Source organism: Bombina bombina, chromosome 1 (assembly GCF_027579735.1).
Source record: "Bombina bombina isolate aBomBom1 chromosome 1, aBomBom1.pri, whole genome shotgun sequence".
NCBI classification, from domain to species: Eukaryota; Metazoa; Chordata; class Amphibia; order Anura; family Bombinatoridae; genus Bombina; species Bombina bombina.
The window spans coordinates 1129377941-1129450029 of NC_069499.1; the positions used below are offsets into that span (position 1 = coordinate 1129377941).

At 38.9% G+C, this 72089-nt stretch overlaps 1 protein-coding gene across 1 annotated transcript; it reads right to left on the reverse strand.

The window, feature by feature from the left end:
* Window positions 1-4567: 4567 nt before the first annotated feature.
* LOC128641528 (keratin, type I cytoskeletal 47 kDa-like) lies at window positions 4568-39897 on the reverse strand. The gene is made up of 8 exons (XM_053694103.1): window positions 39055-39897; window positions 38873-38955; window positions 32455-32611; window positions 26790-26791; window positions 26590-26609; window positions 13928-14067; window positions 10627-10752; window positions 4568-4786 (listed from the first exon to the last, which is right to left on the reverse strand). Exons 1-8 carry the CDS (start codon window positions 39895-39897, stop codon window positions 4568-4570), a joined length of 1590 nt encoding a protein of 529 aa, XP_053550078.1.
* Window positions 39898-72089: the final 32192 nt, after the last annotated feature.

The window sequence follows — 72089 nt, forward strand, 5'->3', positions numbered from 1 at the left end:
GGTTTATTTTGATAGGATTTTATTTGGGGGGTTTGGTAGTGTGGGTTTTACTGTTGAGGGGTTGTTTGTATTTTTTTTACAGGTAAAAGAGCTGCTTTTTTATTTTTTGATAATTTCTTTTTTTATTTTGTGTAATTTAGTGTTTATTATTTTTTGTAATTTAGATAAATGAATTTTGTTAATGTAATTTATTTAATTTTATTGTAATGTTAGGTGTTAGTGTAACTCAGGTTAGGTTTTATTTTACAGGTAACTTTGTATTTATTTTAACTAGGTAGCTAGTAAATAGTTAATAACTATTTACTAACTAGTCTACCTAGTTAAAATAAATACAAAGTTACCTGTGAAATAAAAATAAAACGTAAGATAGATACAATGTAACTATTAGTTATATTGTAGCTGGCTTAGGGTTTATTTTACAGGTAAGTTTGTATTTATTTTTAAATATGAATTAGTTAGTTATTAATAGTAGGTTTTATTTAGATTTATTTTAATTATATTTAAGTTAGGGGGTGTTAGGGTTAGGGTTACGTTAGGGTTAGGTTTAGGGGTTAATAGGTTTATTAAAGCGGCGGAGTGGGCGGACAGCAGATTAGGGGTTAATAATATTTAAATTGTGTTTGCGATGCGGGAGGGCAGCGGTTTAGGGGTTAATAATGGAGTGGCGGGGGGGCGGAGCCAACTAGCACTGAAACAGGACGCACATTACAGGAGCTCCTGACATATACCGCAATTTTATATGGTTTTATGAGCATTATCTCTATTCCTAGTACCATTCCAAGTGCTTAGTTAGGGGAACTTTCGATGTGCTGATTCATAAGCAGCTACGCAAGGTTGAATATACCTAAAGGACCATACATTCCAGCTCGGCTTGATGCGCAGCATATAAGAAACTATGGCTGCTCTCCTTCTCAAACAAATGCAGGAGCTGCTGGATCGTCACAATGACGCTATACTACAAGCAGTGGCTGAGGCTTTCAAGCCCCTCTATGATCCCACCTCGCCTACCTTAACTGACTTGGGGAGACGGGTCAAGAAATCCTTAAGGACCCGCGAAAGCCGCCATCTTGGATTATCCCCGTGGAGCACTCCTTACCGCCTCCAGACATAGAGGATGGGAGAAGGCAGGAAGCCCGCGGTAGGCAGGTCTCTACTGTTGTGCGATACAACTTTCTACTGATAACTCCCCACCCGCTTGCCGTGAGGGATATGCCGCTACTTACCTACACTCTGGCGAGGATCCCATGTGAGTCCCAGTATAGCCGCAGCCCCGAAGGGGTTCTCTTCCTGTCCACTCACCCAGTCTTATCTAGCTGGCTACAACAGCACAATCTGTTTGAACAGTTCCTTGGCACTTACTCACAATCTCCCAGGCTTATCCAGACCTCACGGCAGGACTAGTAAAAAGTTACATGGCAACAGGGACACTTGCCAGTCTTAACGCAGGCCAGCCTCAGAGTAGGTATTGGCTAAACTCTCCACTGCTTTCTCTCTCACCTAGTCTATATAAATTTGCTTAGAGAGACCACGCAGGATAACGGACACTTCACACTAAAGGATTGTAACCAGTTTCGTAACAAGTGACATCTGAAGTTATGAGCCTACTTGACTATTATCATGGAAGATAAACCCTAGGGCTCTATCATAGCCAATGTTTAAAGAACTTTTTTATGTCCGCGACTCTCATGCTATGACTTTATCTAATGCTTACTATGATTATAAGTCTGCTGCCCTGACTTTATCCACACTATATTGCAGCCTGTTCACAAGGTTTATCTAACATTGTTGTGTACTGTTATTTTTCTATTTATTTCTAGCTTTTTATAATGACCATAATGCCAGGTTCTTAATGTTGAATGATATTTACTAAGTGACCTGCACTACGATATATGATCTTGCTGTTGGAATATGTTCAGAGTGGGCAGGGTTTAAAGATGTAAGTTGCAGATATCTTTTAGCATTAGGGTCTTTGTAAGATGGCATCAATGCCGGATGTATTAGCTCCCTGGTCAGTACGAGACAGTCCCTTTGATCTAGGTTGTATCTCTATAAATTGAGTTATATGTTATATTATGTGCCTAAATTTATCCATATGTCAGACTTTAAGTTATATATGCTACAAATCAATATTACATTGTTTAATTAGTTTATAAACATGTTTACTGTATATGTTTGGAGAGTTAGACTAATAATAATAAAACTTCCCGAAACAAGATGTAATGGCCATTTTCAGCCACTAGAGGGGAGTCAAAGCCCAGTTATAACTAGATCTGCACGGCAAATTTTAAGTGCAGTGTAACAAGATTAGTCCTAATATTCCTTATATAGCTCATCCTGGTGTGCTAGTGTTAGGACCAAAGAGGTCCTAGTTCTCATTGTTTAATTTATCGTTGCTATGTCTAACTAAGGGGTTTAGTTTTTGTACCATACAAGTTCTGAACACTGTAAACCTGTTGAAAATATGGCAGCTGCTTACTAATTGTATATTCAAGAAAGGGGCAATTCACTTGCGTTATAAACTAAGGTAGACCTACACTTTCTAGCACACTGACCTGTTGTTGGGTATAGGGCCCGTATCCAATTAGCAGGGATGCTTAAATATATTATTGCTGTATACTCTGATTTACGCATATGTGGGTCTCTTTGTTATTATATTTACCTTGTGTTGAGCTCCCTGCTTGTAATCCTGACCATCCCTATCTTATGATGCGCTGCACTTTCTGTCAGTATTTAATGTGGTATTCTAGGGTGGGCTGGACCTGCATTATTGTCACTGCATTTAACCTCTCTTTTCACAATACCACAGCTAAGTCTCATAGCCCATGGTGGATCTTTTGTCTTTCACCTTAGAGTTTTCATTCTCTCCAACCCAGGTACAATAAAGATTCGGCACATAGCTGACCCAATTCCAAGTATACCTTAGTAACCCATATGCCTGTAAATTCACACACATAGACTTACTGCCTGATCTTAGTGAAACTTGTGGACACTATTTCATCTACATTATCACCCCCCTCCCCTCCCATACACATAATATACCTCCTATGTAAGGAGGGCTATATATGCAGCTCATCTAGCCTATGCCGCACCCTGCTCATACTTTTATTAGCAAATCTTGCAGTATACCTCGCTATTGACTTTGCTTCCCCTTTCCAGCCTTATAAGATAACCTATCATCTTTCCCCTTCCCATGTTAAAATTCTATTCTTCTACTCATATATAGGAAATCATTCCTTCACTAGAGTATTTATACCCTACTGGGTTGATAATTAAACAGTCATGGCAGTGGAGGACAGTGCATTAGTTGAAAAGCACCCATAATGCCCTCAAAATTTCTTACATAGTATGGAGCTTGTGCATCTCTCAGACCTAGTGTGGCGCTTAACGCAACTTTTACAATGTGTCCACCATATGTTACCTCCCACCCCCCCCCTTAATATACCTCCTATCTTTAGGAGAGTGAATTCTGGGGTCTCTCTTGCTAATACCACACCTTATTTCCCCCTTTTTACAATTATATCTTGCACTACAAAACTTTATTGGCACTACTTTTCCTCCCAGGCTGTGCAGGATTGTTTAGTACTATCTCTTGCAGAATCTTACATACAGCTTTCTAATATTATACCATCCTGTTAAATTGAATTTACTTATTTAAGCGTGTCTTATACCAATCCTGCAGCGCAATTATATTAAAATCTGAGGTTTTCATGATGGGGGCCAAATGGGGCCTCTTAGCCTTGACGTAACCTTCTGTTATAGTTGTTTAATACTGTTTGCTACAAGGCCGAAGAACGGCCGCTTAGATAAATATGAAGGTTCTATACTTTTATTGGCATTTCCGTGAACTACTGTATTACTTGTTTTTTATCCATGTGGCAGATGAAGATGGTTTACGTATCGCTTAGCGCGATTGAAATCACATGTAATGTTTATCAACCTAGAATTTACGCATTGTACCCTGTTATAAGTCGTTCTAGATTTCTACTGTCTACTGCTGCAATTCTTTGTTTGTATGCCAATTTTTCACCTCAATAAAAATTATATTAAAAATAAATAAATAATGGAGTGGCAGAATAGGGGTTAATACATTTTTTAAGTGGCGGCGATGTTTGGAGCGGCAGATTAGGGGTTAATAATTGTATTTTATTATTTGCAATGCGAGAGGGCCTCGGTTTAGGGCTTAATAGGTAGTTAATGGGTGATAGTGTACATTTTAATACATTAGTTATGAGTTTTATGTTACAGCTTTGTAGCGTAAAACTCATAACTACTGAGTTTAGATGGTGGTACGAATCTTGTAGTTACAGGCTGTACCGCTCACTTTTTGTCCTCACAGGCAAAACTCGTAATACCGGCGCTATGGAAGTCCCATTGAAAAAGGACTTTAAAAGTACTGACGTTGCGTGACGGCCAAAAAAGTGTGCGGTACACCTACAAGACTCGTAATAGCTGCATTAGGGAAAAAGCAGCGTTATACTCATAATGCAAAACTCGTAATCTAGCTGAAACACTTTTTAGTGATAACTGAGTAATATTTAGTTAGATCCATACATATTTCACTTCTTTCTTACCCTTCTCCCTCCAGCAGGTGGCGATACATTTCTATCTCATTTTCCAGCCGGGTCTTGATATCCATGAGCAGTTTGTACTCTGTACTCTGATCCTCCATCTCAAACCTGAGCTTGGACAGTTGTTCTTCCAGGTTACGTATCAAATCCTGAATTTTATTCAGCTGAACACAATAGCGGCCTTCTGTTTCTGCCAACGTGTTTTCCAGGGCATTTTTCTAGAGATAAATATAGTTTTGTATTCATCCTTTTGTATTCAACTTTTTCTATTCAATATTGTGACAAAGTACATTCTGGTAACTTGTTCCAAATACCAGATCAGACTTGCTGCACCAATAAAAAGCAATGGTAAATGTGACCAACTCCAGTCCTATAGTCTGCACACAGGCTAGGATTTCAGGACCTTATTGTTTTAGCATGTTCTGTAATTACTGGACTTAGTGGCGTATTAAGGTTTTGTGCTGCCCTAGGCACTCAAACTTCTGCTGCCCCCTATCCCCCTCAAAGGTTTTAGGCCTTTTTTAGCTGTGATATTTTTTGATCAGGGAGTAAAGTGATTTTTTAATGGCATTTTCAAACTAAGGCCTAGATTTGGAGTTCGGCGGTAGCCGTCAAAACCAGCGTTAGAGGCTCCTAACGCTGGTTTTGGGCGCCCGCTGGTATTTGGAGTCAGTGATTAAAGGGTCTAACGCTCACTTTTCAGCCGCGACTTTTCCATACCGCAGATCCCCCTACGCCATTTGCGTAGCCTATCTTTTCAATGGGATCTTTCTAACGCCGGTATTTAGAGTCGTTTCTGCAGTGAGCGTTAGAGCTCTAACGACAAGATTCCAGCCGCCTGAAAATAGCAGGAGTTAAGAGCTTTCTGGCTAACGCCGGTTTATAAAGCTCTTAACTACTGTACCCTAAAGTACACTAACACCCATAAACTACCTATGTACCCCTAAACCGAGCTCCCCCCACACCGCCGCCACTCGATTAAAATTTTTAACCCCTAATCTGCCGACCGCCACCTACGTTATACTTATGTACCCCTAATCTGCTGCCCCTAACCCCGCCGACCCCTGTATTATATTTATTCACCCCTAACCTGCCCCCCACAACGTCGCCGCCAGCTACTTACAATAATTAACCCCTAATCTTCCTACCGCAAATCGCCGCCACCTACGTTATCCCTATGTACCCCTAATCTGCTGCCCCTAACACCGCCGACCCCTATATTATATTTATTAACCCCTAATCTGCCCCCCTCAACGTCGCCGACACCTGCCTACACTTATTAACCCCTAATCTGCCGAGCGGACCTGAGCGCTACTATAATAAAGTTATTAACCCCTAATCCGCCTCACTAACCCGATCATAAATAGTATTAACCCCTAATCTGCCCTCCCTAACATCGCCGACACCTACCTTCAATTATTAACCCCTAAACTTCCGATCGGAGCTCACCGCTATTCTAATAAATGGATTAACCCCTAAAGCTAAGTCTAACCCTAACACTAACACCCCCCTAAGTTAAATATAATTTTTATCTAACTAAATTAATTAACTCTTATTAAATAAATTATTCCTATTTAAATCTAAATACTTACCTGTAAAATAAATCCTAATATAGCTACAATATAAATTATAATTATATTATAGCTATTTTAGGATTAATATTTATTTTACAGGCAACTTTGTAATTATTTTAACCAGGTACAATAGCTATTAAATAGTTATTAACTATTTAATAGTTACCTAGTTAAAATAATAACAAATTTACCTGTAAAATAAATCCTAACCTAAGTTATAATTAAACCTAACACTACCCTATCAATAAAATAATTAAATAAACTACCTACAATTACCTACAATTAACCTAACACTACACTATCAATAAATAAATTAAACACAATTGCTACAAATAAATACAATTAAATAAACTAGCTAAAGTACAAAAAATAAAAAAGAACTAAGTTACAGAAAATAAAAAAATATTTACAAACATAAGAAAAATATTACAACAATTTTAAACTAATTACACCTACTCTAAGCCCCCTAATAAAATAACAAAGCCCCCCAAAATAAAAAATTCCCTACCCTATTCTAAATTAAAAAAGTTACAAGCTCTTTTACCTTACCAGCCCTGAACAGGGCCCTTTGCGGGGCATGCCCCAAGAATTTCAGCTCTTTTGCCTGTAAAAGAATAAATACAATACCCCCCCCCAACATTACAACCCACCACCCACATACCCCTAATCTAACCCAAACCCCCCTTAAATAAACCTAACACTAAGCCCCTGAAGATCTTCCTACCTTGTCTTCACCATCCAGGTATCACCGATCCGTCCTGGCTCCAAGATCTTCATCCAACCCAAGCGGGGGTTGGCGATCCATAATCCGGTGCTCCAAAGTCTTCCTCCTATCCGGCAAGAAGAGGACATCCGGACCGGCAAACATCTTCTCCAAGCGGCATCTTCGATCTTCTTCCATCCGGTGCGGAGCGGGTCCATCTTGAAGCAGGCGACGCGGATCCATCCTCTTCTTCCGATGTCTCCCGACTAATGACGGTTCCTTTAAGGGACGTCATCCAAGATGGCGTCCCTCGAATTCCGATTGGCTGATAGGATTCTATCAGCCAATCGGAATTAAGGTAGGAATTTTCTGATTGGCTGATGGAATCAGCCAATCAGAATCAAGTTCAATCCGATTGGCCGATCCCATCAGCCAATCAGATTGAGCTCGCATTCTATTGGCTGATCGGAACAGCCAATAGAATGCGAGCTCAATCTGATTGGCTGATTGGATCAGCCAATCGGATTGAACTTGATTCTGATTGGCTGATTCCATCAGCCAATCAGAAAATTCCTACCTTAATTCCGATTGGCTGATAGAATCCTATCAGCCAATCGGAATTCGAGGGACGCCATCTTGGATGACGTCCCTTAAAGGAACCGTCATTAGTCGGGAGACATCGGAAGAAGAGGATGGATCCGCGTCGCCTGCTTCAAGATGGACCCGCTCCGCACCGGATGGAAGAAGATCGAAGATGCCGCTTGGAGAAGATGTTTGCCGGTCCGGATGTCCTCTTCTTGCCGGATAGGAGGAAGACTTTGGAGCACCGGATTATGGATCGCCAACCCCCGCTTGGGTTGGATGAAGATCTTGGAGCCAGGACGGATCGGTGATACCTGGATGGTGAAGACAAGGTAGGAAGATCTTCAGGGGCTTAGTGTTAGGTTTATTTAAGGGGGGTTTGGGTTAGATTAGGGGTATGTGGGTGGTGGGTTGTAATGTTGGGGGGGGGGGGGGTATTGTATTTATTCTTTTACAGGCAAAAGAGCTGAAATTCTTGGGGCATGCCCCGCAAAGGGCCCTGTTCAGGGCTGGTAAGGTAAAAGAGCTTGTAACTTTTTTAATTTAGAATAGGGTAGGGAATTTTTTATTTTGGGGGGCTTTGTTATTTTATTAGGGGGCTTAGAGTAGGTGTAATTAGTTTAAAATTGTTGTAATATTTTTCTTATGTTTGTAAATATTTTTTTATTTTCTGTAACTTAGTTCTTTTTTATTTTTTGTACTTTAGCTAGTTTATTTAATTGTATTTATTTGTAGCAATTGTGTTTAATTTATTTATTGATAGTGTAGTGTTAGGTTAATTGTAGGTAATTGTAGGTAGTTTATTTAAATAATTTATTGATAGGGTAGTGTTAGGTTTAATTATATCTTAGGTTAGGATTTATTTTACAGGTAAATTTGTTATTATTTTAACTAGGTAACTATTAAATAGTTAATAACTATTTAATAGCTATTGTACCTGGTTAAAATAATTACAAAGTTGCCTGTAAAATAAATATAAATCCTAAAATAGCTATAATATAATTATAATTTATATTGTAGCTATATTAGGATTTATTTTACAGGTAAGTATTTAGCTTTAAATAGGAATAAGTTATTTAATAAGAGTTAATTAATTTCGTTAGATAAAAATTATATTTAACTTAGGGGGGTGTTAGTGTTAGGGTTAGACTTAGCTTTAGGGGTTAATACATTTATTAGAATAGCGGTGAGCTCCGATCGGAAGTTTAGGGGTTAATAATTGAAGGTAGGTGTCGGCGATGTTAGGGAGGGCAGATTAGGGGTTAATACTATTTATGATAGGGTTAGTGAGGCGGATTAGGGGTTAATAACTTTATTATAGTAGCGCTCAGGTCCGCTCGGCAGATTAGGGGTTAATAAGTGTAGGTAGGTGTCGGCGACGTTGTGGGGGGCAGATTAGGGGTTAATAAATATAACATAGGGGTCGGCGATGTTAGGGCAGCAGATTAGGGGTACATAGGGATAACGTAGGTTGCGGCGGTTTACGGAGCGGCAGATTAGGGGTTAAAAAAAATATGCAGGGGTCAGCGATAGCGGGGGCGGCAGATTAGGGGTTAATAAGTGTAAGATTAGGGGTGTTTAGACTCGGGGTACATGTTAGGGTGTTAGGTGCAGACGTAGGAAGTGTTTCCCCATAGGAATCAATGGGGCTGCGTTAGGAGCTGAACGCTGCTTTTTTGCAGGTGTTAGGTTTTTTTTCAGCTCAAACAGTCCCATTGTTTCCTATGGGAGAATCGTGCACGAGCACGTTTTTGAGGCCGGCCGCGTCCGTAAGCAACTCTGGTATCGAGAGTTGCTTTTGCGGTAAAAATGCTCTACGCTCCTTTTTTGGAGCCTAACGCAGCATTTGTTTTAACTCTCGATACCAGAGTTAAATTTATGGTGCGGCCAGAAAAAAGCCCGCGGAGCGTTAACAGCCCTTTTACCGCCGAACTCCAAATCTAGGCCTAAATGTTCACACACACACACACAGTCACAGATACGCACAGAGTTATAAACATACACACACACACACAGTCACAGAAACGCACAGAGTTATAAACATACACACACAGTCACAGATACGCAGTTATACACACACACACAGTCACAGATACGCACAGAGTTATACACATACACACACACACACAGTCCTAGATACGCACAGAGTTATACACATACACACACACACACATATATACACACACACACATATATACACATACACACACACACACACATATACACATAAACACACACACAGATCCTGATATTCTAGAATGTTAAAGACATTGAAGGCCCAATGTATGCTTTTATTGAACTCTGAATAGACATTAGGGTCTCTAGTAGATTACAGTTTAAGAATATCCCTATCTGTGCCCAAGCAGGGGCTTAATTAGAAATTTCGGGGACTGGAGGAAAAGTTTGATGATGCCTACAACCAAAACTTGAGCTTGAGAAAGGGGCAGGTGCCCCGAAATGTTGCTCTTAATAAAGGTATAGCCTGCATACAGTGTGCCACCTTATTCTTTGCTACAACTAAATCTATTGTCCGAATGACAAACACATGCACACTTATAGCGACCAGATGGGGCTCCCTCCCCACACTCTCTACACCATTGGTAGTTATGCTTTTGTATCCAGGCAAACTGACTCTGCAGCTTATTAATCACTTGTGCTCACAAAAGAAAATGTATTAGCCTTATTGTTGGTCCACAAGATCTGTAATTTTGCACTACTTTCCTTGAACAGTATAAGTCTAATCTAGTCCTCAGGAACAGATAAAAAGCCAAAGGTTAATAATCATCAACCAAATAAATAATAAATAAATACATTCCTAGCACAGATTTCTCTTTATCTAGCCATTTGCTTTCATAATCTTCAGTTTTGAGATCTGAGAAAATGCTGCATAATTATTTTACTATTACTATTTTTTGTGTAGTGGAGTTAAGAAATAGTGCTCTAGATGGCAGTGGTGTATCAGGAATACAAATACTCTTGCAACTTAGTTACCGTAACACTGAATTATTATTATCAAATCTGTTTTTTATGATTACTTGCTTGGATACTACTTACTATTATATACCAAACTCAGCAACTAGCTCGCTCTCCTTATATACCAATGGGACATCAATATACAGTGACATTTGTGGACTATAAAGAAATGAATATGTGTGTCTGGTGCCAAAGCAAGTTTTTAAACAAGTTGTTTTTTACTTACCAGGGCAATCTGAGTCTGCAGGTCTATCTCTATACTCTGCAAGTTGCGTCTCAGCTCGGTGGTTTCATCTTTACCCAACTGCACTTGCTCACTATGGCGACGAATCTCCTGGTTAAGTCCACTGGTCTGGAATGATGTGTCAAGTAATAAACACACACTCAGATTAAGCTCTTTCAGTAGTTAGTTCCCTGCATGTCACTATTCATATTGCTATACTTCTATATTGTCACAAGCAGGATCCTTAGGTTATATTAGAAATGTGCCCCCATTATGACACCCTTGTGGGGTATCTCTATGCCAGCTCATATCTTAGTTCATTTCTTTCTTTTCTTTCATGTATCTGTTTCTGCTTTATCATTTGTCACTAAACTTCTGGTGTTATTTTAACATGGTATAAACTGAGTTTTCTAATGAGTAACTGCTCTCCATGTTGGAAAACCTTAATGAGCTACTCAGTCCTTCATAATCTGACTTTGAACACCATCTTCAAATTCTTCACTACATTTGTATTTAAGAAAAAAAAAATGAATTTATGTCCTCCACTAACATGTAAGGAGTTCTGTTCTGAAGTTTCTCCTATTTTTTTTTATATGTGATAGCTGTTTGCAGCCCAACTAGCCTATATGGCTTTACATGCCATGATGCCACATGCATTAATCTACACAAAATATTTAACAATAGTTAACCCCTCAACGGGCAACTTGCATACAATTACAGTCCCAACAGTGACTTAATAGCATTATCCTGGATGATGGGACATAATGCACATACTCATTTTTTTTTAAAACTAAGCTATTCATAATATCATTAGTTGTCATCCAGTTTTAGTCAAAGTTTTTCATATGTGCCTGACTTATTGAAAAATGGTTAAACTATTAACCATTATATTAGGCCAGCGGTGTTGACGCTATGAATAAGTGCCCATGGTGGCACTCTGTGCAACAACTGTATTGTATTTTTTTTTTTTTTAAAGAAAGGTTCTATAGGCACTTGAAAGAATTTAATTAGAAGATTTTGGATGCACAATCTCAAAAAGGTTTGCTATCCCTATATTATATACATTGTAAAAGTATATAAACCCATTTATGTGATGGAGAAATTAGGCAAATGAAGAAACTATCGGCTAGATTACGAGTTTTGCGGTAAAATGAAAAAGCAGCGTTAACAGGTCCTAACGCTGCTTTTACATATATATATATATATATATATATATATTACATTAACATCATCAGATATCAATATAGAAATATATATTTAAAATAAAATAAAAATTTACGGGAAGAACATTGCAATGTAAAATATGCATTGCGTAATTTGGATCTCATGCTGTAGGTCTAACGTGTTGTAGGGTTAGTGCACATTAGGGATGTGCATTCGTTTTCGAGCGAAAGCGTTTACTTTCAACTTGTAATATTTGTGCAATTTAGCAATATCGCACCCGCACTAACAATAGCCATATATCTGGTTCCTAGGTTCCTATTTTTTTAAATATTGCTTGTTTTTTACTCTGGCCCGTTTTTTTATTTTGAGTGAGATGATGACTGAGGGTAACTGTTCAGTGGCAGCTCGCCTCCCCGACCCGTGTTCACACTTGGAAGGAACCTCCACAACAGGTGCCTAGTGCCGACACTTCAATCCCCCATGCATGCTGGCGCAGCTTTGCTCCTCCTGCTCCAGAACAGTATACCATGCTCCACATATAATCTTGTGCTCCACTTTTCCCAGTTTGCGGGGGGGGGGGGGCAGCTTTTCCCAGTGCGGGGATGTCCCTCTTTCAAATTTTGAAATATTGGGAGGGATGTGACAGGCTCATCAGGCAGACAGGCAGGCATCATTTACAACCATGACATATTGACATTCATTCACAGACAATCATTATGATTGATTGTTTGTGAATGAATGTCAATATGTCACGTATAGTTTGTAGGAGGCATGGCATGACAGCACAGTACAGTATGTGTGTGTGTGTATGTATGTATATATATATATATATATATATATATATATATATATATATATATATATATATATATATATATATATATATATATATATATATGCTGTATTAGGCTACAATGTGTGATTTTGTAAAATTTTGGGATGGTGGTGTGCCGCAGGATTTTTAAATGTAAAAAAGTGTGCCACAGCAAAAAAAAGGTTGAAAATCACTGCTCTAAGGGTTGCAAGCATGCTCTAGAACCACTAACATTTAAAGGCACAATAAACTAAAAGTTTCATTTCTTATAAAATGCTTATGCATAATAATAAAAGAGCATTGTTATATACAGTACATATAATGGACTCTATATACTATTGTGTGGATGGACAATTTTCCAATTAGGGAGCACAATGCTATCTGCATTTACCATTACACTTGTGGTTTCTTGTGCACGCCACATGTGAGAGGGGCTTGTCAATCACCCCAGTCAGACCACTGCTTTTTAACTATCGACAGCTTGGTAAATGGAGCTGTATGTGATTTTCCCATATTTCATGTAATTTAATAAACCTAGAAACACTCAGTTATCATCAGTACTAAATAAATGAGCTGCCATGCCTTACTTTGTCATTGCCTATACTTTGCTTAGATATGGTGTGAGGAAACACACAGCAAATTCCCCTCTGTTGTAGTATTCTGCATCTTTACCCAGTTTCTGGAACCTGGTTCTAATGTACTGGACCACAGATATGGAAGCAAAGAACCACTTGAATCTAGGGATTTTGCATGGTAAACTCTAATGAGTAGGAATTCATACCATTTACTATAAATTTATCCTCATACTGATAAATTAGAATCTTCTATTTATCACTAAGTATACATATACAGGTATATATATTTACTATTTGTCATTTTCTTTAATGGAACTCAAAGGGACACTGAACCCACATTTTTTTCTTTCATGATTCAGATAGAGCATGCAATTTTAACTTTCTAATTTACTCCTATTATCAACTTTTCTACATTCTCTTGCTATCTTTATTTGAAAAAGAAGGCATCTAAGCTTTTTTTGTGGTTCAGAACTCTGGACAGCACTTTTTTATTGGGGGATAAATTTATCCACCAATCAGCAAGAACAACCCAGGTTGTTCACCAAAAATGGGCCAGCATCTAAACTTACATTCTTGCATTTCAAAGAAAGATACCCAGAGAATGAAAAAATGTAATAATAGGAGTAAATTAGAAAGTTGCTTAAAATTGCATGCTCTATCTGAATTACAAAAGAAAAAATTTGGGTTCAGTGTTCCTTTAAGTAGCACTATGAAAGGCATTGGTACTGTGTATTCGATAAGATTTAGTCACCTTTCGGTTGAATTCTTCTCCTGCTTTTATCCTATTTTCTTCAGCCAGGTTTTCATATTGGGTTCTCATTTCATTTAGGATGCTGAGCATATCATTGCCTGGTGCGGCATCCAGTTCAACAGTGACGCTGCCAGTGAGTCCTCGTAAATGATAAATCTCCTGAATGTAAAGAATTGTGTTAACTTCCAACTACTGTGGTGCTATTATATGAAATAAACATCCTGCAAGTAAAGAAATTATAAATGTATATTCTACAATTGTATTATTGCTTGTACATTTATTTTTATTGTTTGATAACAAATGGTTTATCTTAATCTTTGTTTCACAGTTCGAATACTTTGTAGAATGAATGTTAACACTCAACTATTGATATTAATATTTGAATATCAAATACAATATTTTAATATAACAATGTACGATTCTGATATATTATATTCTGTCAGATTGTAGGAGAATCAACATTCAAATGCTAATATTCAGTTATTCAACTATTACATTTGATAAACTGGGGCGCGATCCGATATAGATCGCAGTTTGCGGCGCAAGCGAGGGAACCCACGTCGCCCGCAGTTTCAGCTCGCAACTTGAGCCATCCAATATGCGGCGCCGTCACTTGCTAAAGTGGCGCAAGTCTCACAAACCAGCGATGTCCAGAAATCTGCGTAAGTACAGATTTTTGGAGTCGCCAGTGACTTACGCCACGTTAGAAACTGCCGGCGCCTATAAAACCTGACTAAAGTCTAAATCACCCGCACTGTCTAACACGCCTCCTAAACATAGCCCGACACGTCTAACCCTCTATCTGCTATCCCCCCTCACTATCCTAACAATAAAAAAGCTATTAACCCCTAAACCGCCGCTCCCGTACCCGCCACAACCTAATAAAGTTATTAACCCCTAAACCGTCGCTCCCGTACCCCACCGCCAGCTATATTATATCTATAACCCCCTAAAGTGAGCCCCTAACACCGCCGCCATCTATCTTAAAATTATTAACCCCTAATGTAAGCCCCTAACACCGCCGCCATCTCTATTAAAATGATTAACCCCTAATTTAATCTACCTACCCCGCCGCCAGCTATATTATCTATATTAACCCTAAGTATATTATAGTTAATATAGGTATTACATTATATATATTAACTATATTAACCCTAATTATATTACGGTTAATATAGTTAATATAGTTACTATAGTATTTATATTAACTATATTAACTCTATCTAACCCTAACACCCCTAATTAAATTTATATTAAATTAATCTAATTAATTTATAAACTAAAATATTCCTATTTAAATCTAAATACTTACCTATAAAATAAACCCTAAGATAGCTACAATATAATTAATAATTACATTGTAGCTATGTTAGGGTTAATATTTATTTTACAGGTAAATTGTTAATTATTTTAACTAGGTATAATAGCTATTAAATAGTTATTAACTATTTAATATCTACCTAGTTAAAATAATTACCCAATTACCTGTAAAATAAATCCTAACCTAAGTTACAAATACACCTACACTATCAATAAATTAAATAAACTACAAACATCTATCTAAAAATACAATTAAATTAACTAAACTAAATTACAAAAAAAAAACAAACACTAAATTACAAAAAATAAAAAAAAGATTACAAGATTTTTAAGATAATTACACCTATTCTAAGCCCCCTAAGAAAATAATAAACCCCCAAAATAAAAAAAATTCCCTGCCCTATTCTAAATTAAAAAAAGTTCAAAGCTCTTTACCTTACCAGCCCTTAAAAGGGCCTTTTGTGGGGCATGCCCCAAATAATTCAGCTCTTTTGCATACAAATACAATACCCCCCCCCCCATTACAACCCACCACCCACATACCCCTATTCTAAAACCACCCAAACCCCCCTTAAAAAAGCCTAACACTACCCCCCTGAAGATCTCCCTACCTTGTCTTCACCACACTGGGCCGAACTCCTGATCCGATCCGGGCGATGTCTTCCTCCAAGCGGCAAAGAAGAATTCTTCCTCCGGCGATGTCTTCCTCCAAGCGGCAAAGAAGAATTCTTCCTCCGGCGACGTCTTCCTCCAAGCGGCAGCAAAGTCTTCATTCTTCCGGCGGCATCTTCAATCTTCTTTCTTCGCTCCGCCGCCGCGGAGCATCCATCCCGGCCGACGACTGAACGACGAATGAGGTACCTTTAAATGACGTCATCCAAGATGGCGTCCGCCGAATTCCGATTGGCTGATAGGATTCTATCAGCCAATCGGAATTAAGTTAGAAAAATCTGATTGGCTGATTGAATCAGCCAATCAGATTCAAGTTCAATCCGATTGGCTGATCCAATCAGCCAATCAGATTGAGCTCGCATTCTATTGGCTGTTCCGATCAGCCAATAGAATGCAAGCTCAATCTGATTGGCTGATTGGATCAGCCAATCGGATTGAACTTGAATCTGATTGGCTGATTCAATCAGCCAATCAGATTTTTCTAACTTAATTCCGATTGGCTGATAGAATCCTATCAGCCAATCGGAATTCGGCGGACGCCATCTTGCATGACGTCATTTAAAGGTACCTCATTCGTCGTTCAGTCGTCGGTCGGGATGGATGCTCCGCGGTGGCGGAGCGAAGAAAGAAGATTGAAGATGCCGCCGGAAGAATGAAGACTTTGCTGCCGCTTGGAGGAAGACGTCGCCGGAGGAAGAATTCTTCTTTGCCGCTTGGAGGAAGACATCGCCGGAGGAAGAATTCTTCTTTGCCGCTTGGAGGAAGACATCGCCCGGATCGGATCAGGAGTTCAGCCCGGTGTGGTGAAGACAAGGTAGGGAGATCTTCAGGGGGGTAGTGTTAGGCTTTTTAAGGGGGGTTTGGGTGGTTTTAGAATAGGGGTATGTGGGTGGTGGGTTGTAATGGGGGGGGGGTATTGTATTTGTATGCAAAAGAGCTGAATTATTTGGGACATGCCCCACAAAAGGCCCTTTTAAGGGCTGGTAAGGTAAAGAGCTTTGAACTTTTATTAATTTAGAATAGGGCAGGGAATTTTTTTTTATTTTGGGGGTTTATTATTTTCTTAGGGGGCTTAGAATAGGTGTAATTAGCTTAAAAATCTTGTAATCTTTTTTTTATTTTTTGTAATTTAGTGTTTGTTTTTTTTGTAATTTAGTTTAGTTAATTTAATTGTATTTTTAGATAGATGTTTGTAGTTTATTTAATTTATTGATAGTGTAGGTGTATTTGTAACTTAGGTTAGGATTTATTTTACAGGTAATTGGGTAATTATTTTAACTAGGTAGATATTAAATAGTTAATAACTATTTAATAGCTATTATACCTAGTTAAAATAATTAACAATTTACCTGTAAAATAAATATTAACCCTAACATAGCTACAATGTAATTATTAATTATATTGTAGCTATCTTAGGGTTTATTTTATAGGTAAGTATTTAGATTTAAATAGGAATATTTTAGTTTATAAATGAATTATATTAATTTAATATAAATTTAGTTAGGGGTGTTAGGGTTAGATAGAGTTAATATAGTTAATATAAATACTATAGTAACTATATTAACTATGTTAACCCTAATATAATTAGGGTTAATATAGTTAAAATATATAATGTAATACCTATATTAACTATAATATACTTAGGGTTAATATAGATAATATAGCTGGCGGCGGGGTAGGTAGATTAAATTAGGGGTTAATCATTTTAATAGAGATGGCGGCGGTGTAAGGGGCTTACATTAGGGGTTAATAATATTAATATAGCTGGCGGCGGTATCGGGGGATTAGATTAGGGGTTAATAATTTTTATATAGGTGGCAGCGGTGTAAGGGGTCAGATTAGGGGATAGATAAGGTAGATGACAGCGGTGTAAGGGGTTCTAATTAGGGGATAGATAAGGTAGATGGCGGCGGTTTTAGGGGCTCACAGTAGGGGGTTAGTTTATGTAGATGGCGGCGGGGTCCGGGAGCGGCGGTTTAGGGGTTAATAACTTTATTAGGGATTTCGGGGGGGGGGGGATCGCGGTTGACAGGTAGATAGACATTGCGCATGCGTTAGGTGTTAGGTTTATTTTAGAAGATTGCGGTTGACAGGGAGATAGACTGCGCATGCGTTAGGTGTTAGGTTTATTTTAGAAGATCGCAGTTGACAGGGAGATAGACATTGCGCATGCGTTAGGTGTTAGGTTTCTTTTAGCAGCCAGTTTAGGGAGTTACGGGGCTCCAATAGTCAGCGTAAGGCTTCTTACGGCTGCTTTTTGTGGCGAGGTGAAAATGGAGTAAGTTTTCTCCATTTTCGCCACGTAAGTCCTTACGCTGCATATTGGATACCAAACTGCGCTGGTTTGGTATACCTGCCTATGGCCCAAAAAACTACGGGCGACGGCAGAAATATACGCGCATAACTTCTAGGTTACGCCGTATATGTGATACCAAACCAGCGTAAATATTGGAGTCGCCGGCTTTTGCGGGCGACGATTTTTATCGGATCGACCCCCTGAACGTTAACATTCGAAACATTCTTCAAGCTTTGGTATTAAAGGGATATAAACTGAAACCTTAAAAATGAAAGGTACCTGAATGCATTTCAATTTGAAATAGAAGCATTTTTTGCAATATTCTTCTATTAGCAAAAATGCTTCTAGTAAAAGTTATTACTAATTTTTCTGCGGCATATGCACATATCCTGTAAGGGCCTGTGCAGCCGCATTTAAAAACCATAGGGTAAATTTATTAAATGTCGAGCGGACATGATTCCATGTAGCGAATCATGTCTGCCCGACATCGCTAAATGGCGACAGCATACGCTGTCGGAATTTAACATTGCAAAAGCATTTCTGATAAAACCCTTGTGCAATGCGGATAATCGGCCGCTAGCAGGAGTGTCAATCATCCCAATCGTATCTTATTGGGATGATTGCAGCCCGCCACCTAAAAGGAAATATCGGGCGGAAAAAGCAGCATGCTGGGAGCTATCTGCTGATTGGTGGCTTCACATATATACCTCTTGCATTGGTTTACCAATATTTCCAGCTAGCTCCCTGTAGTGCATTGCTGCTCATTCAACAAAGAATACCAAGTGAATGAAGCACAATGGATAATAGAAGTGAATTTGAAAGTTGTTAAAAAATGTATGCTCTATCTGAATAATAAAAGATTTTTTTTGAGTTTCATGTCCCTTTAAATAAATTGTAAACTAACAACTTTGAGCATGGGATTTCTTGTTTTTGATATACACACTTGCTGCCCCCCAGACTGCCTTTTTAATGTATAATTTGATATCTTTAGTCATTACATATTTTGGCCAAGCTTACAAGTGGAGCGCTATTGATAGCTCAGGGTGCACTTCTCACATCACGGCCCTGCACTAAGAATAGCAAACAATCTGGTATTACAAGTGGAGCGCTATTGATAGCTCAGGGTGCACTTCTCACATCACGGCCCTGCACTAAGAATAGCAAACAATCTGGTATTACAAGTGGAGCGCTATTGATAGATCAGGGTGCACTGTTCACATCGCGGCCCTGCACTAAGAGTAGCAAACAATCTGGCATTACAAGTGGAGCGCTATTTATAGCTCCTGGTGCACTGTTCACATCGCGGCCTTGCACTAAGAATAGCAAACAATCTGGTATTACAAGTGGAGCGCTATTGATAGCTCACGGTGCACTTCTCACATCGCGGCCCTGCACTAAGAATAGCAAACAATCTGGTATTACAAGTGGAGTGCTATTGATAGCTCACGGTGCACTTCTCACATCGCGGCCTTGCACTAAGAATAGCAAACAATCTGGTATTACAAGTGGAGCGCTATTGATAGCAGACGGTGCACTTCTCACATCGCGGCCTTGCACTAAGAATAGCAAACAATCTGGTATTACAAGTGGAGCGCTATTGATAGCTCAGGGTGCACTGTTCACATCGCTGACCCTGCACTAAGAATAGCAAACAATCTGGTATTACAAGTGGAGCGCTATTGATAGCTCAGGGTGCACTGTTCACATCGCGGCCCTGCACTAAGAATAGCAAACAATCTGGTATTACAAGTGGAGCGCTATTGATAGCTCACGGTGCACTTCTCACATCGCGGCCTTGCACTAAGAATAGCAAACAATCTGGCATTACAAGTGGAGCGCTATTGATAGCTCACGGGTGCACTGTCTCACATCGCGGCCCTGCACTAAGAATAGCAAACAATCTGGCATTACAAGTGGAGCGCTATTGATAGCTCACGGTGCACTTCTCACATCGCGGCCTTGCACTAAGAATAGCAAACAATCTGGTATTACAAGTGGAGCGCTATTGATAGCTCACGGTGCACTTCTCACATCGCGGCCCTGCACTAAGAATAGCAAACAATCTGGTATTACAAGTGGAGCGCTATTGATAGCTCAGGGTGCACTGTTCACATCGCGGCCTTGCACTAAGAATAGCAAACAATCTGGTATTACAAGTGGAGCGCTATTGATAGCTCACGGTGCACTTCTCACATCGCGGCCTTGCACTAAGAATAGCAAACAATCTGGTATTACAAGTGGAGCGCTATTGATAGCTCACGGTGCACTTCTCACATTGCGGCCCTGCACTAAGAGTAGCAAACAATCTGGCATTACAAGTGGAGCGCTATTTATAGCTCAGGGTGCACTTCTCACATCGCGGCCCTGCACTAAGAATAGCAAACAATCTGGTATTACAAGTGGAGCGCTATTTATAGCTCAGGGTGCACTGTTCACATCGCGGCCCTGCACTAAGAATAGCAAACAATCTGGTATTACAAGTGGAGCGCTATTGATAGCTCAGGGTGCACTTCTCACATCGCGGCCCTGCACTAAGAATAGCAAACAATCTGGTATTACAAGTGGAGCGCTATTGATAGCTCACGGTGCACTTCTCACATCGCGGCCTTGCACTAAGAATAGCAAACAATCTGGTATTACAAGTGGAGCGCTATTGATAGCTCACGGTGCACTTCTCACATCGCGGCCCTGCACTAAGAATAGCAAACAATCTGGCATTACAAGTGGAGCGCTATTTATAGCTCAGGGTGCACTGTTCACATCGCGGCCCTGCACTAAGAATAGCAAACAATCTGGTATTACAAGTGGAGCGCTATTGATAGCTCAGGGTGCACTTCTCACATCGCGGCCCTGCACTAAGAATAGCAAACAATCTGGTATTACAAGTGGAGCGCTATTGATAGCTCACGGTGCACTTCTCACATCGCGGCCTTGCACTAAGAATAGCAAACAATCTGGTATTACAAGTGGAGCGCTATTGATAGCTCAGGGTGCACTGTTCACATCATGACCCTGCACTAAGAATAGCAAACAATCTGGTATTACAAGTGGAGCGCTATTGATAGCTCAGGGTGCACTTCTCACATCGCGGCCCTGCACTAAGAATAGCAAACAATCTGGTATTACAAGTGGAGCGCTATTGATAGCTCACGGTGCACTTCTCACATCGCGGCCTTGCACTAAGAATAGCAAACAATCTGGCATTACAAGTGGAGCGCTATTGATAGCTCAGGGTGCACTGTTCACATCGCGGCCCTGCACTAAGAATAGCAAACAATCTGGCATTACAAGTGGAGCGCTATTTATAGCTCAGGGTACACTGTTCACATTGCGGCCTTGCACTAAGAATAGCAAACAATCTGGTATTACAAGTGGAGCGCTATTGATAGCTCAGGGTGCACTTCTCACATCGCGGCCCTGCACTAAGAATAGCAAACAATCTGGTATTACAAGTGGAGCGCTATTGATAGCTCAGGGTGCACTGTTCACATTGCGGCCTTGCACTAAGAATAGCAAACAATCTGGTATTACAAGTGGAGCGCTATTGATAGCTCACGGTGCACTTCTCACATTGCGGCCCTGCACTAAGAATAGCAAACAATCTGGTATTACAAGTGGAGCGCTATTGATAGCTCAGGGTGCACTGTTCACATCGCGGCCTTGCACTAAGAATAGCAAACAATCTGGTATTACAAGTGGAGCGCTATTGATAGCTCACGGTGCACTTCTCACATCGCGGCCTTGCACTAAGAATAGCAAACAATCTGGTATTACAAGTGGAGCGCTATTGATAGCTCACGGTGCACTTCTCACATCGCGGCCCTGCACTAAGAATAGCAAACAATCTGGCATTACAAGTGGAGCGCTATTTATAGCTCAGGGTGCACTGTTCACATCGCGGCCCTGCACTAAGAATAGCAAACAATCTGGTATTACAAGTGGAGCGCTATTGATAGCTCAGGGTGCACTTCTCACATCGCGGCCCTGCACTAAGAATAGCAAACAATCTGGCATTACAAGTGGAGCGCTATTGATAGCTCAGGGTGCACTGTTCACATCGCGGCCCTGCACTAAGAATAGCAAACAATCTGGTATTACAAGTGGAGCGCTATTTATAGCTCAGGGTGCACTTCTCACATCGCGGCCCTGCACTAAGAGTAGCAAAAAATCTGGTATTACAAGTGGAGCGCTATTTATAGCTCAGGGTGCACTTCTCACATCGCGGCCCTGCACTAAGAATAGCAAACAATCTGGTATTACAAGTGGAGCGCTATTGATAGCTCAGGGTGCACTGTTCACATCGCGGCCCTGCACTAAGAGTAGCAAACAATCTGGTATTACAAGTGGAGCGCTATTGATAGCTCAGGGTGCACTGTTCACATCGCGGCCCTGCACTAAGAATAGCAAACAATCTGGTATTACAAGTGGAGCGCTATTTATAGCTCAGGGTGCACTGTTCACATTGCGGCCTTGCACTAAGAATAGCAAACAATCTGGTATTACAAGTGGAGCACTATTTATAGCTCAGGGTGCACTGTTCACATCGCGGCCTTGCACTAAGAATAGCAAACAATCTGGCATTACAAGTGGAGCGCTATTTATAGCTCAGGGTGCACTTCTCACATCGCGGCCCTGCACTAAGAATAGCAAACAATCTGGCATTACAAGTGGAGCGCTATTGATAGCTCAGGGTGCACTGTTCACATCGCGGCCTTGCACTAAGAATAGCAAACAATCTGGCATTACAAGTGGAGCGCTATTTATAGCTCAGGGTGCACTTCTCACATCGCGGCCCTGCACTAAGAATAGCAAACAATCTGGTATTACAAGTGGAGCGCTATTGATAGCTCACGGTGCACTTCTCACATCGCGGCCCTGCACTAAGAATAGCAAACAATCTGGTATTACAAGTGGAGCGCTATTGATAGCTCACGGTGCACTTCTCACATCGCGGCCCTGCACTAAGAGTAGCAAACAATCTGGCATTACAAGTGGAGCGCTATTGATAGCTCAGGGTGCACTGTTCACATCGCGGCCCTGCACTAAGAGTAGCAAACAATCTGGCATTACAAGTGGAGCGCTATTGATAGCTCACGGTGCACTTCTCACATCGCGGCCCTGCACTAAGAATAGCAAACAATCTGGCATTATAAGTGGAGCGCTATTGATAGCTCACGGTGCACTTCTCACATCACGGCCCTGCACTAAGAATAGCAAACAATCTGGTATTACAAGTGGAGCGCTATTGATAGCTCAGGGTGCACTTCTCACATTGCGGCCCTGCACTAAGAGTAGCAAACAATCTGGCATTACAAGTGGAGCGCTATTGATAGCTCAGGGTGCACTGTTCACATCGCGGCCTTGCACTAAGAATAGCAAACAATCTGGTATTACAAGTGGAGCGCTATTGATAGCTCAGGGTGCACTTCTCACATTGCGGCCCTGCACTAAGAATAGCAAATAATCTGGTATTACAAGTCAATGGTAAAAAGTTTTACCAGAGAATGCAGCGCGGATTGCTATTGTCACTTATATTACAAGTGGTGAGTTATTTGTTACCTGTGAGCACAACTCATAATAGCAAAGAAAAATGTGAACTTGCAGAACTTAAGTAAAGTGCTAGGGCTAGAATAAAAGTATATCAATAAACATGTATAATAAAATTAAATAAAGTACTACACACACACATCTTGTAAAATAGAGGTTTATTATAAAAAAGTGTTAGTTATTTAACCCTTTAAGGACACAGCTTTCAGTTTGCTCAATTGTTTTATGACGGAAAAATTCCGTCATATGTCCTTAAGAGGTTAAGGAGAAATTGTATATGTCAAGATGTTGGACTGGGAAGTGTTCAAAGTTCTATATATATGTGTGTGTGAATATATGTGTAAGACTAAGTATATACAAGTACTAGTATGTCTGAGTCCTTACCAGTCCAACATATACCATTTTCCTTTAAATCACTATCACATTTATATATAAATAATAATGTGTGTGTGTGTGTTTATGGTCCACTCGTAATCTAGTTTTTTGTGTGTAGTAATTTGAGTGTTTAATTATTTTAAAATCCCCTTAGTTAGCTTCTTTGAGTCAACAAATGAAGTTTAGCACTTTGTTTTCTCCCCTATATAGTTTAATTCCTTTAATGCTTAGCTAGATTATAGATTGTTTCATAATAAGCTTGTTTAGAGAGTTTCCACACCTGTAATTTCATAACAAGCAGGTAGCAACCAGTCACCCCTCCCTAACGATGTTTTATGAAGCATGTTTTATAGCAGGTGTAACATCAGCTCTGACACTTGCAGGATAGATCCTGTTCTTTCCATTTGTAGCACAGGAAAAACTTGTCTGGCAACTAATGTCACTTTACCTATAACTTATTCCTACAAAACCAACATGGTTATTTAGTCTAAAGCTCACTATATAAATGTGACTGTGTCTCCTCTATCCGAGAACTTTTTCAGCCATGTCAGTTCCATTGTTTCTTAAAGGGACACGAAACCTACAATTTTTTCTTTTTTAAAACTGAGATTGACCATACAATTTAATTTTTTTTAAATATTTTCAATGTGAAACACATACACAACATATGTCATTAAAATCTATATAAAGGAATTGTTGCTATACATACATCCAAGAAAAGTGAAACACGATATACATAGCATGTTCATAAGACATTTTACAGAAATGATACTAAGGGGCTGATTTAACAAGGTCAAATGGCCCTGAATGTAACTGTTTTTCGGCGCAAGCCCTCATGCTCGCCGGAAACAGGAGTTAAGAAGCAGCGTTCTTAAGATCGCTGCTCCTTAACTTGTACGTCTACTTTGAGGCATCAGATCCAGTTGATTGACACCCCTGCTAGCGGCCAATTGGCCGCGAATCTGCAGGGGGCGGCATTGCACAAGCAGTTAACCAGAACTGCTTGTGCAATGATAAATGCAGACAGATCATGTTCGCTCACACTTTGTTAAATCGGCCCTTAAGCACTATTTTTGCCAATCGGTCTATATGACTACTAAATGACCCATAATGGACCTCCCAGTACTAAAATAAAGTGCCAAGCTATAGAAGGCAGTCCTGTACAATAGGAGACCACTCTTGGACCTCCCAGTACTAAAATAAAGTGTCAAGCTATAGAAGGCAGTCCTGTACAATAGGAGACCACTCTTGGACATCCCAGTACTAAAATAAAGTGCCAAGCTATAGAAGGCAGTCCTGTACAATAGGAGACCACTCTTGGACATCCCAGTACTAAAATAAAGTGCCAAGCTATAGAAGGCAGTCCTGTACAATAGGAGACCACTCTTGGACATCCCAGTACTAAAATAAAGTGCCAAACTATAGAAGGCAGTCCTCAGGGCCGGACTGGGAATAAAAAGCAGCCCTGGAAAATTTGGAGACCAGCCCTATTTTCTGTTGATTCAGTATAATGTGCAAGCCCCATTTTTCTCAAAGGGGTTTACTGGGATACTTCTTCCCCAATATTTTGTTTCATTGTTGTTATATGCACTCTAAAGCCCAGTTGCATCCATTAATAACCTCTTTAAAATTTAGCTTTCCAACCCCAGCTGCTGCAGCCCACTGGGAAATCTCCTGGTATCCTGGTAGGCCAATCCAGCCTTGGCAGTCCTGTACAATAGGAGACCACTCTTGGACATCCCAGTACTAAAATAAAGTGCCAAGCTATAGAAGGCAGTCCTGTACAATAGGAGACCACTCTTGGACATCCCAGTACTAAAATAAAGTGCCAAACTATAGAAGGAAGTCCTGTACAATAGGAGACCACTCTTGGACATCCCAGTACTAAAATAAAGTGCCAAGCTATAGAAGGCAGTCCTGTACAATAGGAGACCACTCTTGGACATCCCAGTACTAAAATAAAGTGCCAAACTATAGAAGGAAATCCTGTACAATAGGAGACCACTCTTGCATCTCAAATGCCCAATCTCCATTTTCTTATTTTATAGTATGCATAACTGATTTTTTATTATATTGAGAGCATACAATTTTAAACGACTTTCCATTTTGCTTCTATTATCCAATTTGTTTTATTACCTTGATATCCTTTGTTGAAGGAAAAGCAACACACTACTAGGAGCTAGCTGAACACATTTGGTGAGCCAATGACAAGTGGATATGTGCGTTGCCACCAAACAGCAGCTAGCTACCAGTAGGGCATTGCTGTTACTGACTCTACCAAATATGTTTTAAACAAAGAATACCAAGAAAATAAAGCAACTTTGATAATAGAAGTCAATTGGAAAGTTGTTTAAATGCTTTCTCTATCTGATTCATGATAGTTTTATTTTGACTTTACTGTCCCTTTAAATACAAATGAATAAATATTTTTTTTTGCATTAAAGGGACATACCCTTTGAAAACTCTTTAAGCCTTTTAATAAATGAGCTCTTGCACTGATCAAGCACTCATTTGCTGTATTTCTGTGTGGTGAATTCCAGCCTTTTGGGGCAAATACAAATCAAATTGTTCAGAGCTCAATTGCTAGGAAAGTAAGACAAAATAAATCATTACAAAGTTGTTTTACTATTTATAATTAAAGTGATAGTAAACTCCTTGAGATTTTAATATAAAATGTTAGGTGTAGAAAAACAACAATACACTTTCATAATTTATTTTTGCCACTTTTCATGTAATGTAATGTAATTGTGGAATTTTTCACAACTAGAAATGCCCCCTGCTGACTTCTCAAGGCTAGCCCTGCTACATATATTTTCCTCATTGGCTTTATCAGATAAAAAAATTCAGAGCAATAAGTTTTATACTAACATTACTTTGCTAGCCTTGTGGTCTGCAGACTCAAACCCAGATTGACTATTCCAAAAACGGTGGGTGGAGCTTAGCATTTGAAAAACAGTTGCAGCAAACGCAATGTAATCATTTGTTTTAAAAATGTTTACTTGACTGATTTGTTATATTATAGGCAGGCAGCAAAATGTCTTGTAATTACAGGTGTTAACTGTCCTTTTAGGTAACATGGAAGTTACAACTTAAAATACATTTTTTTTTTTTGCTTCTGTTAGAAAATGTACCTCTTTCTTCTTGTTGGAGCTTAGCTCTGTTCCATGAGAGCATACTGAGGTAGGCTAAGGAGCATGCACGTATCTTAAGCACTATATTGCAATTGTGTTTGTGACATACATCCAGATTATGAGTTTTGCGTTATGAGTGGCTCGGTAATAATTTGCAAGTTATTTCCACCGCTCACCTCCCTATAGCGCTGCTATTACAGCTTTGCAAAAACCCGGCGTTAGCAGGCAATATGGCAGCATTGAGCTCCATACCACACACAAATACCAGCACTGCTTTGAGCTGGTTTTTACTCGTGCATGATTTCCCCAATCAGCCAATAGAATGCGAGCTGAATCCTATTGGCTGATTGGATCAGCCAGTAGGATTGAAGCTCAATCCTATTGGCTGATTGGATCAGCCAATACAATCACCTTTTTTCACCTTTAATTCCGATTGGCTGATAGAATTCTATCAGCCAATCGAAATTCAAGGGACACCATCTTGGATGACATCCCTTAAAGGAACCTTCATTCTTCAGTAGCCGTCAACAGAAGAGTATGCTCTGCGCCGGATATCTTGAAGATGGAGCCGCTTCGCGTTGGAAGGATGAAGATAGAAGATGCCGTCTGGATGAAGACTTTTGCCTGTCTGGAGGACCACTTCTTGCCGCTTGGATGAAGACTTCTCCCAGCTTCGTTGAGGACTTCTGCCCGCTTGGATGAAGACTTTTCCTGGCTTGACTGTAAGTGGATCTTCGGGGGTTAGTGTTACGTTTTTTTAAGGGATTATTGGGTGGGTTTTATTTTTAGCTTAGGGTTTGGGCAAAGAAAAAGAGCTAAATGCCCTTTTAGGGGCAATGCCCATCCAAATGCCCTTTTCAGGGCAATGGGGAGCGTAGGTTTTTTTAGATAGGATTTTATTTGGGGGGGTTTGGCTGCGTGGGTGGTAGGTTTTACTGTTGGTTGTTTGGAAAAAAAAATTACAGGTAAAAGAGCTGATTTCTTTGGGGTAATGCCCCGCAAAAGGTCCTTTTAAGGGCTATTGGCAGTTTAGTTTAGGCTAGGTTTTTTTTTTGGGGGGGGGGTGCTTTTTTATTTTGATAGGGCTATTAGATTTGGTGTAATTAGTTTAAATATTTGATAATTTCTTTTTTATTTTGCGTAATTTAGTGTTTTTTTTTGTAATTTAGTTAATTGTATTTTATTAATGTAATTGATTTAATTGTAGTGTAATGTTAGGTGTTAGTGTAAGACAGGTTAGGTTTTATTTTACAGGTAAATTTGTATTTATTTTATCTAGGTAGCTAGTAAATAGTTAATAACTATTTACTAACTAGTCTACCTAGTTAAAATAAATACAAACTTGCCTGTTAAATAAAAATAAAACCTAAGATAGCTACAATGTAACTATGAGTTATATTGTAGCTAGCTTAGGGTTTATTTTACAGGTAAGTATTTAGTTTTAAATAGGAATTATTTAGTAATTTTTATTTAGATTTATTTTAATTATATTAAAGTTAGGGGTGTTAGGGTTAGACTTAGGGTTAGGTTTAGGGGTTAATAACTTTAGTGTAGTGGCAGTGGCGGTGACGTTGGGGGGCGGCAGACTAGAGCAGCCTCTTTTAGACTTGTGTGCTTTTCAAAGAGGAAAACTTTCCTGAAGTATATCAGTCTGATCTTGCCAAGTAAGATCAGTCCAGCGCCGAAATACCAGGCAATTTTCCTCTAAACAAGGAACATGACAACCCCAGATGATCGTTTCGGCCTCCTATTGGTCTCGTAGGAGAGGTGCAGCCATATTCCTCTAAGAACACTGGGCAAGAAGTCCACGTATGGTTTCCCCCATCACCCATAGGTGATACAGAGACTATGACCCCTGGTCCATGATTGCGATGACAAGGGGCGCGGCTTAGATTGTAAACAATCACACAGCTTTTTAGCTCTGCCCAAGGGGCGTGTCTAGTCCTGTGGCCCATCTGTGATCACGGACATGGATTCCTTTCCGGTCCTGTGGATACGCATCTGTATATAGCTGTTAAAGAGTGAGGTATTGTAAATGCCTTGTTTTAATTTTAATAAATTTAGCACTTGATCTGAGTCCACCTCATCACTGGCCAATATACTGAGGATAGATCAACAGAAGTGTTGGTGCTCAGGTCTGAATTTATTTTAATTTTAACTTTGAATTGAAGCTAGCATGTTTCTGTATGATTACTCACCTAATATGCAGAGTATATTTCACAGACACCTTTATATAATATCGTCTGTCTCTGTTATACACTATTCTGACACTGTGTGCGTTTGAAAGATTATATCAATTCCTATATAGAACTAGGATGATCACATTTGCATTACAATTAGCTGTTTTTATATTATTGTTTTTGTGCCATTATCTTTATATTGCTACACATGATGTTTATTTATATATGTCATTTCCTGTGTTTTTTGCACACGCTGCTCCTTGATTGGAGTAACTTGGTGGGAGTGGTTTGCTGGTACATTTAAAAGTTTGGTTTGTTTCTTGTTTGGTCTTGTCTGAGGAAGGGGCCTGAGTGGTCCTGAAACGTGGAATAAAAGACATCTTTTTTTGCTGAAGACCAGTGAGTGCTTATTGCTCTACAGTATTTTTTGGTTTATCTATATTTAAAGCACCCTGGGAGTTGCCCCGTACTTAGTGAGAGTGCAAACATTTGAGATTACTGCTGTATATATATATACACCTGTATATATTATGATCATTTATTTGTATAGCGCTACCAAATTCCATAGCACTGGGTACAGAGATAGGGTAAACAATGAAAAGTTTTGTTATAAGAAACAAATACAAAACAGACTAAACAAAACTAGGAGGAAGAGTGCCCTGCACTAAAGAACTTACAGTCTACAGGTTGAGGGGGCAAATTAATCGAAGAGGGTGACTTGGGGAATATTTGGAGATGAGAGAGGAACTATAGTTGGGATCACGGTTGTTGAGTGCTTTATAGATTAGGGTTAATACTTTGAATTGTATACTAGAGTGTATGGGGAGCCAGTGTAGAAACTGGCAGAGCGGAGCAGCTGATTTAGACTTAGGTGGATGAGTTCAGCTGAAGAATTCATTATAGATTGGAGGTGGGAGAGGTAATGTTTCAGAAGGCCGTTTAGAAGTAGATTGCAGTAGCAAATGCGTGACAAAATGAGAGAAAGAATGTTTTTTTTTGTGGTTTCTTTAGTAAAGAAAGGACAAATTCTGGAGATGTTGCATAGGTGTGCATAGGATTTGTTGAGCGCTTGAATATGTGGAGTGATCGTGAGTTCAGAGTCAAGTGTAACCCCAAGACAGTGAACCTGGGGGAGATGCTGAGAATAGTCTCCAACTGTCATAGAAATGTCAGGCATAGGATGTCTCGGAGAGGGAGAAATAAATAGCAGCTCAGTTTTAGACAGATTGAGTTGGAAGTAGTGCAAAGGCATCAAAGAGGAAATAGCAGAGAGATAGACAGTTAGTAATCTGATTGAGTAAAGAGGGAGATATATATATATATATATATATATATAAGGAGAGGAAAGAAAGATTTGGGTATCATCAGCATATACGTAAGTAGTACTAGAACCCAAAGAAGGATATAAGTTTTCCAAGTGAGGAGGTATAGAGAAAGAAAAGCAAGAGACCCAAGACAGAGCTTTGCGGTAACTAAGAGGATACTGTAAACAAGTGGTTTGAGAGGTAGGAAGCAAACCAGCAGAGGCCTGTGTCTTGGGTGTCAAATGAATGTAGGATTTGTAAGAGGAGAGGATGGTCAACTGTGTTGATGTTGAACGCAGCAAAAAGATTCAGAAAAGTTAGTAAGAAGTAGTTTCTCTTTGCTTTAGCTGATAGCAGATCATTGGTTAGTTTAGTAAGAGCAGTTTTTGTTGCGTGTTTAGGGCAGAAACCAGATTGTACATCAAGTAAGGAGTTAGTTGAGAGAAATTGAGTTAGGCAATTATAGACCAGTCATTACAATAATTTTGAGGTAAAGGGAAGTAAGAACACCAATTTTTTACACATATTAACACATAAATATTAATGTATATGAACATATACCGGTACATATATATTTACAGTTTAAGCACAGTCCCCATAAACCGCTATGTAAAGGCACTTTTCAGTACCGTATTTTTTCTAACACGCCACATCCCCTCACTTTAACCCCTTATAACTGCTTTGTGCAGTTATTTTAAAAAAAAAAATAAAGATGCTCATAATTTTTATTTAAAAAAATGAACAGTAGACTTTATTTTTTGGGAAATTGAAGGACATTTATTTAATTTACCAGAGGTCTAACCTCCAGTTAATGAATTCTAGTGCAAAGTGCTACCACAAGCTTGCGGTAGCATTAACCAGAAGCCACTTGTATTGGCTGTTTATTTAACGTGCGCTTGTAAATAGGAGCATGTTAAAGGGACAGTCAACACCAGAATTTTTGTTGTTTAAAAAGATAGATAATCCCTTTATTACCCATTCCCCAGTTTTGCATAACCAACACTGTTATATTAATACACTTTTTACTGCTGTGACTATCTTGTATCTAAGCATCTTCTGGCCGCCCCTAATCACATGACTTTTAGTTATTATCTATTGACTTGCAGTTTAGCCAATTAGTGCAGTGTCTGCCACAACCCACGGGCGTTATCACAATGCTATCTATATGGTTTACCTGAACTACTCTCCCCTGCTGTGAAAAGCAAATACAGAAGCATGTGATTAGAGGCGGCCTTCAAGGGCTTAGAAATTATCATATTAGCCTTTCTAGGTTTGCTCTCAACTAGAATACCAAGAGAACAAAGCAAAATTGTTGATAAAAGTAAATTGGAAAGTTGTTTAAAATGACATGCCCTATTTGAAAAATAAAAGTTTTTTTGGGCCTTGACTGTCCCTTTAAGTTAGCGCTTCACTTGTACTCTAGCCCATAGTCATGTTAGTAATGGATAATGAATAAGTGCATGCAACATTTGCCTTAGAATGTCCCTTTAAACACTTGTTCTCAGAGGCTCTTTTATTTGCTAATAAGAGATTCCTTCAGCCTTGTATTGTGTAAAGTAACACATTATTCTAGAGCTTTATGAACAATCAGCAATAAAAACTGAGTTTTTGTATACAAAATATCTTAGAAAATAATTCTAATCTACAGAAAATGTTTCCCCTGTTTTGTTATTGATTTCCTTAGTGCACAGAATTTGTTTACCTCTTCATGAGATTTTTTGAGATAAGTCAGCTCCTCTCTCTGGCTTTCAATCTTCATTTCAAGACTGGACTTTGTCAAAGTTAAGTCATCAAGCTCCTTACGTAACCCGTTTACATCATAATCTGCTGCTTGGCGCAGGCCCACTTCAGCTTCATACCTTTGAATGACACATATACAATTAATGCATTGTCTAGTTGTTGTTTTTAATTGGGGATATTGTTTTGACTTTGAGAATAATAAACTTATAGTTTGACTTATCACGTCTTCTGGAATTCTAGTAAGACTTGGGGACAGAGCTGTGGGTAGCTTGTGTGTGTTGCTGTGAGTGACAAGGGTTTATGGCTGGTGAGACAGCCAGTGGGCAGGGTTAGGTTGTGTTGTGGATGGAATCAGGACAGTCACTTTTTTCACTTTCGAAACGGAGACATTTGTAGCCAAACACGGGCTGCAGGAGACACAGTGGGGCAGAACACACAAACAGTTATGGTTTTGATTGAATAGAAGTGTTTTCATGAGTGATATTCTATGAGATCTAATATGATGTCATGAGTGATATTCTATGAGATCTAATGTGATGTCATGAGTGATATTCTATAAGATCTAATGTGATGTCATGAGTGATATTCTATGAGATCTAATGTGATGTCATGAGTGATATTCTATGAGATCTAATGTGATGTCATGAGTGATGTTCTATGAGATCTAATGTGATGTCATGAGTGATATTCTATGAGATCTAATGTGATGTCATGAGTGATATTCTATGAGATCTAATGTGATGTCATGAGTGATATTCTATGAGATCTAATGTGATGTCATGAGTGATATTCTATGAGATATAATGTGATGTCATGAGTGATTCTATTATATAATGTTTCTAATGGTGCAACCAAAAAAAATGACTGCAATGTTACATTTTGTGTGCAAACATAATATCCACATTCCCTTTCTTTACTGCTCTTTAATTACCTGTACATTTGTACTTTAAAGGGACATGAAACACATTTTTTTTCTTTCATGATTTAGATAGAGTATACAATTTGCACTTGCTATTAAATTTTCTTCATTCTCTTGGTATCCGTTGTTGAAAGACCAGCAATGCACTCTTGGGAGTTAGCTGAACACATTGCGTGAGCCATCAACAAGAAGTTTATATGTACATCCACCAGTCAGCAGATAGCTCACAGGAGTGAATTGCTGCTTCTGAGCCTACCAAGGTATGCATTTCAACAAAGAATATAAGTGAACAAAGCAAATTAGATGATAGAAGTAAATTGGAAAGAAAAAAAATATGGGTTTCATGTCCATTTAATACAGACACAGCCACATACTCACATAAACACACACAAAGACACACTCTTACATATGTGCATATTATATTGAGTATGTGGTTACATGGTATCTTTTGAAATGTTTAGTTAATAATATAATGCTAATATAAAATATTTAACTGAATGGAAATTGAATGCAACAATAATATTTTAATTAACTGTTAAATGTGATCAAAAAGAGGAAGATGTGCTTCCTCACTACTTTTGGTGCAGGTCGGAGGGGCTGTTAAACACACACGCTTACACAAACACACACTTACACAAAGCAAAAACACACAACCTAACAAAAACACACAACCCTCACACAAATACACACACACACCCTCACACAAACACATACACACACACAGCATCACACAAACACACACACTCACACAAACACACCCTCACACAAACACACTCACATAAACAAACACACACACACACTAACACAAACACACACATTCACATAAACACACTCACTCACAAATGCGCACTCACACACACCTTCACACAAATACACTCACACATACACACACTCAAATAAACAAACTCACACAAACACAAACACACACACACTAACACAAACACACTCACACAAACAAACACACTCACATAAACACACACACACACTCACACAAACACACACACTTACACAAACACACACTTGCACAAAACAAAAACACACACCCTCACACAAACACACTCACATAAACAAACACACACAAACACACACACACACTAACACAAACACACACAATCACATAAACACACACACACACACACACAAATGCACACTCACAAAAAACAACCTCACACATACACACACTCAAATAAACAAACTCACACAAACACACACACTCACATAAACACACTCACACAAACATGTACACTCATATAAACACACTCACGCAAACACACACATATACACTCACTCACACAAACGCACACACATACAAGCAACCACTCATTTGAAAGAAAAAGCTGTGCTGTTGAATGATGGGTAAGTTTTGCCCCTAAGATAAAGGTATCCCAATCATCTTTCACATTGGACAGCAGAGTGATCTTGTACAGGAGCAAGAGGATTATTATGAAAACTATATCACCTTTAACTGCCATTGGAGCTGCAATTATCTAGACCAGTGATTTTTAACCTTTTTTTTTGCTGTGGCACACTTTTTTACATTAAAAAATCCTGTGGCACACCACCATCCAAAAATTTAAAAAAAAAATCACACATTGTAGCCTAATACAGCATATATATATATACTCATACACACAAACACACACATACTGTATGTATTGTGCTGTTATGCCATGCCTCCTACAAACTACCCCTGCACTGGGAGTAAAAAACAAGCAAAGTTTAAAAAATATGTCACACTGTTGTCAGTCTGCCGTGGCACACCTGAGGATCTCTCACGGCACACTAGTGTGCCACGGCACACTGGTTGAAAAACACTGATCTAGACCCTAAAATGAACTGCAGTGTCTCAATTCAACCACTAAAATAGGGAATATGATCATTTTTTCAAATGAACGCTAACATTACCAGGTGTCTATCATGTAAACACTATGGAAACCATAAGAGGTTCTATATATGGAACAAAATCAAAAGAGCTTGGTATCCCTTCTATCTACCTTCCACAATACATAGAGAGACTTAAGACTGCATATTTCAACAAATCAATTTTTAATAGTTAATCTATGTCTGCTAACCACTAGGTTATTGTCATAGCAATGACAAATACCTCACAGAAGTGATTATATCTTTTTATTATAATTATTATTTCTTTGTAGATTCTGCAGCAATATAAACTTAGGTATAATATGCAAATGTAACATTTATAAGAAGCCAATGGGAAGAGGGCTCTGCCAGAAGTTGCACTTTTGTAAATCCCCTTATATAAATGTGATTTATAGGACAGGTGGGCTTGTAGGCTTACATGCTAAGGGGGTTCAAGAAAATGAAAAAAGAATGAGAAATAAGAAAAGGTTAGCATACAATGTATACATTCCTGAACAGTATTTAAGGAGCACTTGAAACTTTGAAATCTAGAGCCTTGTGGGGCAAGGCTGTGAGTTCCACAAGATTGGGGGCATTCTCAGGAATTCATGTAGAGGGAAATCTGAGGAGGTAAATAAAAGAGGAGGCGAGAATGTAGTCACGAACAGAGCAAAGGGGATGGGAGGGAGAGTATTGCCAGGCAAGATCAGAGATATAAGGGGAAAGCAGTGTTATTGAGGGCCTTGCATGTTAGGGTCATGGTTTTGTGTTTTATTCTGTATGCTAAAGGAAGTCATGAAGGGATTGGAGATGTGACAGATGAGGAGCAGCATGGGAGGAAGATCAGCTTATTATAGATTGTAAAGAGATCAACAACAGCTAGAGAGGCAAGATAGGAATGAGTTGCAATTGTCAAGATAGGAAATGATGAGAGAGAGTATTAAAACCTTTGTTGAGTCTTGTGTGATGAAGAGGAAAATTTTGGAGATGTTTTCAAAGGGACAGTCTACACCAGAATATTTATTGTTTTAAAAGATAGATACTCACTATATTACCCATTACCTAGTTTTGCATAACCAACACAGTTATATTAATACACTTTTTATCTCTGTGATTACCTTTTATATAAGCCTCTGTAGACTGCCCCCTTATCTCAGTGCTTTTTACAGACTTGCATTTTTGCCAATTAGTGCTGGCTCCTAGGAACTCCACGTGCGTGAGCACAGTGTTATTTATATGAAACACATGAACTAACACCCTCTAGTGGTGAAGAACTGTCAAAATGCCCTGAGATGAGAGGCGGCCTTGAAGGGCTTAAATATTAGCATATGAACCTCCTAGGTTTAGCGTTCAACTAAGAATACCAAGAGAACAAAGCAAAATTGGTGATAGATGTAAATTTGAAAATTGTTTCAAATTACATGCCCTACCTGAATAATAAAAGTTTATTTTGGACTAGACTGTCCCTTTAAGATGAAAATGGCTTGAATTGGACACAAACTGGATGTGAAAAGTGAATGAAATATCTGAGTCAAGTGTGACCCCATGGAATCGGGCATGAGGGGTTAGTGTAATGATATTGCTAGAAACAAATATAGAAAGTGGGGAACCAGAATTTAGGAAAAAGGGGGAGATATTTAGCTTACGATTGTAAATTGACATCCAGGATGAAATATTAGAAATACATTTAGTGATATGAGTTAGCAAGTAAGGGGATAGATCTGGTTCATAGTGGTAGGTTTGGGTGTCATCACAATACAAATGATACTGAAATCCAGAAGACTTTATTAAGAAACTTAAGCATGAAATATAGATTGAAAAGAGATGGAGACCAAGAACAGAGTCTTGGGATACCCCAACTGAAAATGGTAGAGGATGCACCAGAAAAGGATTCACTAAGGTATGGTTATTCAGGTAGGAGGAGAACCACAAGTGGGCTGTGTTGCAAATACCAAAGTATTGGAGGGTTTGGGGCAAGAAAAGGTGGTCAAAATTACCTTTAGATTTTTCTGTAAGTAGGTCATGGTGTGAAAAAATTAAAGCACGCCATTTAGCACTCAAATGTCTAATTAAGATCCCTTAATAAAAAGACAGATAACGCCTTTACTAACCATTCCCCAGCTTTGCACAACCAACATTGATATATTAATATACTTTATAACATTTAAACCTCTAAATTTCTGCCTGTTTCTAAGCCACTACAGACTGGAGATGTTATTGCTAAGCTTTCTGAATAATAAAAATGATACATTTATATATTAATCATAGGACTTTGTTCACATATAATTTACTTTGACATTTTCTGATTTATTTGTCCATTATTTCTCTCATGCTTGTGACAAAATAATTCTGGCAGATAACGGCAGACACTTCAACTACAGCTTCGGATAATGTATAGCAGTAAGCAAATAAAACGTTTGTTCCTTCTACTTACAAGTAGAATAAAGACAACTGGATCTACTTAATGTTATGAGAGTTAAATTAAACATAATAACCACAAGTAAGCTGAATCTAATGTCAGACAAAATACTGATTTCTGTGCACAAAATAGCCTGTGAAGTGGATAGAAAACTGAAAGTGTGAGAAACTCTTTTGCTTCTGTAAAATATCTCAAAACATTAAAGAGATATTTGTTTTCTTTTTTGCATCTAAAATAGGTTATTTTAAAATATACTACAAAATGTGTATTATTTAATACTGTGCTTTCTTATTGCAGTGTGTGTCACTGTTTTACATAATAAGGTTCTATCTCATAGTCAAGCTGTGCACAAACATAAATGTTTTGTTAGTTTCAAAATCAGAATAAGCTGTTTTATTTTACCCTAATAAGTTTTTCTATTATCTCCAATGACCAGTAGAGGGTGCTACATGAGGTTGTTTATACACAGAAGCTTTGCATAAAACTAATTTTGCATTTATCAGATCAAGAATCAGAAGAAAAATAAAATAAAATTGGATGCAATAGATCATTTGACAGATCAGAAAACCTCTCTTTTTTAATTACATCTCACAGTGTCTTTCATTCCTTAAAGATATATTAAAAGAACATAAAACCCATTTTATTTGCTTCATTCTCTTGGTATTGTTAGTTGAAGGAGCAGCAATGCACTACTGGTAGCCAATCAAACACATCAAGTGAGCCATTGACAAGAAGCATATATGTGCAGCCACCAATTAGTAGCTAGCTAAGCATACCTAGGTAGGATTTTCAACAAAAATATACTAAGAGAACAAAATAAATTAGATAATAGAAGTAAATTGGAAAGTTGTCTAAAATTGCATGCTCTGTCTGAATTAAGAATTAAAAACATTGGGTTTCATGAACCTTTAAACTAAAAATGTAGTTCCCTATAAACTTGTTAATTATGTGTAGTAAAACAGACTTTCAAATTTAATTTCATTATTTATTGTTTCTGTCATTTATGTATGAAAATTGTTTGGCTGGATTGTGCCCTGTAGTATTTTGAACTATGACCCCAATGGAAACAGCAAAAGAGATTAAATAACCAGTACTAATTGCCCATTTTGCCAAAACATCGTATCCAAATGTTTTTTCTGTTATTTAACTGCCGTTAATTATTTTGTATGTATTTTTACTCACTTCAATTTGAAGTCAGCAGCAGCTACCCTGGCATTGTCAATATGCAAAATGACTTTGTTATTATCCAAAATTGCAGCAATAATCTATGAAACAACACAAGAACAAGAACAAGTTAGCAAACATGAAAACCCAGGTGAAGCAAAATAAGGCTGTTGTCAAGATGATATTGGAATGTTTCTTACCTTGTTTTTGAGATCCTCAATCATTTGGAAATACTTGCTATTGTCTATTACCACCACTTTGTTTGAATCATACCACTTCCTGATATTGTATTCTAGCTGAGCATTTGCCGCTTCTAAAACACGCACCTTATCAATATATGCTGCCAATCTGGAGTTTAGATTTTGCATAGTTTCCTTTCCTCCAGTATGGAGGAGAATATCTCCTACAGAGGTACCACTAAAGCTTCCTTCAAAACTAGCTCTGTACCCAGCAGTTGGACTTCTTTCAGATAGCCCTGTTCCCATTTTAGCAATATCTCCATAGCCTCCTTGCTTTCCAAAAGCTGAAGATTGACCATAATAAGTACTCCCTGAAACACCACTAAAACTTCCCCCATTACCTCCACTTTGCCCCCCAGCTGAATATACATCTAAGTCTAAATCCTTTAAATATATTACAGGACCCCCTGCTTGCTCATCATCTAAATGTACACCAGAATATTTACTTTCTGAATAATCACTCAATTGTCTTCCAGTGTTGCCTCTTGGCCCACTTGATTGTTGCTCTCCAAAATAATAACTTCTTGAGCCACTATCACCACTTTCCCCTGTGCCTACTTTTTGTTCATCTGATGAGCTTGCTCTTGAGATTCCATGAGAATACCATTCTATGTTTCTTATGCTACCCCCATCTGAAGCTCTGCTGTAGGAACTACTAGATATGCTTCTTCCATAATTTGAACCAGAATCCTCACCATAATACCCACTAGGTTCATCTGAGACATTAGTAGCACTTAATCCATTTCCTGACATACTTTCATGACTAGTACTGGATTCCTGTCTAGATGCAGCTATACAAGACATTGTTTGAACAATAGACGTTCTCAAACCAAGGAGCGTTTAGCAAGTGCGCAATGTAAACTTTAAGGAGAATTTTCAACATTTATACCAAATTAAGTAGGTGTTACGTGGCCGAGTTCCATCACCAAGTAGGCACTTTTTGCCACACCAAAAAACCCATGTGCATAAAAGTATATTGTATATCCCACAAATTATTAGCTAACTATGAGATCATTCCTTTAAAAGTGGGTAAACTGTGCCAAAGTTTTTTTTACACATTTCATAAATAGAGTCAGGATTTATTTTAATAATACACTTGACTTTTTTCTCCCCTTTTACAATGCACTTTATTACCATACCAGTTGAGTAAATCATTAATAAAAAGCACATACTATGTAATTCTGCTTTATATACAACCATACTCATACAATTGTTGGCTAGAGACAACCTTATGTGACCTTAAACAATTAAAATTATATTGTTATAAAACTATAAAATTATAGGTCACAATATTTTTGTGAGAGTCTAGGTAGAATATAGTACTGGCACATAAACAATGTTTTAATATTAGATCATCATTGAAAGAGGAAACTAACTTCTACTAAAAAATGTGTTTTGATGTTACTATGTTTTCTTATATAACCGCTAAAACTTTTTTTTTAATTAATCAAATGTTTTACTTCTTTTTAAATACAGTAGCAACTTTTACGAGGAAGTGCACCTACTAGAAAGTTTAGGAAACCTCCTAGTTTATTTAGACAAAAATATGTCTATAAATATAACCTGATTGCATTATTTGTAAGACTAGTTAGGGATAATGTTATGCTTGAAAATACACCGAGGCATATGTTACTTTAAAAAAGGCAAGCTTCTGTCTTCTGTTATGTAAACTTTACCTAAAGTTGTTGTATAGGAATCCAGTTGCAGGTATTGAGGACTCTCTTATGCACACCTCTTCCAGGAGATCTGAAGTGAAACAGGTCTACTAGAGAGGTTGTAGGCACCAGAGCTAGTAACAATGCCAGGAGAAATCCAAAGCCAAGGTCAGAAGACAGCAGGGGTCAAGGTAGGGAATCTGACCTAGGCAGCAGGCAAGGTCAGAAGACCCATGTCAGCAACAGTTAATCAGTCCACCAAACAAGGTACCACTGGAGTGAGACAATGTAGAGTCAAAGTCTAAGCCAGGGTCAGAAATAAAATCAACCAATTAGGCACCAGATTACCAGGAAATAAGCAATATCAAGTCAAAATAGGAAGCCAAAGGTCAAGGAGACTAAAAACAGCAGAAAGTAGAGGACTTGAAACAAGTACATAGAGCTGGGTAACCAGGAATACCAGAATAAGTAACTGAGAGCGGGGGTAACTAATTACTTGTCATTAGAATAACTAAGCAAGGTGTGGAAGATCTGAGAGGAATTTATAGGACATTGATGTCACTATGACGTACTGGAGAACCACTTGATCGGGTGAAGGGCCTTGCTGTGAGTGCTAACCATCCAGCAACACCATTAAATATTAATCCAGTTTTGCGTGTACTAATACCATTTAGCAGGCTTTTAAAGAAAAAAAATCAGTGATAGTGGATAGCGCAGCCAACATGATCTTCGGCTAAAGCAAGGTTGAATCTGATTAAGGGTATAGTGTGCACTTAAACCTGCGGTGCCCATATCAATGTTGTTCAAGTTGTTGATTTCTCTGGTCAGTATTTGACAATGCCTGGTTTAGAAATCCCTCGTATAAGTTCTAGAATCAGGGCGATAGTAATCACTGGATGCGGACATTTCCTTGTACATTTTGTAGATTTTATAAGTTATAAAATAAATATTTTTTCCTAGATAGACACAAGATGGAATAAAGACAAAACTGGTATTTGTTTTCTTCTTTTGTCAAATTACAATGAAATACTTATTCATTTTGTACACAATCACAAAGGTAGCAATCAACCTGCTATATTAAATTAGACACAAAACTATTAAAAAGACACTGTAATATAAAATGTGTTTTATATTACTTGCTATACCTACTGCAGAGTATTACATTTATAGTAAATTGTTCCTTCATATTTATTTTTGTATTTTGATGTCTGGTTTTGCTCATTAAAACTAATACCTGCTGTTTTAAAGGAAATGCCCATCATGAGCTAGATTACGAGTGGAGCGGTATTTATCACTCCCGCTATCGCTAACTGCATGTGCAAAAAGCTGAAGCTACAATATCATAACTGCATTAACATATTCTCCCATAGACTTCAATGGAGCACGAGAAGTGGAAATAAAACTAACACCCAACAAGTCACACAAACCCAATTACATATTCTCAAGTACGCTAACCCAACATGAAAAATGAATATTTTACATTCCAATGCTCTTCACATAGAATATTATGTTATATTTATTTGAGCACTAGTAAGGTATTTTTCCCCACTTTTCATGCTTCATTGAAGTCTATGGGGAATACGTTATTTCCATTGCGATATTGTAAGTTTTGCTTTTTGTATGCGTCGGGCTAGTGCACGAGCTACCCCCGTCTTGAGAAATTAACGCCTGAGTGGGAGTGCAAAGTACCGCTCCACTCAGAAAGAAATTAATATATCTTTCCTGTAGGTAAAATCTAATATTTTTCTAATGTCTGAAAAGAAGATGCGGTTCCTAGGGAAGCCTCTCTAGTCTATGGGCCACTGATACTGTAAAAATGGTTCTGTATTAACAAAAAATAACAATATAAAATTGAGGATAATGGTTTTGTAGCTTATAATATATTATTATCTATGTTGCCCCACGTAAAGGTTTGTTGATGCTTCTGTTTGTTTATGTTTACTTTAAATATGGCAAAGTACTGAATCTGGCAACTTTGGTATTTTAGAGGATGGGTTTGGTTTAAAAAATAGTTTGTGTTTACCCTATTGTCTAAATTCTGAAAATAAACTCTACTAAAATAGCTGCACATTAGATTTCTATTTTTACACCATAAATTGTTTTTGATTTGTCTAGTTTTAAACCTGTCAAAATGAAGTATAATGACTACAATATTGTCAGTCAGCACTATGGAATCTAATGATGTTGTCAAAAACAAGATTGTAGCGCTCATGCACTACAGCCTACTACATCAACTCTTCAAAATGATGTTGTGAGTGATGTCAAGGTAGGAACCACCATTGGTGCAGCAGGTGCAGTGGCACCAGGGCCCAAGTGCTGGGGAGCCATAGCAGCCAGTCTATACATAGGTGTGTGCAGAATGTGTACAATACTAATGCAGGAGAGCCTTTTATTAGTACAGGTTTATCTATCTAGCTATCTATTAATACTGTTGCTTATTACTGAGTTACCTTTGGGGGGGCCCAAAATTTTTTTGCACCAGAGCCCTCACTTAGGTAAGTCCACTACTAAGTGATATAGTACACTGAGATACAGTGGTAGATCATGCAAGGGGTTAATGGGAGGATCACACAGTTTGTTACATAGCTTTATATTATTCATGTGATATATATATATATATATATATATATATATATATATATATATATATAGTGGGGCAAAAAAGTATTTAGTCAGCCACCAATTGTGCAAGTTCTCCCACTTAAGAAGATGAGAGAGGCCTGCAATTTTCATCATAGGTATACCTCAACTATGAGAGACAAAATGTGGAAACAAATCCAGACAATCACATTGTCTGATTTGGAAATAATTTATTTGCATATTATGGAGGAAAATAAGTATTTGGTCAACATCAAAAATTAATCTCAATACTTTGTTATATATCCTTTGTTGGCAAAGACAGAGGTCAAACGTTTTCTGTAAGTCTTCACAAGGTTGTCACACACTGTTGCTGGTATGTTGGCCCATTCCTGCATGCAGATCTCCTCTAGAGCAGTGATGTTTTGGGGCTGTTGCTGGGCAACACAGACTTTCAACTCCCTCAAAAGGTTTTTTATGGGGTTGAGATCTGGAGACTGGCTAGGCCACTCCAGGACCTTGAAATGCTTCTTACGAAGCCACTCCTTCGTTGCCCGGGCGGTGTGTTTGGGATCATTGTCATGCTGAAAGAGTCAGCCACGTTTCATCTTCAATGCCCTTGCTGATGGAAGGAGGTTTGCACTCAAAATCTCACGATACATGGCCCCATTTATTCTTTCATGTACACGGATCAGTCGTCCTGTTCCCTTTGCAGAGAAACAGCCCCAAAGCATGATGTTGCCACCCCAATGCTTCACTGTAGGTATGGTGTTCTTTGGTTGCAACTCAGCATTCTCTCTCCTCCAAACACGACGAGTTGTGTTTCTACCAAACAGTTCTACTTTGGTTTCATCTGACCATATGACATTCTCGCAATCTGCTTCTGGATCATCCAAATGCTCTCTAGCATACTTCAGACGGCCCCGGACATGTACTGGCTTAAGCAGGGGGACACGTCTGACACTGCAGGATCTTAGTCCCTGGCGGCATAGTGTGTTACTAATGGTAGCCTTTGTTACGTTGGTCCCAACTCTCTGCAGGTCATTCACAAGGTCCCCCTGTGTGGCTCTGGAATGTTTGCTCACCGTTCTTGTGATCATTTTGACCCCACGGGGTGAGATCTTGCGTGGAGCCCCAGATCGAGGGAGATTATCAGTGGTCTTGCATGTCTTCCATTTTCTAATTATTGCTCCCACAGTTGATTTCTTAACACCAAGCTGCTTGCCTATTGCAGATTCAGTCTTCCCAGCCTGGTGCAGGTCTACAATTTTGTTTCTGGTGTCCATCGAGTTTGGAGTGTGACTGTTTGAGGTTGTGGACCGGTGTTTTTTATACTGATAACAAGTTCAAACAGGTGCCATTAATACAGGTAATGAGTGGAGGACAGAGGAGCCTCTTAAAGAAGAAGATACAGGTCTGTGAGAGCCAGAAATCTTGCTTGTTTGTAGGTGACCAAATACTTATTTTCCTCCATAATATGCAAATAAATTATTTCCAAATCAGACAATGTGATTATCTGGATTTGTTTCCACATTTTGTCTCTCATACTTGAGGTATACCTATGATGAAAATTACAGGCCCCTCTCATCTTCTTAAGTGGGAGAACTTGCACAATTGGTGGCTGACTAAATACTTTTTTGCCCCACTGTGTATATATATACAATAATAATAGCCTCCATGCATTTTCCATACCTCATATAGTTTGAGGTCCCAACAAGTGAGTACAAATTTGGCATTTAAGTAGCTGATATTTGTGGAATCTGAACCTACTACACCCAGATCCGGATTCTTTGTGTGCCCCTTCCCTTCTTCTGTTTCCATAGATTTCTGCTGAGACTTCCTTCTGGGTCACCTCTGAGCTTTTAAGGGATTCAGGCTGCAAAAGTTTTTTGGATTGTTTCACAAAGTGACTATATTTAACATATGGAAATGACAGTGATTAACATTACATGTATGGTGCATTTTTAACCTGTTTAGCGCTAATACTGCCTGTGTGTTTTATCAATATATATATATATATATATATATATATATATATATATATGTGTGTGTGTGTGTTATGTAACATGTTTAAAAACGGCAAAAAATGTATTCCTTCGTGGGGCGGAGTTAACCGCCGGGCTGAGAGGAAGTGTTTAGCAGGAGCTCCTCTTGATATATCATAAAACACCTCAAAAATTGGATTTATAACTAAATCTTCATAGATATTTTTGGCCTGTGAGTGCCCAAATATCTGTGGGATCCAAAAAGTGACTAAAGATTTGTCATCTCCGCCGATAGTACAGAGTGCTTTGGGGACGGATTACCCTCACAGTGGGAAGCGGTGCCTTTGGATATACCTCATTTACCCTGAGACTACAAAAACTGTGGTGGTGTTGTCGCAGTACTCCAGAGGGTCGGGGCTCTGCTCCGGAGTATTAAAGGGATACCTGCTGCTAATCGGAGAGAAGAGTTAGACCGGCTCACAGATACTCGGTTTCCCACGTGGTCTGCCGCCATACCCGACTGAGACCAGCGTTGCTCTTACCCGGAGAGTCGCATTTGCATCAGGGCTTTTCCTCACACAATGCACCAGTAAGGAGCCGGGAGTGACAAACGAGAGGGCCTCCGCTCAGTGAAACCTTAGCTTTGGCGCAAACGGCCGCCATCTTCTCTGAAGTTTGACCGCTCTGAGGTGGCTCATAGAGACTCCGGTAAGGATATCAACTGAGATCTAGACCTATATACAGAGGGTAAGACTACCACATTTAAACCCTGACCCGCCACCATAAAAAATTTGCTAACTTACATTGTTTTGATTGCCCACGTGGAATATAAGACCTGCATTTTAAGGGACAGTAATTCCTATCGTCCCCATTTGAATTAGCGGCCCACACCGAAGCCTGGTGATACCCAAACAATATCGGGAGGCAGAATAAAGCTTAGCACCAGTAAAGGGACTGGGGCCCTACACAAGGTCATTAGATTTATATATCGTGACAAATTTGAATTGTAAATAACGGTGATAAGGAAGAGACAAGGGTACACACAAGGTGGAGAGTTGCCACTTAGACATAAGTGAGAAATAAGCAACCAAGCACATATATATTGTGGAGAGTCCTGCAGGGTCTAATTGGACAGTAACATTAACAGATAGTTATATTAATCGATCCTCTTATTTCTCCAGTATTGTTACCTACTATATGTGATCTAGAAATACATGCTCCTGCAACAACTGCTTCTACTCTGTCACAGACAATATATCCCTGTTTCCAGGGCCTTGCAGCAGGCCATTTGGTGAATTTATTGTAAATAAGGGAAGGTGTCTTCATTCAGTGAACACTTTATTATAGGAGTAGTGGTGTACCAAACTGCTATCTATAAAGGTCATGGATGTATGCAGTGATGTTTCTCATGGATGGTGATCTCTTTCTCAAGATGTCAATGTAAAGATCATAAGTTTCCGGCTGTCGGGGGACTAATGTGAGATATTATGTCCCTTTAAAATACAGTTAAGATTTAATCTGCTTCTGGTTTATTAGTCCTTGTCTTCTTGGGCAAACGTATACTTATTGTAGTTCGTGTGTATAATATACTTAATTTGGGCCTAGTGTAGTGGACCTCCTAACATGCCACAGATGTCCAAGAGAAGGACCGCAAACCACAGTGAATACAAGAAATCTGTAGCTGACCACTTCAAACCAAAGCCACAGTTGGAAAAGACTTTAAATACAGGTGATCCGGATATGGATTCCTTCTCAGGGAAAGCTCCATTGGATCAGTGTTCTCAGACAGCTTCAGACCTTGAGTACACAATGGCGTCAGAAATAGTGGATACGCTCACCCAGAAATTGAACAACCTACAAGACACTCTCACTAAGACCTTCAAGAGCTCTGTAGCTGATTTGCGGAAAGATATCAGAGCGATTGGATAGAGAGTTGAAGCCCTAGAACAGAAACAAGAGGATCTAGTGGTGGAGCAAACCAATCTATCTAACCACTCTCAGATAATGGTTGACATGATAGATACTATGGAGGCTAAGATGGCAGATATTGAAGATCGCTCCCGCCGTAATAACTTAAGATTTTGAGGAATCCCTGAGGAGATCTCCATCCAGGATCTAGAGACCTTCCTTAATGAATTCTGTGGCTACCTAAAATCTCCACAACTCCCTAGTGAAAATCTGCTAGATAGAGTCCATAGACTTCCTAGAGGTAGAAATGTCTCAGCCGAATAACCTAGAGACGTTATTGCCCGTTTCCACTTTTTGACCTATAAGGAACAGATCACTAAAGCGATGATAGCTAATCCCATGCTTCCGGACCGGTTCCAGAACATACAGGTATTCCCGGACCTGTCCCAGTTCACAATCCAGAAGAGGGCTACCTTCAGAGAAGTTACTAAAGTTCTGTGAAATCAGGGCATCAAATATAGGTGGGGATATCCAACAAAACTCCTCATACATAGGGAGGGCCTATGCAGCTAATACACCTGATAGAGATCAACAATATTTGAAAGACTGGGATCTAATCCAAGGCCCTCAACCTAGGGGTTGACAACATGCCAGAATTGAAAAGGAGTCTATGGAATCAACAACTAAACCTTCAAAGCCAACTAACTCTCTTAACTCAGCTGCCATGGAGTGGCGTCCTTTACCACAAAGACCCTCAAATAATAAACGTTCTTCTCTCATTCGGAACCTCCTTTCAATACGAGACCCTGCAAGCTCCACAACTCTGCCTTCAAGTGAGACAGATACCTTGGATCCTGAATGATCTGCGAGCTCAAGATGATAAGTATTTCAACTTAAGGGGAGAGGGGTGGAAATGTCTTTATATCACTTTTTGATCTTTTATTCTTTTCGGGTATGCTTATGAGGTCCCTACTACTAAATGTCCTATTATGACTTTTACTCTAACTGATGCTATGCCTGATTAAACCTCAGAGTCATCGTCAGTAATAACTTTACAGACTATTCCTAACCATCAGTCGAACATTTGGAGACTCTGACTGAACCAAGACTCTGTCATAAGTTGGGGGCTTCTGAGAATGTCCCTAGTGAGGCTGCCCCAAAGTTACAGAAGCAAATATATATGTAATAGAGGTCATGGCCACTGGAATAGTTCTATTGAGGGTTTATCTCACATAAGAAACTTAAGAGTCATTATGGTCAACCAATTTCAAATACAGATACCATAGTTATGACTGCTATTATTCTGCTTAAATTCTCCTGATAATTTTCCGGTTGCTGTCTTGTTTGAAGATTGTGCTTGATATAGATAAGAAAGCTCTGGTCTCTTTTGTGATTTTAAGTAAGATAGTCTTAACCACAATTTTCCTATTAATAGTGACATGTTCTCTCTTATGTTATTCTACATGTTGTCATGTGTGGTTACAATGTGAAATTTTACAATGTGATTCTGGGTCTGCATGCCCACAGATAACCTCTCTGGTAGGGGATTACTACTATCTAGGCTTAAGAGCTTAGTGTGCCTCAATGTACCTGCAGATATGTCATACCTTTATGTATAAGCCATACGCTTTCCTCCACCACAGATCAGGCTTCTATCATGCACTCACATTTCACTTAATCTCATATTCATATTCTTTTACTCTTCACCTCCCTTTAGGGGCCCCTGTAGATAGTACCTGTACCATGACCCTGTAGGCCCCCCAGTCCAACATATAGGTATTTGTCTCCCCGTCATACACCACAAATTTCTTCTCTTAGATTGTAGTGAAGCTATGCGCAGAATAGTTCATTCATGTACAATAAGAAGGGTCACTCCAGTTAAACCCCCCCAACTTACGCTTTTAATTTATGCTTCTATGCTATAAATCAATTGAATTTTAGCTCCCTCCCTTTCCCCCAGTTTGTAGTTGCAGCTTGAGTCATAAATGCGTGGCTATTTCTTGCTCCACTGATTGCCGGATACTTTGCTTTCTTTTGTGAAGAAACACTTAAATACCAACCCCCCCCCATGAAAAAATAAGTTTACACAGTAAACACTAGAACACAGATTCTAGAATTTTATTTTATTCTTAAAAGCGTGAATTGATACACCCGGTGGCTTACCGAGAGTATGTGAACCTTGCTTTCTCTCAGGTTGTTTCTCTAATATATCTAAAGAGTTTATTGTCCTAGCATCTTCCCGTTTTCCCTCTAGTTTCCCCCTTTTTTTTTTTTTTTTCTTCTGAAACAAAATGACCCAAATGGCAATGTTAAATTTTCTTACCCTTAATGTAAAGGGCTTGAATTCTCCAGGCAAGCGCAGTCTCTTAAGAAATTTTCTCCGGTCACGGAGAAGTGATCTGGTTTTTCTTCAAGAGACCCACTGGGCGACCTCTCATATTCCGACCATTAAGTTTCCTCAGTTTTCTGAAGTATATCACTCCACCTATGTTGATAAAACTAGAGGAGTTTCCATCCTTATTGGTAAAAATGTGATGTTCCACCTCATACATCAGGAGAGAGATGAGGAGGGCCGCTTCCTCATCTTGATCTGCAAGTTGAACAATCAATTATTCATGCTGGTTAACATTTATGCTCCGAACCCGAGACAAATAGCGTTCCTAAAGAAAACCTTTGCCATAGTAGATAGATTGAAGCAAGGAACCCTGATCCTAGGTGGCGACTTTAACTTAGTCTGGGATCCTTACATGGATAAGAGAATTCCAACTCACAAATCTTTGGACTCCTATACTACCTCAGTAGCCCCTAAGTTTCAGAACTCAATTTTTCAACATTCCCTCTATGATATATGGAGGGCATGCCATCCAGAGACGAGAGCTTTTTCTTATTTTTTGGCCCATGAATTTGATTAAAGAATCTAAAATTCAGTATTGTGTTTGGTCCGATCATGATGCTGTCTCTTTTAAGATTCAGGGTACAGACCGCTCCTCGGACAAACCATCCTGGAAGTTCCCCAAATTTCTCTGGAGGGATCCACTGTTTGTACAGAACCTCCAGAAAGAAATTCAACAGTTCCTAGAAGTAAACCAAGAAGGTCAAACTTTTCACTGAAAGCATACTTACAAGGGCACTGTATTTCCAAAGTAGCTACTATGCGCCAGCAGTCCGCAGCCCCTCTAGGCAAATTGGTATCTGACCTAAGAGTTGCTGAGTGTCAAAACAGAAAGAGTCCATCTCAACAATGCTCGGAGGAAATTGCACGTATAAGAGGTCTGATTAAAGAGGCTGAGCTTGATAAAATCCAAAAGGCTATGGCTACATTCAAACAGTTTTTATATCATAAGAGCAACAAAGCTGATTCTTTGTTAGCTAGTAAGCTCAAAAATCGAGCAGCGACAGCTAGAATACCATACATCGCTCATTAAGGCGTTAAGGCGTATGTACCAGAGGAAATTGGGAATGCATTTGAAACATACTACGACAATTTGTATAATATTTTTAAAAATGAACGCCCGGTCACAGCTACGGTGACGGAGATCTCTCAGTTTCTTCACATATTACACTTACCCAGACTCTTGGAGGAGGACGGGAACTCTCTACTGGAACCATTCTGAGACAAAGAGATTATACTGGTGATTAGGAATCTTAAAAACAATAAGGCCCCAGGGCCGGATGGCTTCCCTGGGACATTCTACAAAAAATGTCGAAAGCAATTGGTACCAGTCTTGCACCCTTTTTTTAACTAATTCAAATCATAAGTTAGGATGCTGAGGGAGAACCTGGAGGCATCAATAATTACCATCGTTAAGCCAGCCAAAGATCCGTCTCTGCGTCATAGTTATTGCCCAATCTCTTTAATTAATGTGGACACTAAACTCTACTCCAAACTCTTAGCGGATAGGCTAGTCAATCTTCTACCGTCTCTCCTACAGGTCAATCAAGTTGGCTTAACTAAAGGGCGTCAGGGACCGGATAACACAGGGAGATTACTATCTGTCTTCTCAGATGCGACCAGGTCATGGATCCCGCTAGTGGCCCTGTCGTTAGATGCCGAGAAGGCATTCGACAGGGTCCAGTGGGAGTTCATCTGGGAAGTCCTTAAGGCATTTGGCTTCCCCCCTCAAATAATCTTGGTCATTTAGTCCCTGCATACTTTGCCACACGTGAAGATTAGAGGTCCGGGGTTCTGCTCCCCAGAAATAAACATCACTAATGGTACCAGGCAGGGATGCCCCCTCTCACCCTTAATATTTTCTTTGGTGATGGAGTCTTTTGTCCAGGCTATTAGAGGTTCAGATCTGATTTCTGGAGTCTTATACCCAACTCATGAAGAAAAAATTGTATTCTTTGCCGACAATGTCATGTTGCTTTTGACTAATCCAGAGTCCTCAATCCCGGGGGTGTTTAGACTAATCGATCTATTTGGTAGACTCAGCTACTACAAATCTAACATCACAAAAACAGAGGCCTATGCCCTCAATTCCACGGTAGCGCAGTTCCTTGCTTTGAAGAGAAACTTTGACTTCCAGTGGTCAGATAGATATTTAAACCATCTTGGAGTGACCCTAAGTGGAGATATAGACACAGTAATCCAAGTGAATTTTGATGAGTTGCTTCTGGAACCTAGGTCCCTCGTGGGTAAATGGGATTATCAAGAAGTTTTGTGGCTTGGTAGAGTGGCTATGGTTAAAATGTCTCTCCTCCCGAAAGTACTCTATTTGTTTTGATGTTTACAGATCAATGTCCCATATAAAATCCTTCATCAAATCCATAGGATATTCCTACACTATGTATGGAAAAATAAGATTCCGAGGGTTGCTTACAGGATTCTTCAAAGGCCTTACACCAATGGTGGCATTGCGTTCCCCAATATTTATCTATATTATGAAGCAGCAAGACTCACCCACATCTCCGCATGGGGGTTGTTAACTGAGAAACCGGGCTGGTATAGACTTGAGGAACAGGCCTTACCTACAGGTTTAACCCTTAGAGAGGCTATTTAGGTTCCTAAACATATGATCTTAGGCAAGCAGATTGATAATCCCATTGTTACACAGGCCATTAATGTTTGGCATGATCACCGTCATCATACTGAAATCTCCCCACATCCATCTCTCATACATGATATGGGGGGCATGCTATGGAACTCTCCAACTATTCAATTAGATTTTTGGCATAGAAAGGGGATACTTCAGGCGTCTGACCTTTATATGTTGGGAACTTTGGTTTCCGCAGCTCAGTTGTGTGGATCTCCGGGGGAGAACCCATTGTGGTTTCGATTTGAGAGTTTCAGAGTTCTGAACCTTGTTAGATATAGAGGTTTCCCCAAAACTGATTTGAGAGAAAAAACTAAATGGGAAGAGAGATGGACCTAAGGCAAAGCTATGTACAGACCGCTGTCCTTCCATTATACAGCTCTCTTGAAAGATCATATGACAGATCTCCCATGGCAGTTAAAGGCCTGGTGCAAAGAACTAGATGTCATAATCCCGGACAGCGAATTCGCATCAGCGATCTCACTTACAAAAAAAACTCTTCACTGTGTGACAGTTCTAGAAACTTATGTAAAGGTGATATTGAAATGGCATAGGACTCCAGTGAGACTGACTCAGATCTTTAAAACCAGTAGTCCAAAATGCTGGAGGAATTGCGATGAGCTGGGATCGGACATACATATATGGTGGTCCTGTCCGAAGATTACAACATTGTGGTCTGATGTTGAGCTGCTCCTTAAGTCACTAAATATAGATTTAAGCCTGACTCCCCAAATGGCGCTTCTTCACATTTTTCCACTCTCTATTCCCATATCCACCAGACAACTTCTCATATACATTCTGGCAGCTGCTAAATTATGTATTGCTCAAGCCTGGAGACAACTTGAACCTCCGACTCTAAATGGAGTATGTGACCTGGTGAACCACTTTGCGAAAATGGAAAGATGTGTGGCTGGAGAAACTAATAGGATGGAGGCTTACTGGGAAACATGGTCAGACTGGACTTTATATCAATAAATGACAAAGGTTATCTTCTGTCAACTGGAGTCCTCTTTTCTAGACATCTCTTTACAGACTTGCTGAGAGAGATAATTTTATCTCTCAGCTGAATCCTTTTTTTTTCCCCTCTTCCTCCCCTTCCATCCTTTTTTCCCCCCTCCCATCATCTGTGCCCTTTCCCTTTAACAAAACCTGTATTCCTTCTAGTCCTATTCGGGCAGTATGCTACTTCAATCTGTTCATAGTATTTCATCTGGCAGAAAGCTACATTTGAAGTGTGTGTATGTGAGCACCTATAATCTGACACACATTTTACACTGATCACTGCAGATAAAGCAAGCACAATGCACACTTGTTTTGTGTGACCTGCAGTAGGGAAAACAAGGAATTCCCAATTTGCTTCTTTTTCTGTGGCTGCCAGGATATAAAGCACAATAGGGAAGGGATACTACTCTCACACACATATTGGTTATACGGCTGTGTTTTCACAAAATTACTTCTGCCTTCCCTCTCACTGACTGTTAGCTTCTCCCAGCACTTCCTGCAGAGATCTGATGATGTCATCATCTCACTTCAGCTCTGTAGTAAGTGGGCTAGCAGGAGGAGGGGCATTGCAAAACTAGGTTAACTGTCAGAGCACCAGCAGTGAAATGCAACTTTATTTGTTATCTGGTTGTAAATAGGAGAGTAAAGAGATTAGCTGGGCCCTCCTAAATGGCGGATCTCCAGGGTAAAGTGGCCGCAAATGGTTTATGCAACATTTGGGACCCTGGGGGACCTGTCACTTTTAAAATGTAAAAAAAAAAAAAATATATATATTTTAAATCACTTCTTTTTTTTTTGCCCTGGGGGGCACAGCATACCATTTGGGTGGGTATTGCCCTCCAATGCCCCCCCTTGGAGCCGACCCTGTAAGTAACAGTTGGCTAGATTATGTGTTTTACGTTATGAGGGGTGCGGTGTTAACTTGCACGTTATTCTCACTGCTCACTTACCTACAGCACTGGTATTACAGGTTTTCAGAAACCCGGCGTTAACAGGCAAGAAGTGAGCGTAGAGCAAAATTGAGCTCCATACCGCACTCCAATACCAGCGCTGCTTAAGTCAGCTGTGAGCTGGTTGTATGTGCTCGTGCACGGTTTCCCCATAGACATCAATGGGGAGAGCTGGCTGAGAAAAAGTCTAACACCTGCAAAAAAGCAGCGTAAATCTCAGTAACGCATCCCCGTTGATTCCTATGGGGAAACTAAATTTATGTTTACACCTAACACCCTAACATGAACCCTGAGTCTAAACACCACTAATCTTACACTTATTAACCCCTAATCTGCCACCCCCAACATCGCCGACACCTACATTATGCTTATTAACCCCTAATCTGCCGCCCCCAACATCGCCAACACCTCTATTATATTTATTAACCCCTAATCTGCCACTCTGGATATCGCCGCCACCTACATTATACTTATGAACCCCTAATCTGCTGCCCCCAGCATCGCCGACACCTACATTATACTTATTAACCCCTAATCCGCCGCTCCGGACATCGCCGCCACCTACATTATACTTATGAACCCCTAATCTGCTGCCCCCAACATCACCGACACCTACATTATATTTATTAACCCCTAATCTGCTGCCCACAACATCGCCAACACCTACATAATGTTAACTACTAGAGAAAACAAAAGATTGCAACCGCACTACACGAGTAAATAGGGACTGCTAATTTGTACCCACAATCAATTTCAAAGTGGGTACCTGCTGGAGTGCTTATGCAAGAATCAATGATTCAAAAGAGATTAGAGTCAGAAATATAGATTTGTGGCTCAAAAAAAGGGATGCATTTGTTTAGCACTTCCTGTCCCCTATATTTGGTATGGAACCTTGAATAGGAAAGAGATAGGGGTGGGACAACTTTTATTTCAACACTTAAAAAAAGAAATGTGACATACAATTTAAAAACACAAATTCGCATAGAACTTGGGAATAGGGACTAGATTATAAACGTGATTTAATACTTCTGGGAAAGTCCACAAATGGAAAAGGTATCAGTGTTTGGATGCTATAATACCTGATTACGGTGGTCTGAAGATATAACATATGTATATATTCTCTTGTCTCTCTAGCAACTATGTTGCTGTATCAAATTATACATACATATCATGTTGTTGTGAATATTATGTCTCTCAAGTGGGATTCAATACCGCACAATTCCTCTGTTAGGTATGAATACCAAGTAGAGGTGGTATTTGATTATATTGAATTACATTAGCAAGAGAATAAACTTCTGTTGTTACTCTGTAAATTAGGGATTAATTATGGTATGGTATACAGATACATAGATGGTTCTTCTATATATCTTGGGGTTCGGATATCAGGAAATAATAGCTGAGATAAGCCGCAGGAATACCTGCCTTTAGATATTATTGTCTTGTTATTTGCATTGAGTACTGTGCATTATTAATTTTACAGTGATGCTTATATGGCGATTTTTTTGCTCTTGATGCTTAAAATAATAATGAGAGCATTGCCCTTATTTCTGGGGCACTGCACCTAGTACAACTGCTTTTATTTCCTTTCTCTTAATATTTTTTAAGTAAGTACCCCTGAAGAATCAGATCATGATATACAGAGTAGTGATTAACGTGATTCACTGTGTTTGAGTTTTACACCGTTGTGTATGAATATTATCTGTATTCTCAGTCACACTTGGTATTAATCCATAAACATTTGAATCAACGATATAGGATCTTTAGTTGAAATACTTTTATGTAACAAACAAAGTTTGTTGTTTGGGTCATTGATACAGACACTTAATAGAGATAGTTGGAGATTATATTGGTTGATACATATGAAAGTGGTCTCAGTGTGGCAATGTAACTTAGTTATTATTCTGCTTCTTTTTAAACGTATCTTTTTTATTTTGTATAGATACTTGCTGAATGCTAGGATTGCAGTCTGCAATCAAGTTAGATATTGGTTCTGTTTTTTGTAAAATCAAATCGATATTGGGGTAATTATTCCTTACCCTTTTGATAAGTATATTGACTTTGAATTCGGTACAGTTTGTGTGACTCAATTTGTTATATATGTCAATATATTTCTTGATTTTTTTAAAAAACAGTACACTTAACCTTCTATATTGTTTCTTCAATTGCTAAAGTTTATGTATGTGTTTGATACATTCAGCGATATATCTTAGCTTTTAGTAAAGTATTTATTCACTATGCTATTTAAAAGCTGTTGCAGTTCACTTATATTCTTGAATAATGCTGCTGGCTATGTTATACCGTGACGGTCTTATATACCTTGATCTAAATAGTTTACTTGAATAATCTCGCTCGTGTTATTCTAGAACTCTTAGTAGCTGTAGTACTGTGCAGACCATATAAGTCTGGGTCTCGGTTTGTTAAATGTAACGTCTGAGCTGAATTAAAATTGCCTTTTGTTTTCGAGCGGTATTACTTAGGAACAGGTATGTTCTAGGTTGACATTTCTATTTCAACCTACTTAGTGTTTTTAAATAAGCAATTGAACATAGAACTTAGATCGCATAACATGAACATTTACTAAAAATGAATGTATGAAGCAAGATTGGGAACCAATTTAAAATAATTTGGGGGAGTCCGAAGTGAATGCTTTTACATTAGCAATACAACAATATGGTGTGAATGCAAGGACAGTAATACAACAATATGGTGTGAATGCAAGGGGTGAGGCTTTGAACTTAACAAAGTAACCGCTGCTATAGAAGTATTACTATTACTTGACCAAATTTCACTATAGTATATTGGACGCAAGTCAACATTACAAAGGTCACAAGGCTGCTACACTAGAACATACCTGTTCCTAAGTAATACCGCTCGAAAACAAAAGGCAATTTTAATTCAGCTCAGACGTTACATTTAACAAACCGAGACCCAGACTTATATGGTCTGCACAGTACTACAGCTACTAAGAGTTCTAGAATAACACGAGCGAGATTATTCAAGTAAACTATTTAGATCAAGGTATATAAGACCGTCACGGTATAACATAGCCAGCAGCATTATTCAAGAATATAAGTGAACTGCAACAGCTTTCAAATAGCATAGTGAATAAATACTTTACTAAAAGCTAAGATATATCGCTGAATGTATCAAACACATACATAAACTTTAGCAATTGAAGAAACAATATAGAAGGTTAAGTGTACTGTTTTTTAAAAAAATCAAGAAATATATTGACATATATAACAAATTGAGTCACACAAACTGTACCGAATTCAAAGTCAATATACTTATCAAAAGGGTAAGGAATAATTACCCCAATATCGATTTGATTTTACAAAAAACAGAACCAATATCTAACTTGATTGCAGACTGCAATCCTAGCATTCAGCAAGTATCTATACAAAATAAAAAAGATACGTTTAAAAAGAAGCAGAATAATAACTAAGTTACATTGCCACACTGAGACCACTTTCATATGTATCAACCAATATAATCTCCAACTATCTCTATTAAGTGTCTGTATCAATGACCCAAACAACAAACTTTGTTTGTTACATAAAAGTATTTCAACTAAAGATCCTATATCGTTGATTCAAATGTTTATGGATTAATACCAAGTGTGACTGAGAATACAGATAATATTCATACACAACGGTGTAAAACTCAAACACAGTGAATCACATTAATCATTACTCTGTATATCATGATCTGATTCTTCAGGGGTACTTACTTAAAAAATATTAAGAGAAAGGAAATAAAAGCAGTTGTACTAGGTGCAGTGCCCCAGAAATAAGGGCAATGCTCTCATTATTATTTTAAGCATCAAGAGCAAAAAAATCGCCATATAAGCATCACTGTAAAATTAATAATGCACAGTACTCAATGCAAATAACAAGACAATAATATCTAAAGGCAGGTATTCCTGCGGCTTATCTCAGCTATTATTTCCTGATATCTGAACCCCAAGATATATAGAAGAACCATCTATGTATCTGTATACCATACCATAATTAATCCCTAATTTACAGAGTAACAACAGAAGTTTATTCTCTTGCTAATGTAATTCAATATAATCAAATACCACCTCTACTTGGTATTCATACCTAACAGAGGAATTGTGCGGTATTGAATCCCACTTGAGAGACATAATATTCACAGCAACATCATATGTATGTATAATTTGATACAGCAACATAGTTGCTAGAGAGACAAGAGAATATATACATATGTTATATCTTCAGACCACCGTAATCAGGTATTATAGCATCCAAACACTGATACCTTTTCCATTTGTGGACTTTCCCAGAAGTATTAAATCAAGTTTATAATCTAGTCCCTTTTCCCAAGTTCTATGCGAATTTGTGTTTTTAAATTGTATGTCACATTTCTTTTTTTAAGTGTTGAAATAAAAGTTAGATTTTAATCACAGGTACACGCTGTCCCACCCCTATCTCTTTCCTATTCAAGGTTCCATACCAAATATAGGGGACAGGAAGTGCTAAACAAATGCATCCCTTTTTTTGAGCCACAAATCTATATTTCTGACTCTAATCTCTTTTGAACCTACATAATGTTATTAACCCCTAATCTGCCCCTCCAACGTCTCCGCCACTTTAATAAACATATTAACCCCTAAACCGCCATACTCCTGCATCACAAACACTAGTTAAATAGTATTAACCCCTAATCTGCCACCCCTAACATCGCCATCACCAACCTACATTTATTAACCCCTAATCTGCCTCCCCCAATGTCGCCGCCACTATATTATATTTTTTAACCCCTAAATCTAAGCCTAACCCTAACCCTAACATCCCCTAACTTAAATATAATTTAAATAAATCTAAATACAAATTACTATCATTACCTAAATATTTCCTATTTAAAACATAATACTTACCTGTAAAATAAACTCTAACGACTAGATTTAGAGTTTTGTCGGTGACGACCCGCGTATCGAACGCTGGCTTTTTTCTGGCCGCACCTTTAAAATAACTCTGGTATTGAGAGTCCACAGAATGGCTGCGTTAGGCTCCAAAAAAGGAGCGTATAGCATATTTAACGCAACTTCAACTCTCGATACCAGAGTTGCTTACGGACGCGGCCAGCCTCAAAAACGTGCTCGTGCACGATTCCCCCATAGGAAACAATGGGGCTGTTTGAGCTGAAAAAAAACCTAACACCTGCAAAAAAGCAGCGTTCAGCTCCTAACGCAGCCCCATTGTTTCCTATGGGGAAACACTTCCTACGTCTGCACCTAACACTCTAACATGTACCCCGAGTCTAAACACCCCTAACCTTACACTTATTAACCCCTATTCTGCCGCCCCGCTATCGCTTACCCCTGTATATTATTTTTAACCCCTAATCTGCCGCTCCGTAAACCGCCGCTACTTACATTATCCCTATGTACCCCTAATCTGCTGCCCCTAACACCGCCGACCCCTATATTATATTTATTAACCCCTAATCTGCCCCCCACAACGTCGCCTCCACCTGCCTACACTTATTAACCCCTAATCTGCCGAGCGGACCGCACCGCTATTATTATAAAGTTATTAACCCCTAATCCGCCTCACTAACCCTATAATAAATAGTATTAACCCCTAATCTGCCCTCCCTAACATCGCCGATACCTAACTTCAATTATTAACCCCTAATCTGCCGACTGGAGCTCACCGCTATTCTAATAAATGTATTAACCCCTAAAGCTAAGTCTAACCCTAACACCCCCCTAAATTAAATATAATTTAAATCTAACGAAATTAATTAACTCTTATTAAATAAATTATTCCTATTTAAAGCTAAATACTTACCTGTAAAATAAATCCTAATATAGCTACAATATAAATTATAATGATATTATAGCTATTTTAGGATTAATATTTATTTTACAGGTAACTTTGTATTTATTTTAACCAGGTACAATAGCTATTAAATAGTTAAGAACTATTTAATAGCTAAAATAGTTAAAATAATTACAAATTTACCTGTAAAATAAATCCTAACCTAAGTTACAATTAAACCTAACACTACACTATCAATAAATAAATTAAATACAATTCCTACAAATAAATACAATGAAATAAACTAACTAAAGTACAAAAAATAAAAAAGAACTAAGTTACAAAAAATAAAAAAATATTTACTAACATTAGAAATATATTATAACAATTTTAAACTAATTACACCTACTCTAAGCCCCCTAATAAAATAACAAAGCCCCCAAAATAAAAAAATGCCCTACCCTATTCTAAATTACTAAAGTTCAAAGCTCTTTTACCTTACCAGCCCTGAACAGGGGGCCCTTTGCGGGGCATGCCCCAAGAAGTTCAGCTCTTTTGCCTGTAAAAAAACACATACAATACCCCCCCCCAACATTACAACCCACCACCCACATACCCCTAATCTAACCCAAACCCCCCTTAAACCTAACACTAAGCCCCTGAAGATCTCCCTACCTTGAGTCGTCTTCACCCAGCCGAGCCAAATTCTTCATCCAAGCGGAGCAAGAAGAGGTCCTCCATCCGGTAGAAGTCTTCATCCAAGCGGGGCAGAAGAGGTCTTCCATCCGATTGAAGTCTTCATCCAAGCGGCATCTTCTATCGTCATCCATCCGGAGCGGAGCGGCAGCATCCTGAAGACCTCCAACGCGGAAAATCCATCCTGGCCGACGACTGAACGACGAATGACGGTTCCTTTAAATGACGTCATCCAAGATGGTGTCCCTCGAATTCCGATTGGCTGATAGGATTCTATCAGCCAATCGGAATTAAGGTAGGAAAATTCTGATTGGCTGATGGAGTCAGCCAATCAGAATCAAATTCAATCCGATTGGCTGATCCAATCAGCCAATTGGATTGAACTTGATTCTGGTTGGCTGATTCCATCAGCCAATCAGAATATTCCTACCTTAATTCCGATTGGCTGATAGAATCCTATTAGCCAATCGGAATTCGAGGGACGCCATCTTGGATGACGTCATTTAAAGGAACCGTCATTCGTCGTTCAGTCGTCGGCCAGGATGGATGTTCCGCGTCGGAGGTCTTCAGGATGCTGCCGCTCCGCTCCGGATGGATGACGATAGAAGATGCCGCTTGGATGAAGACTTCAATCGGATGGAGGACCTCTTCTTGCCCCGCTTGGATGAAGACTTCTACCGGATGGAGGACCTCTTCTTGCTCCGCTTGGATGAAGAATTTGGCTCGGCTGGGTGAAGACGACTCAAGCTAGGGAGATCTTCAGGGGCTTAGTGTTAGGTTTATTTAAGGGGGGTTTGGGTTAGATTAGGGGTATGTGGGTGGTGAGTTGTAATGTTGGGGGGGTATTGTATGTTTTTTTTTACAGGCAAAAGAGCTGAATTTCTTGGGGCATGCCCCGCAAAGGGCCCAGTTCAGGGCTGGTAAGGTAAAAGAGCTTTGAACTTTAGTAATTTAGAATAGGGTAGGGCATTTTTTTTATTTTGGGGGCTTTGTTATTTTATTAGGGGGCTTAGAGTAGGTGTAATTAGTTTAAAATTGTTGTAATATTTTTCTAATGTTTGTAAATATTTTTTTAATTTTTGTAACTTAGTTCTTTTTTATTTTTTGTACTTTAGTTATTTTATTTCATTGTATCTATTTGTAGGACTTGTATTTAATTTATTTATTGATAGTGTAGTGTTGGGTTTAATTGTAGATAATTATAGGTATTTTATTTAATTAATTTATTGATAGTGTAGTGTTAGGTTTAATTGTAACTTAGGTTAGGATTTATTTTACAGGTAAATTTGTAATTATTTTAACTATTTTAGCTATTAAATAGTTCTTAACTATTTAATAGCTATTGTACCTGGTTAAAATAAATACAAAGTTACCTGTAAAATAAATATTAATCCTAAAATAGCTATAATATCATTATAATTTATATTGTAGCTATATTAGGATTTATTTTACAGGTAAGTATTTAGCTTTAAATAGGAATAATTTATTTAATAAGAGTTAATTAATTTCGTTAGATTTAAATTATATTTAACTTAGGGGGGTGTTAGTGTTAGGGTTAGACTTAGCTTTAGGGGTTAATACATTTATTAGAATAGCGGTGAGCTCCAGTCGGCAGATTAGGGGTTAATAATTGAAGTTAGGTGTTGGCGATGTTAGGGAGGGCAGATTAGGGGTTAATACTATTTTTTATAAGGTTAGTGAGGCGGATTAGGGGTTAATAACTTTATTATAGTAGTGGTGCGGTCCGCTCGGCAGATTAGGGGTTAATAAGTGTAGGCAGGTGGAGGCGACGTTGAGGGGGGCAGATTAGGGGTTAATAAATATAATATAGGGGTCGGCAGTGTTAGGGGCAGCAGATTAGGGGTACATAGCTATAATGTAGGTGGCGGCTCTTTGCGGTCGGCAGATTAGGGGTTAATTATTGTAGGTAGCTGGCTGCGACGTTGTGTGGGGCAGGTTAGGGGTTAATAAATATAATATAGGGGTCGACGGTGTTAGGGGCAGCAGATTAGGGGTACATAAGTATAACGTAGGTGGCGGTCGGCAGATTAGGGGTTAAAAAATGTAATCGAGTGTCGGCGATGTGGGGGGGCCTCGGTTTAGGGGTACATAGGTAGTTTATGGGTGTTAGTGTACTTTAGAGCACAGTAGTTAAGAGCTTTATAAACCGGCGTTAGCCCAGAAAGCTCTTAACTACTGACTTTTTTCTGCGGCTGGAGTTTTGTCGTTAGATTTCTAACACTCACTTCAGACATGACTCTAAATACCGGAGTTAGAAAGATCCCATTGAAAAGATAGGATACGCAATTGACGTAAGGGGATCTGCGGTATGGAAAAGTCGCGGCTGAAAAGTGAGCGTTAGACCCTTTTTTGAATGACTCCAAATACCAGCGGTAGCCTAAAACCAGCGTTAGGAGCCTCTAACGCTGGTTTTCAAAGCTACCGCCAAACTCCAAATCTAGGCCTAAGATAGCTACAATATAACTACAGGGAGTGCAGAATTATTAGGCAAATGAGTATTTTGACCACATCATCCTCTTTATGCATGTTGTCTTACTCCAAGCTGTATAGGCTTGAAAGCCTACTACCAATTAAGCATATTAGGTGATGTGCATCTCTGTAATGAGAAGGGGTGTGGTCTAATGACATCAACACCCTATATCAGGTGTGCATAATTATTAGGCAACTTCCTTTCCTTTGGCAAAATGGGTCAAAAGAAGGACTTGACAGGCTCAGAAAAGTAAAAAATAGTGAGATATCTTGAAGAGGGATGCAGCACTCTTAAAATTGCAAAGCTTCTGAAGCGTGATCATCGAACAATCAAGCGTTTCATTCAAAAAAGTCAAAAGGGTCGCGAGAAGCGTGTGGAAAAACCAAGGCGCAAAATAACTGCCCATGAACTGAGAAAAGTCAAGCGTGCAGCTGCCAAGATGCCACTTGCCCCCAGTTTGGCCATATTTCAGAGCTGCAACATCACTGGAGTGCCCAAAAGCACAAGGTATGCAATACTCAGAGACATGGCCAAGGTAAGAAAGGCTGAAAGACGACCACCACTGAACAAGACACACAAGCTGAAACGTCGAGACTGGGCCAAGAAATATCTCAAGACTGATTTTTCTAAGGTTTAATGGACTGATGAAATGAGAGTGAGTCTTGATGGGCCAGATGGATGGGCCCGTGGCTGGATTGGTAAAGGGCAGAGAGCTCCAGTCCGACTCAGACGCCAGCAAGGTGGAGGTGGAGTACTGGTTTGGGCTGGTATCATCAAAGATGAGCTTGTGGGGCCTTTTCGGGTTGAGGATGGAGTCAAGCTCAACTCCCAGTCCTACTGCCAGTTTCTGGAAGACACCTTCTTCAAGCAGTGGTACAGGAAGAAGTCTGCATCCTTCAAGAAAAACATGATTTTCATGCAGGACAATGCTCCATCACACGCGTCCAAGTACTCCACAGCGTGGCTGGCAAGAAAGGGTATAAAAGAAGAAAATCTAATGACATGGCCTCCTTTTTCACCTGATCTGAACCCCATTGAGAACCTGTGGTCCATCATCAAATGTGAGATTTACAAGGAGGGAAAACAGTACACCTCTCTGAACAGTGTCTGGGAGGCTGTGGTTTCTGCTGCACGCAATGTTGATGGTGAACAGATCAAAACACTTATAGAATCCATGGATGGCAGGCTTTTGAGTGTCCTTGCAAAGAGAGGTGGCTATATTGGTCACTGATTTGTTTTTGTTTTGTTTTTGAATGTCAGAAATGTATATTTGTGAATTTTGAGATGTTATATTGGTTTCACTGGTAAAAATAAATAATTGAAATGGGTATATATTTGTTTTTTGTTAAGTTGCCTAAGAATTATGCACAGTAATAGTCACCTGCACACACAGATATCCCCCTAAAATAGCTATAACTAAAAACAAACTAAAAACTACTTCCAAAACTATTCAGCTTTGATATTAATGAGTTTTTTGGGTTCATTGAGAACATGGTTGTTGTTCAATAATAAAATTAATCCTCAAAAATACAACTTGCCTAATAATACTGCACTCCCTGTAATAGTTACATTGTATCTATCTTAGGGTTTATTTTTATTTTACAGGCAAGTTTGTATTTATTTTAACTAGGTAGAATAGTTACTAAATAGTTATTAACTATTTAATAACTACCTAGCTAAAATAAATACAAATGTACCTGTAAAATAAAACCTAACCTAAGTTACACTAACACCTAACACTACACTACAATTAAATAAATTACCTAAATTAAATACAATTAACTAAATTAAATTATCTAAATTACAAAAAAACCCCAATAAATTACAGAAAATAAAAAACAAATTACAATATCTTTAAACTAATTACACCTAATCTAATAGCCCTATCAAAATAAAAAAAGCCCACCCAAAATATAAAAAAACTAGCCTAAACTAAACTACCAATAGCCCTTAAAAGGGCCTTTTGCGGGGCATTGCCCCAAAGAAATCAGCTCTTTTAACTTTAAAAAATAATACAAACAACCGTCCCAACAGTAAAACCCACCACCCAAACAACCAACCCCAAATAAAACCCAAACTAAAAAAAAACCTAAGCTCCCCATTGCCCTGAAAAGGGCATTTGGATGGGCATTGCCCTTAAAAGGGCATTTAGCTCTATTGCGGCCCAAAGCCCTAACCTAAAATAAACCACCACCCAATACACCCTTAAAAAATACTAACACTAACCCCCGAAGATCCACTTACCGGGAGAAGTCTTCATCCAAGCGGCAAGATGTCCTCAAGGAAGCCGGCAGAAGTGGTCCTCCAGTTGGGCAGAAGTGGTCCTCCAGACGGGCAGAAGTCTTCACCCAGACGGCATCTTCTATCTTCATCCTTCTGACACGGAGTGGCTCCATCTTCAAGACATCCGGCGCAGAGCATCCTCTTCAATCAACGTCTTCTTCTGGAATGAAGGTACCTTTAAGTGACGTCATCCAAGATGATGTCCCTTAGATTCCAATTGGCTGATAGAATTCTATCAGCCAATTGGAATTAAGGTTGAAAAAATTTGATTGGCTGATGCAATCAGCCAATAGGATTGAACTTCAATTCTATTGGCTGAGCCAATCAGCCAATAGGATTGAGCTTGCATTCTATTGGCTGATTGGAACAGCCAATAGAATGCAAGCTCAATCCTATTGGCTAATTGGATTTAGAATTCTATCAGCCAATCGGAATCTAAAGGATGCCAACTTGGATGACATCACTTAAAGGTACCTTCATTCCAGAAGAAGACATCGATTGAAGAGGATGCTCCGCGCCGGAAGTCTTGAAGATGAAGCCGCCCCGCGTCGGAAGGATGAAGATAGAAGATGCCATCTGGGTGAAGACTTCTGCCCGTCTGGAGGACCACTTCTGCCCATCTGGAGGACTACTTCTGCTGGCTTCCTTGAGGACATCTTGCCGCTTGGATGAAGACTTCTCCCGGTAAGTGGATCTTTGGGGGTTAGTGTTAGGATTTTTTAAGGGTGTATTGGGTGTTTTTTTTTTAGGTTAGGGCTTTGGGCCACAATAGAGCTAAATGCCCTTTAAAGGGCAATGCCCATCCAAATGCCCTTTTCAGGGCAATGGGGAGCTTAGGGTTTTTTAGTTAGGGTTTTATTTGGGGGGTTGGTTGTGTGGGTGGTGGGTTTGACTGTTGGGGGATTGTTTGTATTTTTTTTACAGGTAAAAGAGCTGATTTCCTTGGGGCAATGCCCCACAAAAGGCCTTTTTAAGGGCTATTGGTAGCTTAGGCTAGGGTTTTTTTTAATTTGGGTGGGCTTTTTATATTTGATAGGGCTATTATATTAGGTGTAATTAGTTTAAAGATCTAATTTGTTTTTTATTTTCTGTAATTTAGTGGGTTTTTTTGTAATTTAGCTAATTTTATTGAATTTAGTTAATTATATTTAATTTAGGGAATTTATTTAATTGTAGTGTAGTGTTAGGTGTTAGTGTAACTTAGGTTGGGTTTTATTTTACAGGTAAATTTGTATTTATTTTAGCTAGGTAGTTATTAAATAGTTAATAACTATTTAATAACTATTCTACCTAGGTAAAATAAATACAAACTTGCCTGTAAAATAAAAATAAACCCTAAGATTGCTACAATGTAACTATTAGATATATTGTAGCTATCGTAGGGTTTATTTTAGAGGTAAGTATTTAGTTTTAACTAGGAATAATTTAGTTAATGATAGTAATTTTATTTATATTTATTTTAATTATATTTAAGTTAGGGGGTGTTAGGGTTAGACTTAGGTTTAGGGGTTAATACATTTAGAATAGTGGCTGCAACGTTGTGGCGGCAGATTAGGGGTTAATAAGTGTAGGTAGGTTGCGGCGACATTGGGGGCAGCAGATTAGGGGTTAATAAATATAATGTAGGTGGCGGCGATGTCTGGAGCGGCAGATTAGGGGTTAATACGTATAATGTAGGTGGCGGCGATGTTAGGGGCGGAAGATTAGGGGTTAATATTATTTAACTAGTGTTTGCGAGGCGGGAGTGCGGGGGTTTGGGGGTTAATATGTTTATTATAGTGGCAGCGATGTCCAGAGCGGCAGATTAGGGGTTCAAAATTCTATTTTAGTGTTTGCGATGTGGGAGGGCCTCGGTTTCTGGGTTAATAGGTAGTTTATGGGTGTTAGTGTACTTTTTAGCACTTTAGTTATGAGTTTTATGCTACAGCGTTGTAATGTAAAACTCATAACTACTGACTTTAGAATGCGTTATGGATCTTGTCAGTAGAGGCTGTACCGCTCACTTTTTGGCCTCCCAGGACAGACTCGTAATACCAGCGCTATGGAAGTCACATAGAAAAATGGGTTTACGAAGTTTATGTAAGTCGGTTTGCAGTAAGGCCAAACAAGTGTGTGGTACACCTATACCTATTAAATTGATTAAAATGACACTTTTATTAAACATATATACTTAGACGAACAATATATTTAGTTTGTCAATTCTAGAAATGGGTAATGATCTTCCATTCCTCACTATTCAAGCGAACTGATCAAACTAAAGTTAAAAACAATGATTAAAATAGAGGGCTAAGTGGCCTAACTGTGTTCACACAACACTGTAAAATCAGGGTATGGATATACAGAGCTAGATGGTTGATATATTAGGGAACTCGTGATCACACTGCACACAGACTATGCGCTCAAAGGCGTCCTCCTGCCTGCGTACTGCTGGGATTGAACCCAGTCAGCCGATTGCTTGCTAGTATCCCTATATCTAATCACACCATACATGCAAAGTATATGCTCATCATAAAGTGTTATTCAACATATCACTTATATTATCAATTGACTCGCTGTTACAAGTTAATTCAAATTGGTGCTTAAATTTTGCACATAGTGTATCTTAAACTGCTCGCTACAAAGTGTTAACCCAATTCACATATTAAGGTCCGTACTTATAATTTTCTATGTTCAATTCTGTTTGCTATTATCATTGCAAAACAGTAACAATATATCAAGTTACAAACAATGTATCAAATCATATATTGGGACTTCTGTGCCGCGAAAACAAACAAGCTAAAGTCAAACAGTGTGTGATCGCAACTCTAGAACACGCCCACTGACGCGTTTCATCACTGGTACATGACTTTGTCAGGGCATAGGGCCGGCCCAGCCGTTCGGTCCGTCAGTTATCCACAACGGTTACCTAGACAACGGTAATTGTATGCGGAAGTGTCCTACCGCATTATACGGCGGACTTATTGATCTCAGCGGAGATCACGAATCCGGTTATTTTCATCACATAGATGTTTGCGTCCACTTAGAGAATTGTGAAAGTATTGGTTGTGGGGAGATTCTCAGATATATATTATGTTGTTGGGTATGGAAATACGTTAGTCTTATATCCATATATGTATATATACATTTTTTGGCCACCTCAATAGGTACGTGGCAATTTAAATGTGTATTTTATGAGTGGTGGCTAGACATTCTTATACAAAGATCGATCTATATGTAATAAATCTATGAAAATCATTCATCATATTCAGTGTTTTATATAGTCAGGTCATAATCACCGTATCATGGTAAATCCACATTTTTATTGTAGGATACTTGTTATTATCCTCATATTTATCACAGATATTACTGATCGATCTGACATTGGTTTACTTAAAATTAAAATAGGTAAACCAGCTTTAACTAAATCAGTATATTGATTATATATATTGTAACCACCTTCATAAATGTATTAAGAATCAGATATATACCTTATGGACAATAGGTTCTCATTTACATATGACAGTCAGTCAATGTGTAATATGCTGGTAACAGTAAAAGGTCTTTTTTTACAGTCCATCTACAGTCCATCTACTCTTAACATTTTTATAGAGATTCTCCCAGTGGGATAATTCAAAGGTTCCCACTTTGGGAATTCCAAAATCCATTTCCTTAGTCAGCTTGCACCATTTAGGTAGACCCACATGCCCTATTTTTTATTCATGTGGGGTAGGAGGATTCTTTGGACGCCCATTGCTTAAGGATGACACTGCGTCACCCTTGCTAAGATCATTTCCCATAGCCCAGCTATGATGGAGGGGACTCTTACCATTCTCTCTCGACTCTAAGCAGTACTGTGGCTGTGGCTGGAAAGGTCCCACATTAAAAACCCTGCTTTTGATCCCACCAAATTTTCCAAATAACGCAAATAATAAACAGCAGGGAGACAAACCCAAAAAAGTACCTGGCCTCTTAAATCCTCAAAATCAAATTATGCTAGGGGGCTTACATCAACAGTTTTATCTATCATGAGAGACAAGTCTGTTACAGCTTAGGGATGCACCCTTCAGCATAGATGAGTACAAGCTCAAGCTAGCTTGACCAGGGTCATCAAGTAGCAAAACCGAGAGGTGATCAGATATCAGGGTTCATTCTCATTCTTTAGAAATAGCCCTGTACCAAATAGCAGCATTGAAGTTGAACTTAATCAATAATGTCCAAAGGCCGAGCACAGGTACCCAGAGACTTTGTACTGACAGCCAAGGCAGACTAGTAAGAAACTCTGCACCAACCCACACTTAACCTTACAATGTCCCTTTGCTATGCAGACAATGTAAGTAACAGTTTACTTGACAAACTCAGAACATAGAAAATGTTCGTGTCTGAGGACGAAAGGGTCCTCTTACTTAACACACTACTGCTCCCGCTTCCTTTCTCCACAGAAGGGAGTCTTGGAGCAGTGCATTCACACGCCTGAAGGACCTCTTACACTCAAAAACTTCATAACAAAAGATGTTAAACCATAAAACAGTTGTTTCAGGTTCTAGGGAGTTTGTACCATAAACAATCAGCTCAGCTACTCACCATTGGCAGAAGCAGTTCATGCAGAAATCACGCTGAAATTGCACCGCAACACTGAAAAGCCACGCTGAGAATCTGTTGCTTGGATCACTTTAGTTGGCCAATATTGAACATTGAATGGCTCTCCTATATCACTATTTTAAGCTTTTGTTAGCGCTTATGTTTTAAGTTTATCAACCAAATGATCAAGGGGTTAAGCTACTGTATGATGAATGGTCATATCGAAAGACTGTTTTAGTATATGTGCAAGGACTGTGGTAAAAGGTCCTGACAACAACAGATCTGTATCAAAACAGTGTATGTAAATGTAAGCTTTGAGTAATGGATGCAGCATTCCGTAAGATGTTACAAATGTTTATGTTTATTTGCCTCAGGGTAACATTTTTTGTCATGTTCCTTTTGCTAGTACATAGTCTCAAAACATCATCATAGCTGTGAGGGTACAAGTATAGGTGAGTAAAAATGACAAGTTTGTTACCTTGATTCTTTGTAGCAATAGCGTTCTGTAAAGCCGCTAAAGGTTCTCATATGAAAACGTCACAGGACAGGTATGGAGCCACTCCCTCAACCCCGTAAACAAGCAATGAAGCAAAGATGCACAAACAAAATGTGTTACCTGTTCCGTTGACTCAATAAACTGATAGCTGTAGTGCAGGTAAAAATAAATACTTTATTGGTAATCCATAAAACTTTAACAGGGTACTAAACGGCTCTAGGGAACCCGAGACACTGAATGTCCGATGCGTTTCCTGCCCGTAGGCACTTCGTCAGGGACTTGCAAACACACACCTGTTTGCTCCTTAAAAAGGTAATTTGCTAGGCAGAAGGTAAGTCATTCATGTATTGCTTAAAGGTAAAGTGTTATTAGATTTTCTTAAAGCAATTTCTCAATGTTTTGGTTCTGCATCACTAAAAGTACATATTGAACGATCTCCACGTTCATAATATGGTATATATATATATAAAGTTTAAAGTTATGCAGTGGTTTTGAATTCAAAAAAATATTCAGTGACACTGATCCCTTTAAATCTAACATCAAGTTCTACCATAGATTTATTGATGATTTGATAATAGTTTGGAGTGGAAGTGTAAATAGTGTTACTAATTTTATGGAATACCTTAATTTGAATGATAAAAACTTGGAGTTCACTTACACATTGTCACCAGAAAATATTGGTTTCTTAGATGTAAATATTAGTATTAACATAGACTCAGGGTCATTGTATACAGAAACTTTTAGAAAACCAACCTCAGGAAACACTATTTTAAGAGCAGATACAAATCATCCACATCATCTGAAAAAAGCCATCCCTAGGGATACTTATAAGATACAAGCAGAATATTTAACAGAACGTTTACAAGTCAGAGGATACAATAAAGTATTACTAGATGAAGTAAATCAGGAGGTTCTAAGCATGGAAAGGGAAAAGTTACTTAGAGACAATCCTAAGAAACAAAAGACCAATAAATCTCCACTTACTTTTGTTACTACATATAGTTAACAATTTAGTCACATCAGTAACATCATAAGGAAATATTTACTCATTTTAGAGAGAGACCAACTACTAAAGAAATCAATCAGTGAAAATGGGATAAGATATGTTTCAAGAAAAGCTAGAACTATTGAAAATTATCTTTACAGAGATTTTTCAAAGAGAGAAAACATTATGTGGTTACAGCAAACAATCGGCTAGAATACGAGTTTTGCGTTAGAGGCTATGCGGTGCTAATGAGCAGTTTATGCTCACCGCTCACTTACAGACAGCGCTGGTATTACAGGTTTTTACAAACCCAGCGTTAACAGACAAAAAGTGAGCGTTGAGCAAAATTGAGCTCCACATCTCACCTCAATACCAGCGCTGCTTACGTTAGCGGTGAGCTGGTCGTACGTGCTTGTGCATGATTTCCCCATAGGAATCAACGGGGAGAGCAGGCTGAAAAAAGTCTAACACCTGCAAAAAAGCAGCATTTAGCTCCTAACGCAGCCCCATTGATTCCTATGGGGAAATAAAATGTATGTTTACACCTAACACCCTAACATGAACCCCGAGTCTAAACACCCCTAATCTT

What these genes read in the sequence shown, in the direction of transcription:
- LOC128641528 (XM_053694103.1), bottom strand. Translation starts at nt 39,897, where the DNA reads ATGTCTTGTATAGCTGCATCTAGACAGGAATCCAGTACTAGTCATGAA. An exon ending in GCTTAAAGAGTTTTCAAAGG is followed by an intron (nt 14,068 to 26,589) that starts GTATGTCCCTTT and finishes ATCATTTACGAG; the next exon opens with GACTCACTGGCAGCGTCACT. An exon ending in TGCAGACTCAGATTGCCCTG is followed by an intron (nt 4,787 to 10,626) that starts GTAAGTAAAAAA and finishes ATTTATCTCTAG; the next exon opens with AAAAATGCCCTGGAAAACAC.